We start from the raw sequence: 72,089 nt of genomic DNA on the forward strand, positions 1-72,089 counted from the left end.
CTCCACATACTCCAGATTTCTTACCTTATTTAAAACACAGACTTCTCCTGCAGTTCTTTATGACTTTAAAATCAAATCAACTGTACAATACTGCTTACTAAAACCAGACAGATACATTTAGTTGACTATTCTATAACAAAAACAGATTAACAGGGTCAATTTAAGGTATGCTTTGTAGTATGACTTTTAGTTGTCTCGTGCGTAACTGTCACAGGGTCCACACAGGTCTCTGCCCTCTCAAGCCTGTGCCAGTTGGTTAAATAAAGAGTCCCCATGCCTTCTTCAGTGCTTCACCCTTGTGTCTTATTTACAGTGCAACAGTGCAGTACCCCTTATTCCCGGAACAGCTATCCTCAGTCAGACCTTTCCCAGGGTCTCCTCGCCCATGAGGCTCCCTGCCTTTGGCAGTGCTTCTATATTGTGATGCCAACATCTCCCCACCTAGGGTAAAAATTTCCCAAATCTGGTGAAAAATTCCCAGATTAAGTTTTTTTTTGTTTGTTTTTTTGTTTTGTTTTTTTTTACAGTGCTTCTGTATCCTGGGAAATTTCCCAACATGTGAGAATTTGTGAGTAAAATGTTTCAACTTGGGAAATTGGGAATTTTCATTCAAACATTTTACTCACAAATTCCCACATGTTGGGAAATTTCCCAGGATGCAGAAGTACTACTTTGGTGAGGAGACAGATATAAACCTCCTATCTCCCCCAGGCTAACCTTCTGACTGAGCTTTCTCCCGGGCTTTTATAGCCTGCCCCTTCCTCACCCCAGCTGTCTCTACTTAGCTCTAGTCATTGCTGTGAGCTGGCCCTCGTTAGGGCCTGCAGTTGGGCTCTCTGCTGGCTTCCCTACTAGAAAGCAGAGCTTGGCCAGCCTTTTGGCAGGGCATTCAAGGGTTTTTACCCCAGCCCTGCCACAGTAACCCACTGATCATCATGTTTACACATTCACCTCCGTGCCCAATCCACAGAGGATACAGCTGTTACAGCCCCAGCTACGCAGTCTGACTCTAGCCCAAAGTGCAGAAACTCAAACTTTTAGCTCTAGCCGTCTCTGGTGAATTCTTCAGCGTTAACCTGTGCACTGAGATGATAAAATCATCCAGTTACAACGGAGGCCCTGTCTACACTGAAGATATACATGTAACTGTAAGTGTCATCACACCAGTATAAGCCTATAATGTAGATGCACTGCACAAGTACAAAGCATGGCGTAAGCATGCAGCTTAATCCAGTAACAGACTCGAGCACTGGGGCAAGCCCCATATTGCGCCACTGCATTAATGCAAATAAAATCAAGGCATGTACCCTTAAGGTAGACAGGGACTGGCACCAGCTTATCAAGCAGATGCTTGGGGCGGCAACTCCGGAGCAGGGCGGCACTTTCAGGTATTCAGCGGCAATTCAGCGGAGGGTCTCTCACTCCCACTCAGAGCGAAGGACCTCTCGCTGAATTGCCGCAGATCGCGACTTTTTTTTTTTTTTTGCGCTGCTTGGGGTGGCAAAACCCCGGCCCTGGGTAGAGTGTTGTGATAGCAGCAGGCTAATGCTTGGAGACTGGGACAATGTCAGGTGTGACAACTTCTGATTTCCTTGCTTTTTAGTATTTGTCTCGTGAGGTAATACATTTGAGCAACCTTAACTCAAGATTTTTTTGTACTGAGGACCTGAGATTAGCTATTTGTCTCCTCCGTCTGCCATCTTCACGCTTTATTCAATGTGTGCGCTTTCCCACTCCACCAAACCACCTCTCTATCATAAGTCCCTCCTAAAAACTTATTAAAATAAGTGTATAATAAATATAAGTTCTAGTTATTGTTCCCTTTTTTCCCCCCACCCCATTTGCTCTCTTTTAGGTTGCAGGCCCTGGGAGGTAGGAGCTGCCATCATTTTATATTTTGTACAGTACAAAGCATATTTTATTTACCTGTTTAAGCACCGCTAATATTTGTTTTATAGTCAATTCACTGCAGCACAAACAAATTGTGATGGATTGGACCTCCTGGATGTCACCTGGAATGCTGGGACACTGCTTAGTCAGACTATCCTGTCAGCCTGGGCCCCTTTTTCCCCTGGTGTTGCTGGGCTAGGCTTCCCATGTTTTTCCAGCCAAGCACAAAGGCAGGGCCACACCCAGCTGCAGAAATAGACAGAATTCCGCTCTGAGAAGGCTCAGCACAAGGGGTTTGCCATAGCACGCAGATGTCCATCGCCCCTTGGAGTACAAACCCAAAATTATACGAAATTCGCCTCTTCCTTCAATGTGGAGGAGGGTGTACACACCTTCTCGCCCTACCCACCATTAGAAATCAGATAAACTGGGTTATATTATAAACCAGAAATACATTTATTAACTACAGCAGGTGTATTTTAAGTAGTTAAGGAGGTAGCAGACAGAACAAGGCAGATTACTAAGAAAATAAAACAGAGCATGCAAATTAAGCTTAATACACAAAGAAACTGGTTACATGCAAGTTCTCACCCTAAATGTGGTTATAAGAATCTTCTTCACAGGCCACATGCCCTTCCAGCCTGGGTCCAGTTCTTTCCCCCAGTTCACTCTTAGTTGTTTCTGTAAAGTTGCAGTCTATATGATTACATAAAAATTTGATAATGAGTGAATATAATGTAATTGAAATATGCTTCATACAAAAGATCTCTTATAAGGTATCATTACAAAGCTTATCTACTGTAATCATCCTATTTGTATAAATGTACCACTCTTTTATCTGAAACTAGAAATATGAAATATAACTCTGAGGGCCTATTGTAATTATGCAAAGTGTGGGCCATTAATGCTGGTTTGGAATCTTGACTTCCATTAACCAGGACAATTGTCTGCAGATGGGTGTGTTTTACCTGCAAGTCTTCCTGTACACATGTGTTGGCAAGTGGGCAATGAAGTCTTGCAGTGACATGTGATGTCACCTGAACTGGAATCCATCTTTAACCTGGTGTCTTTCCATTGAGAAGGAGGGAGTGGGAACCCAGAGAGGGACAAAGGATTCCCACCTTGTGCAAAAGCTATATAAAGGGGTGGGACAGAACAAAGAGGGGAGAGGAGCCATTATGAACAATCCCCTAGCTACCACCTGAGCTGGGACAAGAGCTGTACCTGGGGAAAGAGTTGTGCCCAGGCCTAGAAGGTGTCCAGTCTGAGGAAAAAACATACTGAAGCATCTCTGAGGGTGAGATTATCTGTATTCAGTTTGATTAGACATAGATTTGCACATTTTATTTTATTTTGCTTGGTGACTTACTTTGTTCTGTCTAAAAAAGCAGCAGAGAATCCTGTGGCACCTTATAGACTAACAGACGTTTTGGAGCGTGAGCTTTCGTGGGTGAATACCCACTTCGTCAGACGCAGGTAGTGGAAATTTGTTCTGTCTGTTACTACTTGGAACCACTTAAATCCTACTTTCTGTATTTAATAAAGTCATTTTACTTATTAATTAACCCAGAGTATGTATTAATACTTGGGGGGGCAAACAGCTGTGCATATTTCTCTATCAGCATTATAGAGGGTGACATTTATGAGTTTACCCTGTATAAGCTTTATACAGGGTAAAATGGATTTATTTGGGTTTAGACCCCGTTGGAAGTTGGGCATCTGAGTGTTAAAGACAGTAACACTTCTGTTAGCTGCTTTCAGGTAAACCTGCAGCTTTGGGGCAAAGTAATTCAGTCCCTGGGTCTGTGTTGGAGCAGACGGGAGTGTCTGGTTCAGCAAGACAGGGGTGCTGGAGCCCTGAGCTGCAGGGAAAACAGGAGCAGAGATAGTCTTGGCACATCAGTTGGCAGTTCCAGGGGTTCTGCGATCTAACCCATCAGTTTCTAGCAGTCATCTTGGGTGGGATAGCAGGGGAGAACTGGTGAGCTGGATTACCTCACTCCACCCTTAAATAGGATTTGCATAAGTCAGGATCCTTGTTTCCTAGTTTGTTCCCCACCCCAGCTTCTCCTGGAAAAGAACAGAATTCAAGATGGGTCCAGTATCAGGTGACATGGTCACATGCCTCTGTAGGGCCCCTGTACCCATTTTTCACAGGCTGACCCTCACATTCACAGGAAGACTAAGCTCTTTCAGTCCATTGTCTCTTGCTGATGAGCCATCAGCACTGTCAGGCTTTTACATCGTTGGCACCTGAAATTTACCAGTAGGCGTCACCAAAGTGCATAGTTGAAATACTGATTCGTAGTCAATTCCTAACTTCGGATACAGAAATGATACATGCATATCCCATAGGATAATCACATTCAATAATCAAGCCTTCCCAATGATATCTTAATGAGCCATCTTGCATAAAGTATATCAATTATAAGAACAGGAGTACGGCACTTAGAGACTAACAAATTTATTTAAGGATAAGTTTTCGTGGGCTACAGCCACTTCATCGGATGCAATAGAATGGAATATATAAGAAGAGTGTATATTTTATATAAACACATGATACACACACATACACACACAACACACCGATGCCATACCATCAAAGAGGCTAATTAATTAAGATGATCTGTTATCAGCAGGAAAACACACTTTGGTAGGGATAATCAAGATGGTCAATTACAGACAGACAGTAGACAAGAGGTGTAAGGATAGTTATCATAGGAATAGATTCAAGTAGTGTAATGACTCAGCCATTCCCAGTCTCTATTCAAGCCAGAAGTAATGGTATCAGTAATTTGCAAATCAATTCAAGCTCAGCAGTTTCTCATTGGAGTCTGGTTTTGAAGTCTTTCTGTTGCAAAATTGCCACCTTCAGGTCTGTTACTGAGTGGCCAGAGAGGTTGAAGTGTTCTCCTACTGGTTTTTGAATGTTATAATTCCTGATGTCCGATTTGTGTCCGTTTATTCTTTTGTGTAGACTGTCTGGTTTGGCCAATGTACATGGCAGAGAGGCATTGCTGGCACATGATGGCATAGCACATTGGTAGATGTGCAGGTGAACGAGCCCCTGACGGCATGGCTGATGTGATTAGGTCCAGTGATGGTGTCACTTGAATAGATATGTGGACAGAGTTGGCATCGGGTTTGTTGCAGGGATAGGTTCCTGGGTTAGTGTTTCTGTTGTGTGGCTGCTGGTGAGTATTTGCTTCAGATTAGGGGGCTGTCTGTAAGCGAGGACTGGTCTGTCACCCAAGATCTGTGAGAGTGAGGGATCGTCTTTCAAGATCACTAGCTGTTACCTTCAGCCCCCAACTAAAACCTCTCCAGCGCATAAAAGCTTTACAACTGATCCTGAAAGACAATCCCTCACTCTCACAGATCCTGGGAGACAGACCAGTACTCGCTTACAGACAGCCCCCTAACCTTCTCCAGGAAAGGGAGGGCAAGTTAAGATAGACAGGAATTAACTACTTAACAGAAACCAAGAGACCAGGAGAAGTTACCCAACACCTAACAATGATCTGACTCAATGTAGTTTCAATAGGGAACCATAGCACTTACAGTATGAGTGAGTAGAGATATTACACAAAGTTGATAAAGTACTTTTCCACATTTATTTTTAAAAGATTGTCAAGAATTTAAGAACACCTCTAGCCCAATATAACGCTGTCCTCGGGAGTTAAAATTTTTTACTGCATTATAGGTGAAACCGTGTTATATCGAACTTGCTTTGATCCGCCAGAGCATGCAGCCCCGCCCCCGAGTGCTGCTTTACCGCATTATATCAGAATTCGTGTTACATCGGGTTGCATTATATCGGGGTGGAGGTGTACATCTCACAACGGCACTGGAGAAGGGTATATTGTTATTTCTAGTAATATGATCAAGCTGAAAATGCTGGCCTTAGAACACAAGAGTGGTTAATTTCATAGGTCATGTCTGCACTACAAAATTACCTCGACCTAACATGTCAGCATTCAGCTGCTGCTGTTATTAAATCATTTGTGTGCGTGCACACTTGGCTCCTTCGGTCAGCAGTACTCATCCTCACCAGAAGCGTTTATATCAATTGTACTGTCAGTGTGTGTATTGTAGAATGGCTTCTGGAAGCCAGTAACAGTTGACATAAGCAACACTATGTCTACAGTTATACTGCACCAACCTAATTACATTCACCGTTACTCTATGCTGCTCAGGGAGATGTTACTAAAATTGACATAGAGAGGCACTTACATTGGCCCAAACCAAATTTAAGTGAAGACACTTCCACAGCTAGGTCGATGCAAGGCAGCTTACATCAACCTTACCCTGTAGCGTAGACCAGGCGTTAGCGACTTCTGATAGCAGGTTGATTTACTACCCGAAACAACAGATGTCAAGACAGAAAGGTTGCAAATGTGGTTGTTGCATGCTATGCTGAGTGTGCATATTGCTGACCTAGGGGGAAAATCATCCAGGCCATTTGATTGCAATCAACTGAGACCACCTAGGAACAATATAAAGTCCCTTTTGTGTACTAGTTGGTTGTGGTGATCGGATTTCTTTCGTTCCATCTCAAGCACTTTGAAATTACAAAGAATCCTTTTTCCCCATAGAAGAAATGCAAACACTACTGGCATGAACCGTAGCAGCTTTATAAACCATGGAGAATACTCTAAGTTCATAGAATCATACGGACCTTGAGAGGTCATCTAGTGAAGTTCAGTCCCCTGCACTTATGACAGGACTAAGTATTCTCTAGAGTGACCATGCCTGACAAGGAAAATTTTAGGTCAGCAGAACTGAAACATACCAACTTTAATATTCCTATTTGAGAAAAGTTTATCAGAGGCCTTAATCGCCACAAATATTCAAGATCTGTTCATCTAAATTATGGCATAGTCAGCAACAGTCCAACACTGGAATGAAAGAAGTGCTATCTGCTGAACTGCCATTCCTACTTCCACAGCAAGAGAAAGTTACTCACCTTGTGCAGTAATATAGGTTCTTTGAGATATGTGTCCCTGTGGTTACTCCACTCTAGGTGTTCAGGCGCTCCTGAAACGAAAGGAGTTAACCATCTATAACAAAACTAGAACTAACCAGGGTATATTATGCCAACTAAGTTCTGAGGCACTGCTGAATGCACCAACTCATAGCCAAGGGCAGTAAGGAAGAAATGAAGGGGGAGAGTTGATCGCACTGCGCTAATTAACTGCCTGAAATGGCGCAAGATGGGGACCATGCATGTGCGATCCAACCAGGCACCGCTACCATAAATCTCCAATTACGAGCACAGGGGCGTCCAAACACCTGGAGTGGAGCACCCAAAGGGACATCACTCAAAGAAGAACTTAAGTTTTCCTTGGAGGTTTCAGAACTAAGTACTGGAAGCATTAGACATTTATTACATTTTTCAAGTTTTCAGAGCCCGGCTCCACCCAGATTTTGTACTGGTATAATTATTTTTACTTAACTGAAGTAGTCATACAGATACAACCCCAAATGCAGATGCAGTTATACCAGTATGGTATATTTCCTTTCCTGCATAGGAATAAGCTACACGTGTATATGCAGTGTTGTAGCCATGTCTCTAATATCCTTGGACCTACAAGATGGATGAGGTAATCTCTTATTGGACCAACATCTGTTGGTAAGAGAGAAAAGCTTTTGAGCTTACACATTGCTCTTCTTCAGGTCTGGGAAATGTACTCAGGCTATCACAGCTAAATACAAGATGGAACAGATTGTTTAGCATAAGTAGTCAAGACATATTTCAGGGGATGATTCAAGGTGAAGTGGCCCGTTAACAACCCTCCAGTCATTGGGGGGAAGAGTGGGTAGCGTAATCTCCTCAGACCTTGCATAAGATCCAATAGCAAACATTACAGTATCCAGAGACAGTGACCTCACACAAGTTCCAACTGTTAAAAGTTGGAAGGTTCATGAACTGCATTTTTTTAAAATGGGAATTATAGGTTACATCAGTGAATCTTATGTTTTGTTATAACCCAATGACAACCCCCTCGCCCAGCTGCATGTTACGTCCCCCCTTTTCCTCCTTATTAACTGGAGGGGTGTTGATGGGCCACTTCACCTTGACATGTGTTTACACTACTTATGCTTAACAATCTGTTCCATCTTGTATTTAGCTGTGACACTAAGTAAGTTTCTCAAATTTTTTTGGTAACAAAATATGCCCATATAGTTAATAGGCATTGCTGAGATTATGGACATACCAAGAGAACAAGTCCTTGCAAATGTTTAAACGCGTCAAACACGGGGTCAAATTCCACCTCTTATACAGCAGTGCACTCGTGGAAGAAAGAGAGGAATTGAGGTACTATAAGTAGAATTATAATAACTTAGCATAGTAGTTCTCAACCTTTTCCATCCCATGATCCCATATTAAGTGAAAGATGCTAGGAGCCTTTACTGTCTGGGAGAGAGTGGTCATGACTCCTAGGCTGAGAGCCTATGAATTAGAATAAATTGTAAAAAACTACAGCTTTGTCTGTTCTATGCTGCTAATGGTTGCTGTTCTCACTGCTTTCCATCCCTCCCCACTAAGGCCAAGATAGGGAGAGTAAGAGGAGCTATAGTCACAGCTGACAGATCAAAACACCTGTATGCAGAATAGCTGATTTTCTAGAAGCCATCTACTGAAAAAAGGAAAAGTAATGTGGAGGAGGAGGAGAACAGAAAAGCTGCCAAGCATCTTAGGCTTGTAGCTGAGACACAGGATGAGGTCACACTGCTCTTACTGAGATCCAGGAAGGTTTGGCTGTGAAAAAACCAAGTATTATTTTCCCTTTTAACAGGGAGTAGCTTGAGGAACTGTGTGTCCAAGACCAATAATGAGACTGCCATAAACTGAAATCTCAGACACTTGCATGAGAAGATCCAATAAGCAAAGATTACAGTACCCACAGAGACCTCACACCGGTTCCAACTGGTAAAAGTTGCAAGCATCATGCACTGCAATTTAAAAAAAACAAAACAAAAAACAAACAAAAAAAAACAACAGAGGTTGCATCAGTGAAGCTTTTATTCTTTAAGAGTCCTAAACTAGATAGTTCTCTTACAGATTTTCCAATCTGCCAGTGAAGTTTGTCAGTTTCATTAACTCTTATTTGTTCCACAAATTTTATTCAGTAAATCACCCTTCATGTTAATTTAAAAAACCCTGCCGCACGCAGCCTCCCTCTCAGAAATTAATCGCTCATGTAACTAAAAAAATAGTAGGGAATGCCATACTAAAATGAGTTTTCTTCTGCATATTAAGAGAGAAGCTAAAAATCAAGGTAATGGAAGCCACACTGCAACCTCTACTTGACAGTCACTATCACAAATCTATACCAAAAAGATGATCCCCACAGACATGTTTTCCCTTCTCCATACTGATAGCTGTGGAATTATTGCAGCATTTTACTCATTTGGATGCATACCTAAATATTATTAGACTCTCACATAATGTGTAACTAGAACATTTACAATAAATAAACCACACAGACTAGTCTTATTTCTCATAAGAAACAAGAAGCTTTTCCAGTAACCTTGTACATAGATGCTTTATTTCTGCTGTTAATATGGGTCTGCATTATATGCAAGATTCTCTTACATGAAACAAAGTTTGTAGTACAACAAAAAAAACCTAAACTTAATCAAGGCATTTGTTGTATATTATACTAAAACCTTAAAACAAAATGAATTATATATGTAGTCAGTTTTGTATGTATGTTTGGCTGCTACATGTATAGTCTACTTATAAACTGAAAGAAATGCAAATGCACACAACATTCAAAAGGTGATAAAAAGATGCCTGACGTCAAAGATTAAAACCTTTTCACTAATGCAGAAAAGCAGCAGTTAACTAGATGATTCAACCAATACCAACTCAAATAAACACTACTTACCATAACTATGTCTAACCTTGGTTCTGGTGTCTTTGGTGCAACCATTTCTAAGACATTGTCCAGGGGACAATAAATCCAGTTCCTGGCACGAAAGGCTTACAAGAATCTTTCTACATGTTATGCAACTTAATCACCTTCATTAATTCATTTTGTGCCACAGATTGGATTCTCCTTGTGAAATCTGCTGCTAGCAATGAACACACCAAAACCACCACTGCCAAGGGGTTCTAACTGACTCCTCCCATTTGACATGAATGAGGAATAATCCTGGCACACCTGCGATTTTCAGATCTCTTTTCTAAAAGAATTTGTATTCCTTTTAATCTGATTGCTGAAACTTTTTAAGCCTACTACAGAATCTAGGCATTCAAATATTCAATATTTAAATGTTCCTTTAAAAATATTGGAATCCATGAGCTGTTTTTAAAAGTATTTTAATAACCACACAGATTGCTTTTCACATACCACATACCAAGTGTTAAAATTAAGTAACAAAAAACATCTTCTAAAAGTCTTAGTATTATATGGTATAAATTCTGTGGTATGAATTTTGCTACATCCTGCATAGTAATGGTTGATCTCATTAAGATAACTGGAGAACCTGCCATCATTTTTTTTTGGAAATTTTACATACAGTGCATATGATGCGCGCTCTTTCCATCTCTCATAGCAGCAAGCCGATTCTGCTATTATCTATAGCAGCACACCCAGGAGTGGAGAGGAAGAGTGTCTGAATTATAAATAGCTAAAGCTACAGTGTACAATTCTATTTACTTGTCAGTATTGTTGATAGCACACAATTATAATCTGCAAGAAATTAACTAGATAAAATCTCTACAACAAAAGCAAACCAAAACATTCCTTCAAAAAAGACAAAATAAGTGCAAATACCTAAAATAGGCAACCGAAGCAACTGTTGTAACCTGTAGAGGTTTAAATAAGGACAAAGATTTTCATAAATAAAAACATTCTCTTCACTCTTCAAATATTTAGTATAGTAAATATACAATGGTCAAACTTCTAAGTGCAGATAAGACTGTTTTAAAAACCAAGGTGCCATGTAATAAAATGCATTAATTTTTAATTCATTAACAGGACTCAATAATAGGGTCACATAAAGGACCTCAGGCTTGCTCTTATTTATATAATAATTAATTAAAAACAAGTTATTGGAATACTTGTATTATAATAATAAAGGGATAGTTTATAACTACTTTGCCGACCAACATGATTTAAAGGGTATATAGTGCAATCCTTAGGTAGATGTAACATACAGTATAGATTTATATGCTTCACAGCCTGTAATGATGCAGCTATTCCATACTTCAAGGTTAAAATCTGTCCTTTACCACTTTAGCTGTTATAACAGGAAACAACATTGGCTTCTAGACAACCTACATACACATAAATATCTACATTTAAGCTTTAAAATGAAAATAAATTATAAAAACAGACTCCTTTCCAATTTACAAAAGTTTCCTTGCTCCTACATACTGTACAATACATTCAACAATGGTCTCAGTTTCTGAGATTTTGAAGAAAATACTGATGTTTTACACTAATGAAAAACTTAATTCATCCCATTTTCCTACTCTCTTATTTCTAGTACCATTCTCAAATAAATATATTTAACACTGTAGTTAATTTTATTGTTTTTGCAGCATACCAAAAACTAGTAGTGCAACTTTCTATCCTTCCTTTAGACTCCTTTCCATTGTGTTTCTTTATATGGTAGAAAAAAATTGCTACATAAGCAACTGAGCACTTAAGCAAAATAATTTTCATATAGCTACATATGTTGCTTATTCAGAAATCAGAAGTACCTGTAAACCTATCCTACATTCAAAATGCATTAACTGGAGAGTAGCAATGTATGTTGTGAAGAATAAATGTGAAAAACCGGGCTTAAAAAAAAAAGTGTATGTCAACATTTACTCCAATATTTTGGACTATTATTCTTTACACCCCACTTTAGATTTTTTTAAAAAATATATGGAAAAAGTTAATTGCAGGATTCTTTGTGCTATCCTTACTTGAAAAGGCAAAGCTTCATCTGTCTGTTTTGTCAATTAAAAAGAGAAGTTTTCCTTTACAAGGTTGTCTCAAAAAAACCCAAAGACGTCATTCACATATATTTAACTGGAATCTCTTTCAGTGTAGTGTTAATTGTAAGGGGAAGGGATGGTTTCGTCAGTTGCAGTGATCCTCACAGAATTAGAGCTCTTGAAGTGCTGCCGGAAGCTGTATATGTGCTCAGATATCGTCTTGCTTGTTCTGTCATGATAAGCTGATCTTCTGTTTTTCCATAAACAACTGCTTCCCACTCACAATTTGACTATATATAAAAAAAAAAAACAGTTACAAGGAAATTTTATTTTTTAAACAGCTGTATTTGAATACTTCAGCATTTAAATACAAATCTTAATTCAGATATTCTTTTAAAAGCTATTTTCACACTAAATTTCACAAGTTTATGTAATCAAAATTCAAGTAATATCACATTTTATTGTCAGGACCCATGTATTTTGCAATACTTGGTGCATAAATTCTGTGACAAAGCTTACTGCTTTTCAGCACACCAGCAGTGCCTGTGCGCCAGGTTGAAAGTTCTAAGGTAACATAAGTAGCGAGAGAGGAGCTTTCTTTAACTGAAATATTCATTGTAATAATTGATGCTGTAATAGCTAATTCAATAACACCCCTCCTTTTAGAATGTTTTCCCATTTATTTTACTTTGAAGTTTCAAAAGACAGCAGAATGCAATATTGACAATGCAAAGTAATTGCTGTTCAGAGGAAATGCAGAAAGTAGCTTGGCAGCTGGGAAGGGTGCGGTGGCTGGAAAGGATGTAAGGTACTTTGTTTTATAAACACAGAAAGGAGGGTTTGGCAGCTGTGAAATGGCGGGGGGGAATCAGACATATTGAGATGAATGAGATATGGTGGAGGACATTGGGGCTATCAATATGGGGGGGGGGCGGAGGGGGAATCACTGATCCACTAGCCCACCCCCCACAAAACCTGAGCACTGAAATTCAAGCATGGGTAGCAAATCTGTAGAATGTCTCTCAATCAGGCCTGACTTGTGGTGGACCATTACAGAGCTTGCATAAGTAGTAGTGAGCAATTTACATGTCCTTTACTGCCATGTAACCACAAACTAGAATCTGGCCCAAAGGAAATGTGACTGCACAGAAACACTTTTCAGAGAAATCTTAGCCACATAACATTACCAAGTGTTTCAATCCTAAAACAGACTGATAAGTTACATTTCAGAATTTAAGTAATTTGAATAAAAAAAAGAGTTTATTTAAAAATTGCCCAGAGTTCAGACATGGAGTAAGTTTTCATCACCAAATTACTAGCTTGAAAAACAGGAATCACAGAAACTGACCCAAACTAAATAATGGTGGCAAAAATATTGGCCAAGATTCCTATCAGTTATCAAAAAACTGAGGTACAAACTAAAAAATTATTAGAGACCATTTAACAGTTAAAATTGGTAATGAAAATTAATAAAGTATCTTGAATCCAGACCTGAAGAGACTTTTCCATTTTGACATTTTTTGAAGTGCAAGAATTCAGTTTCTTTTTAATTACTGTATTTGTTTTGTTTGTTGAAGTTGTAGCCTGTTTCTCCAATGTCAGATTACATCTGCTGTCATGTATTTCCAGCAACGGTATCATTAGTAAAGATGTAGTATAGATATTTTCTGACTAATGGCAAAAAAACAAGAATGGGGAGGAGGAATAAAAGTTAGTATTTAGTAAAACAACCTTTAACTGTTAATTCAAAAAAACCAAAATAGGAAAATAAAGCAACTATGTAGCAGGTAGAATCAATGAGTAAACATTTCTGAGAAAACTAGTGTCAAATCAGTATAAAGTACTAGAGCAGAGGTCATCAACCTTTTTCTTTATGAGGCCCCCAATATGCTATAAAAACTCCACAGCACAGCTGTGCCACATGTGTTTTTCTGCATATAAAAGCCAGAGCCAATATTAGAGGATAGCAGGGAGGGCAATAGCCCAGGGCCCCATGAAACTAAGTTGCTCAGGCTCTGGCTTCAGCCCTGGGTGTTGGGACTCAGGGATCCAGGCTGCAGTCCTGCATGGCAGAATTTTGGCTTTGTGCCCTGGGCTCTAGCGAGTCTAATACCAGCCATGCTTGGTGGACCCCTGAAACCTGCTCCTGGCCCCCAGAGAGCCCTGAACCCCTGGTTGAGAACCACTGTACTAGACTATACTGGGATCCAAAATGTATTGGTAACAACTGAATTTAAACACAGTTGCTGCTGGCATGGCTCTGATGCTAATTCCTTGACCAGGGTGGACCAGTTTTTCTTCTCCCTTATGTTACACATTCATACTAAAGTTTCAATTATATTTTCTTAAAAATAAGTTATATAAAACTTGATAACTTGGCATGGTTTTAGAAACAGTTATAAAATATAAATCTCTGTCCACACTAAGACAGAAAGTTGTACTAGAAGCCTGCTACTAAAACACATGTTTAATACTCAAGTATCAGAGGGGTAGCCATGTTAGTCTGGATCTGTAAAAGCAGCAAAGAATCCTGTGGCACCTTATAGACTAACAGATGTTTTGGAGCATGAGCTTTCATGGGTGAATACCCACTTTGTCGGATGCATGTAGTGGAAATTTCCAGGGGCAGGTATTTGCTGCTTTTATGTTTAATACTGATCACCAGTTCTTTCCGTGTTTTTTGTTTACAGATACTGAGGGAGACACTGGACTGATTGTTTCAAAAATTGGTTTAATATATTCTCCCAAATTATATTCAAAAGCAATACATTCACAAGCCAGTTTCATCACTGCCATGCACCACTAGCCACAATTTTGGTATGCAAACTTTTACAGTACCATCAAACAGAAATAAAAAAACCACTGTGTAGGAAATTCCCTTGATTGCTTACCAAAAAAACAAAAAAAAATTTTTTTTTTTAAACGCTGTGTTGGATTGCCAGCCATCTTTGCATCTTTCCTCCATGGCGGATCCTCCACGTACTTACTAAGATATTGAAATTCCTCATTTTTCCCCTTCATTTCAACGGTTGACCATCCTACAATGACTGTACTACAGCCAACAGCCTTCTTCCTAAGGATGAACTGGGCTGCTCATCACCATCCTTCCTTAAAACTGACTAAAAAGGCAAAAACTTCCCCTGTCCCACTGCCATTAATGTCATCCAAGAATCCAGTGATCCAACAAGCAAAAGATTAACATTTGCAATACAATCCATACATTCCCAAAACCCATAATCCCACACACCATAGCATGGAGGCCAAGCAGGTACTGGAGACAACTACTTTTTAAATTGCTACAGGTTTACTGTTACTTGTCAATAGTTAGACCCCAAGGTGACTATTTACTAGCACTGCTTAAAAAAACAAAACAAAACAAAAAAAGAAATATTTGTTCCATTTTTCATCAAAATTTCTACCAGTTCTACTATTTATTAGTATACCAACCTGTACATCCAAAACATTCTCTTCTGTGAAGAGTTGGGCACCAAGTTCTTCTTTTTCCCAAGAATCCAAGACCAATGATTTTCTGACTTTCTTGGCAGAAGTGTGCTGTGATCAACATTTTATAAAGAAAAAATTGAAGATTACAGTTTAAGAGTTGCCATTTTTTGCTACCACTATTATAATAAAGTAACATACTGCACCATCACCTCTTGCTTGCAGCTTTTATAGACAGAGTCATCTTCCTCCTTAAGGAATATGTCTGTTCCAGTTTCCTCTTTTAAAACCTCTCGAATATCTTCTTCCAAGAAGGCAAGTGGTTGTGACTAATTTAAATGGGGGGAGGGGGAAGCCACAGAAAATTTATCAGTTGCTGGTTTTCACCACATTTTACCTTCATTTTGGTTATTATAATAAGGAGGTATCATCTGCTCCATGGGAGGTAGAAAGCCTCAGTAAAATCCACCAAGATATTAAGGAATAAAAATTACTGCATTTGATAACTCCAGTTCAGCATTTCAAGACTGAACAGATTTTAACAATGCTGTATTATTCCAAGTTATTTTTAGCCAGCTTGTTTTCTCAGTAGGTCTATAAACATATTTTAACCCTAAAGAGGGAAAGTTTACTTAAACACAAACTGTTTATGTAGTTTATTAGCCAACGGAACTATGAATGATAACTTTATCCAATAAGAATCACATTGTTTGGAAGCACAAACCATTGTGCTACTTTTTGTAGGAGACATTTCAAACTGAACATGTACATTATTGAATTAAAGCGTTCAGCTTTATTTTACACTTCCAAATTCAAACCCAACACACACACAGGTGATGAAGCATCCCCTACAAATAGCATTAGGGTATATGCACTACAAAAATGTGATCCTTGTTGGGGAGAAATTTGTATTTACACCAATAATATATCTTTGCATAAGGCACTAAACTATAAAATACAGTGTATAATTTCACATACAGATGGTCCCTTTATGTACCAGCAGGGGGAGAGGATTCTACTAAGCCCAAAACTTTGGCTTTAAAAGCCAACATAGTAGTGGATAAAAGCAGGAGGGCCGAGCTACTATTTGCATTGTGAGGAGCAGAGGTTAGAATCTAGAGTGAGGGTAGAAAGAGTGGTGCCAATCCCAATGGCTGAATCTGAGCAGCCTTTAGTATTATAGTATGGGAACAAAGGAGCAGCCAAAATATAATGGATTGGAAAGGAAAGGGGTCAGATTTCACAAAAGGTAAATCAACTAGGGCTGCTAAGCAATTAAAAAAAATTGTGATAGTGTGATTAAAAAATTAATCATGATTAATCATGCTGTTAAACAATAGAATACTATTTATATAAATATTTTGGATGTTTTCCATGTTTTCAAATATATTGATTTCAGTTTCCACACAGAATATGAAGTGTGCAGTGCTCACTTTATATTTATTTTTATTATATTTGCACTGTAAAAATAAAAGTATTTTTCAATTAACCTAATACAAGTACTGTAGTGCAATCTCTTTATTATGAAAGCTGAACTTCCAAATGTAGAGTTATGTACCAAAAAACTGCATTCAAAAATAAAAAATTAAAATATTAGAGGCTGTAAGTCCACTCAATCCTACTTCTCGTTCAGCCAATCGCTCAGACAAACAAGTTTGTCTGCATTTGCAGGAGATAATGGCTCCCCACTTGTTTACAAATGTCACTTGAAAGTAAGAACAGGCATTCGCATAGCACTGCTGTAGCTGGCATATCAAGATATTTACGTCAGATATGCTAAACATTCGTAAGTCCCTTCATGCTTCAACCACCATTGCAGAGGACATGTCCATGCTGATGATGGGTCGATAACAATCCAAAGCAGTGTGGACAGACGCATGTTCATTTTTATCATCTGAGTCAGATGCCACCAGCAGGTCGATTTTCTTTTTTGGTGGTTTGGGTTCTGTGGTTTCCACATCAGAGTGCTGCTCTTTTAAGACTTTTGGAAGCAAGCTCCACACTTCATCTCTCTCAGATTTTGGAAGGCACTTCAGATTCTTAAACCTTGGGTCGAGTGCAGTAGCTATCTTTTGACAACTCCCTGGTGCCTTCTGTGCGTTGTGTGAAATCTGCAGCAAGTTTTCTTAAAATGAACAATGTGCTGAGACATCATCAGAGATTACTATAACATGAAATATAATGGCAGAATGCAAGTAAAATAGAGCCAAAGACACACAATTCTTCCCCAAGGAGTTCAGTCACAAATTTAATTAATGCATTTTTTTAAACGTGTGTCATCCTCATGGAAGCATGTACTCTGGAATGGTGGCCAAAGCATGAAGGAGCATATGAATGCTTAGCATATCTGGCACATAAATACCTTGTAATGCTGGATAGAAAAGTGCCATGTGAACTTCTTTTCTTACTTTCAGGTGACACTGTAAATAAGAAATGGGCAGTAAATGTAAACAAACTTGTTCCTCTTAGCGATTGGCTAAACAAGAAGTAGAACTGAGTGGACTTGTAGGCTCAAAAGTTTAATTGTTTTGTTTTTGAGTGCAGTTATGTAACAAAAAAAATCTACATTTGTAATTTGTGCTTTCAGGATAAAGGGACTGCACTATGGTATTTGTATTAGGTGAATTGAAAAATATTTCGTTTATCATTTTTACAGTGCAAATATTTGTAATAAAAATATAAAGTGTGCACTGTACACTTTGTATTGTGTTGTAATTGAAATCAATATATTTGAAAATGTAGACAAACATCCAAAACATTTACTACATTTCAATTGGTATTCTATTGTGTAACAGTATGATTAAAACTGATTTTTGAGTTAATTATGTGAGTTAACTGCAATTAATTGACAGCCCTAAAATCAACTAAATTCAGAAGATTCCTGTACACCAGCAAGCAATTCAACAGGAAGAGGCAAAGCTAAAATGAGCAGACTTAGTTTGAGCATAGGTGTAAAGCTATAATATGGTCACAATGGCAAAGAAGTTACCCACAAAGCCAGAAGAATCAAAGCAAACACATTGATGTTTTATATAAAGATATGTGACTCAGTTGTACATTTCATGAAAGCTCCCTTTTCCCAGAATACTCCAGATTTTATTTTACAAACTTACAACTAAGGATGAAAGACACTCCACTTCTAAATATTAATCACCACCAAAAAATATTTATTGAGAGCACTATAGTCCAGTGATAGACTATGCTGGGTCAGAGAGCAGAACCTTAAGGACAAATTCAGTCTCAATGTGAAGGGCCTGAATTACCACTGACTAGAAATTGCACCAGTTTAGCCAGGACTAACTTGGTTTTTAAGTGTCAAAAAGTGACAGTCACCCATACTTTCATCTGCACCAGCTCAGAAAGTCTCCATTGTCTTACCCTTTGGCCCAGAAAACATGGTTTGATTCAAAAATAAAGACAGCAAACAAAATATTTTTAGATCATGGCATTACCACATGCGTAATTTCAAGCTATATGCATGAGAATTGATTAATGTATAGTGATTCAAGAAAACAAAAAAAATGCTTAAGTCTACCCTTGTTGGTATTCTTAGGACTTGTCTTCACTACCACACTGTAGCAGCTCTGACGTAGTGCAGCTTATGAAGATGCTCTACATCAACAGGAAAGCACACTCCCGTCAACATAATTACTACATCTCAACGGCAGGCAGAAGCTATGTCAATGGGAGAGCGTCTCCCAGTGACATAGTATAGCGTAGACTCTGCTTTAAGTCAAAGTAACTTACATCACTCAGGGGGGTGGTTTTTTCACATCCCTGAGTGACGTAAGATGTCTACACTACCGCTTAAGGTCAATATAAGCCCTTAGAGGATATAAATTGAATGAGCGTGGGATCTGAATCTTTTACTCTCTGGAAATGGTCCCTTCAAAAAATGATTGGAGCATACTGGTGGGGCAGAAAGGGGAAGCCTGCATTGTTGCTGCCCCATGCTGTAACTGTCCTGTGGATAAACAGAAGACTATCTTCCAGCATTGGGAAGTGCTACACCTTTCAACGACACTAATAATTTTACTAACTTTTTTTAAATGTTCACATTAAGGCTCACTTTGTAAGTCAGTATTTTGTACAGTGAGGGCATTCAGACTCACTTAAGAGAAACATTAACGAACAGGCAAAGAGATCACATACCACAATTTTGAGAGGGCCATATTTTTTCTCCTGAGCAGCTAGAGCATTCTTAAAAGGAGTTGGAGTCCTTGGTGTGGTACCCAGTAAAGATCTTCTAATTGTTGGTGTTCTAAAACTATCCAAGCAGAGAAAAATGTTCACATGTATTTTAACATTTCATGATTCCTGATAGAGTTAAGCATATATGACAAATTCATCAAAATTAGCTATTCTGTTTACTTCTTTATACAATGGAATACATAGGCACACAAAAATCAAGAAACACATCACTGTGTATTTGCCCCAAGTACATCTAAACTTTCATTTAGTACAATATTAAAAAGATTAAGGGAAAATTAAAATTAAAGTCACTTCTTGGGAAATCAGAGAAAAACAAGGCCGATTTACTTTTGCATGCAAATATTTAAACTTCCTTTTAAAAATATTAATAGCTGCATATACAGCTAAATTGGCTACACATAATCTCAGAATCTTGCTTTTATTTTAATATCTGATCTTTAGTGTCATCCTACCCTGCATTTTCCTTTTGGTCTTTTGGTGTCATTTCCTTGTGGAGAGGAGTTGTAATAAGGACTTTCTGCCCACAGATCGGAGTAGATGTAAATGCAGGATTTTCAAGGTTAAATTGTTCATTTCCAGAGCACGTGTTGAAAAACTAGAAGAAAAACTAAGCCAACTTACAAAACATGAACTCTTACATTATGCTGAGCAATAAAAAAACAATTTCCCACATGATTTCAATTGAAAATCTCTAACAACTTGTTTAAAAAGTTATATGCCTCTATCCCCACAATATGAGCTGAATTTACTAGTGAAACCTTAATCTGAATTTTCTTTAAAAAAAAAAAAATTCACAGAATGTGGCAAGGCCCTGTAGCTACACAATCAAATCTGAACAACCTCCAGTATGTGCAGGAAGAAAACTGAAGCCCAGTTCTCAAGCTGTAGTAGAGATCAGTCCCAGAAAGGAAATCAGGTAACCAATTTCACCATTTTTAAAAGAACCCATTTCTTCCATATTAAAGCTCTCCCTTAAATTTGGCCAATCCTTTAACACATTCTAAGCTGTTTCCTAATACATTCAATTAAGGTACAAGGTACTATTCAAAAAATCCCGTAATTTGTGTCAGTTCATTGCAATCCTAGCTTTCTGGCTGTATTAAAAAATTCATACCTGCGATGGGGAAAAGGGTAGTGTTTTTACAGGTGTTTGTTTTAGTGCAACATTGACAGCATCATTATATGACCCATCATTCAGCTCACTGACTGGTGACTGTCCAACTCGCAATCTTTTTTTCTTCCTTAGGATAGCTGGTGGAGTGCTGAACTTGGCTATGGAAGGAGATGTTGAAAGAATCTCTTCTCCTTCTCCACTGCTACAACTATTTTTTTTGCCATCAAGAACAACACTGACATTAAACTGGCACTCCATAGCCCCTTCATTGTGTTGAATCCTCAATGTTACTGGAGCAGGTTTGACAGGGGAATTAGCAGCCTCAGAAAGGTCAAAGCTGGTGACATCGCTCCATGCTACTGGATCCTACAATGTAAGGATACAAGACACTCAGGCTTGGACATGCTAACATTTTAGCTAAATTTTTGCTTATCTAAAATGTTCCAAGTGGAAGTTGTAGATCGCAAAGTTCCTGTCTGGAATATTTCAAGTGAGCAACAGTTTCTCTCATTATATTGCATTTTATATATGAGCTTTCAAAACCAGTTATAACTCACTGCAAGCATTCAGAGAAGTTATATATTGAGTATTAATTCTCACATTTTAAAAGCTACAAAAATATATTCATTACTCACCCTAATCATATACAATCTAATTTAGGCATACATTTACAGTCCAGACAGAAGTTGCTTGATACAATTAAGATTGGTTGGTTGGTTATAACAACCAGCTACCCCAGCTTCTGGCATTCCATTAAAAAATGTCAATTTAACTCAGTTATATCAAGCTTTTAATTAAGGCATTACACTCTGGATTAAATATTTCCCCTACCTCTCTTACACAACCAGATAATTTTATATAGTTTGTTTTCAGTACAATTCACTCATGACTTTCAGTAAAGCAAGCAATCAACAGTAGCGAAACTATACCTATCAGTACTATATGAAGTAATTTCAAACATTTTACATATGTACTATGAAAATATGAACATACCCAAATATAAACGGATTGCATCCTTACTGAAAACTAGAGAATCACACATCCCAACTTACAGATTCAATAAGCTCTAGTGTCTCTGCAAATTCTGGAATGGTCTGTAGAGATGACAACACTGCATTCGCCTCCACAGCTAGGTACTTGGTGGGTGAATTCTGCTGCGCAGATGTGCCCTGGGCCTCATCCATACTGTAAAACTCACTTGTTTGTTCCTCAAGGCTATTTAGAGTATTAGACATACTATCTTCCATGATGAAGCTTCCAGACCAGCTAGAGAAACTTCCAGTTTGCTAGTAGTACAACAGAAATGCGTTGTTTTATTCAAATTCGAAATTGAAAATAAATTAGAAACATGATTTTGGGGCAAGTTTCATAAATATACTGTTTAGACACATTGTATAGTAATACTTTTACCATTCTCCAGTGGATGTATTCTACAACAATCTTATTCAGCTCAATGATCTCCCTACCTTTCCCCAGCCAACTTACTTTTTGAAGTAATGCAATTACATTCTCATTTCCCGTAAATTTACAGGACACATTCAACATTCCCCTTCTCTTACATTTATTCCTTTGTCCTCTACTCATTACTATGATTGAAATTCTATTTCATATATATTTATATACGGTTCCCTATTGCTCATGTTGTAAGTCACTGGTGATATAAGCTTCCTCACTCTCCTGAACATTAAGACATTAATTAATGGCATCTGCATAATAGTTCAAAGGCACATTTTCAGGTTAAAATATTTCATTCTTAAAAATTTTCTATTTTAAAGTTGACTTTACTCTTTACTGATTATGCTATTTTGTTTCATCACTGACTAATAAAGCGACGTTATTTGGTTTATAGACCACCTCATTTCCAGCTTCTCATGCACCATTATAACATAATGAGTATGAAGAGATATTGGAATTATCCTACTGGATTGGACCAGAGTCCATCTAGTCCAGTATCCTATCTCTGACAGTGGCCAGTACCACATGTTTGAGGAGGAAAGAGGAAGAATCCCACAGTAGGCAGATGTGGGACAGTCTGCTGTTACCCCTTGGACCTCAAAGATAGCTATCATCAGGGTCTCCATTAGAGGTTTCATATTCCTTCCAAAATTCATCATTAAATGACAACTCTGGATATTTTTGATATCCACATTAGCGTCCATTCCCTTTTTCCAAACTTGCTAATTTCTTGGCGTCAACATTATCCTGTGGCAACAAGCTCTATAGTCAAAATAAGTGTTGTGTGAAAAAAGTATTTTCTTAAGAGTTTTGAATTTACCACCTTTAAATTTCATATAATGTCCCCTTGTTCTTGTGTTGAGAGATGGAGAACAGAAGTTCCTGATCTATCTTTATATATGCCATTCATTATTTTGCATACTTGCATCATGTCCCCTCCCTCTTATTTGTCTCCTTTCTAAGGTAAACAATCCCCAACTTTTAAATCTCTTTTCACGATAGCGTTTCCAGGCCCTGGATCATTCTCGTTACTCTTCTCTTTTCACCTCCAATGTGCATTACTATGCATTTATTGACTCTGAATTTCATATGTAATTGTGTTGCCACTCACCTAGATTGTTTCAGTCTTTCCTGGAGTTCCTCACAGTCCTTGCTGGTCCTGACTAACTTAAATAACTTTGTCTCCTGCAGATTTTGTTGCTTCAGTACTCACTTCGCCTTTATAGATCATTGAAGTTTGCATGGCAGGTGAAAGTATTTTTTTTAAAATAAATATCCCTTTATGAACCCTGTGGGGTTCTGGATTGTAAATACATGTAGGAACTGCAGAGGACACTAATGTTCTACTGAACCACAGGTAGAGCCCCACCAAATTCACAGCTATGAAAAACTTGCCATGGACTGTGAAAACCAGCCTCACCTGTGAAATCTAGTCTTTTGTGTACTTTTACCCTACAACAGGGGTCTCAAAGTCCTGGCCCACGGGCCATCTGCAGCCTGAGAACCGCCGCAATGTGGACCGCGGGGCTCCAACAATTTTGGGGACGGGTCTCTCCCTTGTCCCCACCTGCCAACCCCGGGCACTCTTCTCTCCCCCCCCTCCACGCGCATCCTCCAGGTGATTTAAAATGTCCCGGGGCCCCACCCACCACTGGCAGCACAGCAGAGCTGAGCAGCTTCCTGCGCACTCACTCCATGTGGCTGCTGGCCCCTTCCTGTGGCCCCAGGGCGGGCAGGACTGTGCCTCTGTGCCCTGCCCCCACCCTGAGCACTCCTGTGGCCAATGGGAAGCTGTGGAGGCAGTGCCTGGGGGCAGCAGTGTGTGGAGGCCCCCCCACCCCACCCCAGAGCCCTAGGTAAGCGCCGCATCCCATGACCCCCTCCCAGAGTCTGCACCCCCACCCCCTCCCCACATACTCCATCCCACCACCAAACTCCCTCCCAGAGCCTGCACCGTGCATCCCAATCCCCTACCCCAAACCTCCTCCCCCACCCAAACTCCCTCCCAGAACCATAGGCAGGTGGGGAGTGGAGTTTGGAGGGGGAGCGGGCTCTGGGCGGCATGAGTGACATTATTGGCCTATTGGAAGGATTTGAGGACTGGCACTAGTCCTAAGATAAATTGAGTTTGAGACCCCTGATCTATATTATAGAGATTTCATGTGGGAGACCAGCGTTTCTCAAACTAGGGGTCCTAACCCAAAAAGGGGTTGCGTGGGGGAGAGCACAGTATTGCCACCCTTACATCTGCACTGCCTTCAGTACTGGGTGGCCAGAGACCAGCAGCAGCACAGATTTAAGGGTGACAATACTTCTGTGTTGCTGCCGTCAGAGCTGGACGGCTAGAAAGTGGCAACTGCTGGCTGAGGGCCCAGCTCTGAAGGCAGCAGTTCAGAAGTAAGGGTGACAGTATCATACCATGCTATCCTTACTTCTGCAGTGTGCTGCATTCAGAGCTGGGCTTCTTGCCAGAAGTCACTGCTCTCCAGCCGTCCAGCGCTGCATTCAGAGCTGCCACTAGCAGCAGCACAGAAGTAAGGGTGGTAATACCGCAAACCCACTCCCCTACAATAACCTGGTGATCGCCCCCCTAAAATCCTCTTTTGTGTCAGGACCGCTAGTTACAAACAGCATGAAATTTCAGATTTAAATATCTGAAATCATGAAATTTACAATTTTAAAAATCCTATGACCATGAAATTAACCAAAACGGACCATGAATCTGGTAGTGCTCTAACCATAGGTCTCCTTTGCTATCTTTTCTGAGAGTCAAGGGTAGAAAATCAGATATAGCAAAATATTGAAAAACATTTTTCTTTATCTATGTTGATCAACTAAATGGTTTATCTATGGAAATAAGTACTTTCAATTCCAGGCTGTTCTTATACCAACAAAATTTTGCAGCCCTTATTCACATGGTTATCCCTTCAAAAGTAACACAATTACTCAGTACATGAAGTGTTGCTGGAGTGGATCTCAAATAAGGGCTGAGTGAAACCAGTAGCAGGTGAAATTACCATTCTAAAAGTCATCTCTTTCTTTAGGATTACAAAAAAAAAAAAGCACTTGACTATACTACAGTATTTACCTCAAGTTAAACACCATGTTTAAAAGAAAAATAATGTACATTCCCCAAATTGAAGTCCTACACGTACACCAAGTTTGATCAGTTTTGGAAGAGCATATTAAAGCTATTATAGAATTACTAGCATCCATTAATGAACTGCTGATCAATCTTGGTGTAAAGCCAATGCAGGTATTTATACAAATACACAGTCCTTACAGATGATACTCGCTTTCTTCTGATTTCATTCTCAGCTGACATAAGCAGCAACTCAAGTTCCTTTATTTTCTTTTCTTTATCAGGATCGTCATCAATAAATGGATGCTGAAAGGGGTATTAGAAAACAGAATAGAAGCTGTTAATATAATATAATAAATGTAAGGCTTCCCTTTGCTAGCTAGACTTCTACTTTCTTACATCCTGCACATGCTGGGAGCAGAACTGTGTAAGCTATAAAGCCATGCTTGACAACCATTTTAGAATAAGGTTGTCAATTGCATGGTTTTGGCACGATTTCAGTGCCCAGCACAGACAGATGTGTCCGATTTTCAACCTATGCATGCAGAAATCATGCTAGTTCTAATTAGTTTTAGTACTGTTTGTGAACATTCAGCATGCTATACTAGGCTTCTATGACAAATTCCCCAGCTCTAGCGGAAGTACCCAGGGAAACAGAAGCATAGAGCATGCTCCAGATGACCACCTGCATTTTAAGCACCTGTGTGGCTAACCCTACTCAAAATAGATCTGCATGACATGGGTTTCAAACACTGACAGTTGCTGGTCTTGTCTACACTAGTGCTCCCACCAGTGGAAGTGGACTGATTGTAACAAAAATAGGGAAGTTTTTTGAGAAATAAGTATAGCTTAGACAAGTTTTTAAAATCATGGTCAATATGGTTCTGCAGGAATTAAATTGTAAATGATAAGTTTCAAATATAGTTACTAAGTCAGAGTTTAAGAAGTGTCTTAAAAGGCGGCAGCATTTTTAATCTCTCTCATAGAGAGAGAGAGTGTGTGTGTGTAATATCGTGAGTTGGTTAACAGTGTGGCCTGCTTCTTTCAAGGCTATCCTAGGCCATTCAATCATGATTTGCATCCACACCAAGGGTGGCAGGAAGGAGGAATGGACAATTTTATTTAAAGATGAACGACAGCAAAAATCACAGTTAAGTTAAAGGCATTCTTCACAGAAATCCATGCTTATCTAACTGTGAGAGGAGCGTGCCGTACAAAAAAGTTAGTTTATTTAGCTTAGTTTTTCCAAATGTATGCATTAACAATATCCCAGAATACCATCTCACAAACAGAAGGCTCCTTACAGCGCACAATATTTATGATGGTACCCATGTATCATGAGCATTTCACAAAGGAAGTTTTTCTTCTAACAAGTTAATTCAAACATATTTCTGCTCTGAATACATCCAACATACAACCTTTGGTTTTGCTATGCAGTTCATCTCAATGCTTCAATATTTGTGAAGACTGACAAAGATTTGGATTACCCAGAAGAGGTGAGAAAAATTATGTGAATAAAATAAGATGACTGATTTATTTACTACATGGGCTTAATACATTTTAGATGAATCTTTCAATTGCTTAGGTCTACAGTAATACATGTGCTGCACACATAAAAAGCAAAACACAGCCTTTGGCTAAATTTAATGGGAGCTATGCACATAGTCAGGGACAGAAATTAGACCAAAGGATTTAATTAGTAGCAGATCTGAATTAGTTGATCATATTTTCATATATCAGAAATAAACACAGGCATCCTCTGATGAATATAGCTGCAGCCTGCACTTGAAGGGGATGGGGACTCCTTTCATTTCACAGTACAGTACTATGATCCTGTAAAGTTGCAACAGCTTTTTCAAGAAAAAGGGCACAAATACAATCTTAGGTGCCAATCCTGCAACTGGAGCTATGCAGGAAGACCCCTGCTCCTGTACAGCGCCCCCTTAAGTCAATAGGGTTCTGCATGGCGACAGATTTAGCTGAATGGTCAAGGCCTTCAATTAAAAAAGATGCGATGATTTCCAACTTTAAAAATAAACAGAATCCTTGTGTTATCAGGCTAAGAAATGAGACAGAATAAGTCAAACTCTGACCTCATTTCATTTACAATAGCCAATGAAAATTACCTGAATAAAGTTTGAAGAAGTTGAAACATGTTCTATACAGCTGCCTTCTGATGACACATACTGGTAACCTGGAATCTAAAAGAATTCAAAAAATTATCTTTGCACATTATTAAAAAAACAAAAACAAAAACACAACAACTTTAGAGACATTCAAATTTAATTAAAACTATACTTTTTTTTTTTTAAGAGTTTAGAAAACTTAAATTATTAAACAGCTGAAAACTGACTTCAATTAAATGATCTTTTATTTTACAGATTATTTATCAAGTTTGAAAATAGACAATTTTGAAACTGGAAAAAATTGCTCAACTACGTAGCCTGATTTTAGCTTGAGCAGAAGACTAAAATGTGACTGCAGTGCAAATTTCAAAGCGACATTGAGTTTAAAAAAAAATGTTTTAAACATCTTACTAATACTTGCTACAATTTAAAATCCAGTCTGTGTTTCTACTCTGAAGTACTTTTTCAGCGTGAAAACAAAAATGAAGGAAGACATTTGCACTTTCAAGCTTTTAGAATTGCAGGGTTTGACTGGGGAACACTGCTAGGAAATTTTAGTTAGAAAACTACCCCACTGAATTTAAAACATATCATGGAAACAGTTCTAACAGTACTAGGATTTTATGTTTCCTTTTACAAAACATAATTTAAGTTAAAATTAAGTCGACAGGTGGCCTCTTCAGAGAGGAACTTATATTTTATAATATGCCAACAGTATAGAAGAAATATACAGTGCAATGAATGAATTTTTGTATGTACATTTAAAACTTACTTGTGCCTGAACAGGTATGTAAAACTGATTCTGGATTTGTAAGTGTTCTACAGTGGCACAAGGTTTGTGTTGAAGTTTTGATGAACTAGGCTGCTCAGTCTTGATTCCATCTTGTAAGTATCCTTCCTGTTCCACTTTTCTTCGCATAGTGGAATTCCAATGATTTTTTATTGAATTGTCTGTCCTAAAATAAAGTTAGATAGTAGGAAGATATGGAAACCAAATTATTTCAGGAACAAATTTTTAATTAAGTAAATTACACAATGTACCACATTGCAAACTTCATAAAATTACACCGATTTTTTTTTTTTAAACTTATCACATACATTTCACCACTTTCCTAACTGGTAAGGAACATCTTTCTTGACTGGATACCTCAACAGCTGGATATGCTATATGACCATACTGTTTTCACCTCTAGCTTTATCAAATATAAAGTTGTTAAAAAAAACAAACAAACAAACCACAATTTAATTCCTGCAGAAATTTGGACAATTACTTTTGGATCTAGAATTTCCTTAAAAATAAATTAGAATCACCCACAAATTCATTAAATACCTTCTCAACTAACTACCACATACGGAGGCCAAATTCTTGCACCACTACTCAAGACGAATACCCTGCTCTTCAGTCCTACTGAAGTTCATTAGACTACTTGCAGAGTAAGAGTAAGAATTAAAATTTAAAAAAGGAAGGTATCTACAGATTTTTGGAGAATTCATTTAAAAAATTGTAACAAATTGACAGTTAGCAAGCTCTTTACTCACACTGTTGAGGAGTTACATAAGAAGTCCCACTGACTTCAACTGAGCTACTCATACAATTTAGCAGTCTGAGTAAGGGGCTCACAATCTGACTCTGAATTTGTCACAAGTTAGCTAGTGGATAAAAGTAAATAAAAAAAACTAGAAAGATTAGAAATTGCACTTCAATGTTTAAAACACTAATTATAGTACGCTTGCCCAAGATCTTTTTCAAAGTTTGTTTAGGATTGGGTGTTTTGGGGGCATGTGTCTTCAGTGAAGAACCAAAATGTACCCCCATCACATTTAACCACCTTTTTGGATATCAGAATACGCACATATTCTAGTAACATTTTGCCCTGCCATGTCCTTAAAAACAGATGGAAAATCAGGATGTGATGGGTATTATATTTATTAGTATAACAGTTAACAGTGTTGGCATTTGAACAATATAAATGGAGGAAGTTCACATTACTCCAGATGTTAATGTTTTTGTGGGTCTGGCAACAAACAAGAAAACATTGCTTAATCACGGGTGTCATCTTTAACTAGAAGACATAAGCTTTGGGGGTTTTTTAAGCAGAACTTAAATTTTGGCAACCACCACAAAAGTCCATAGGAAGACAATTAGGTTTCCGTGGATTTTTTTTTAAATTTGTTTACATTTAGATTACCATTACAATAGTTACATGAATTTTGGAAAGACCTTGTAAGACTGGCTTTCATACTCTTACATTTAATACAAAAATGTTGAAAAGCACCTTCCAGGAAGAAGTTTTGCAATTTCAGCCCATCTGTTTCCCAAACGCTTGTGAGCTTCATAGATTATTCTGTCCTCTTCTTCTGTCCATGAAGATTTTTTTACCTCAGGATTGAGGTGGTTATGCCATCTCTCTCTGCACTGCTTGCCTATTCTCCCTTTTAAGTGTTTTGCAATTAAAGACCAGCGTTTTGGACCATACTTCTGAACTAATTCAATAACCTTGAACACAAATCAAACAGTAGCAATGACAGACAATTTAGTATGTTTGAAAAATTAGATTTGAAATTCTATTAAAGAGCATTTGTGAAATTAACATCTCAAAAGATGAATAATAAAACTGATTTCTCAAAAAATTAAGTTAAGGATTAGAGAAGGCCTATAGAGACAAACAGTCATGGTGCTTTCAAAAGTCATTGGCAGGAATCCTGGTTTCAGAATTATCTATAAACTCCTGCTTCTAAAGTTAAAGGAGACTATGTTGGGAAGGTAATATTAGCTGTAGAAAAATATATGCTGACCAAGTTAGATTTCTGCCAACTGATGCACTGGTGCTGGGAAATACTTAAATTATTTGATTGAATGATTGAAGGCCTAGAAAACAGGACCTTCATGGAAAATTGAAAAAAATTGGTTTGTTTAATCTGGAGAAGAAAAGACTGAGTCATAACAGTTTTCAAGTATATAAATGGTTGTTCCATGGAGGAGGGAAGTCAATTGTTCTCATTAACATACGAGGACAGGACGAGAAGCAATCAGCTTAAATTGCACCAAGGACGGTTTAGGTTAGACTTAAGGAAAAACTTAATTTCAGGGTAGTTAAGCACTGGAATAAACTGCCTAGAGAGGTTGTGGAATCTCCATCATTGGAGGGAGGGAGAGGGGACCACCACCAGCTTCAGCCCCATGTGCCACTTCCGGTTTGCAGGGGGACACTACCACCAGCTTCAGCCCGCACCCCGCTTCTGGCTTTTGAGGGTGGGGGAGAAAGAGGACACTGCCACCAGCTTCAGCCATGCATGCCATTCCTGGCTTCAGCACTGGGGCTTGGGGCACCAGGTTTCAGCTGTGGGGCTCTGCGGCCCCCCTGAAAGGACTCGCAGACCTACAGGGCGCTGCAGCCCCCTGGTTGAGAACCACTGGTCTACATAATACTTCTAGAGGTCCCTTCCAGTCCTACAATTCTAAAATTCTATACTTCTTGTAAAGAAGTGTGTGTGCACGCTGCTTGTTTTACATATTACTAATGAAAGGTCTTGTCTGTTTTTCCTGGAAGCCTATATGTAACTGAAGAACTGAGATCATCACCAAATGAGATATTATGTAAAGCCCTATGAGGAGGGGATGATTTTTTATTCCAACTGTTTAAAAATGGTATTTTTTTCTTTTTGGACTTTTAAAAAAGTTGGAGTAAAAACTGTTTCCACTCTCACTCAAGTTTCACTTGTTTGGCATCTGTTATGTCAGTCCTCTTAGTTTTCCAGTGGTTCTGTTTTCACAGAAAACAGACAAGATGTGAATTAATACTATATTAATAGTATATGTAACAGGCAGAAACAGGGAAGGGTTTTGTTTTCATTATTTTTTTAAGGTCTTATAAATGTCTTTCACAAGAGCATACAAATCCATTCTCCCCCCGCCATCAGGGCAGGTCACCTGTTAAGTCTGGTGGTCTTGGGGACCACAACGTGTAAGACAGGCTAGGTTATGGCCTATGAATGTCAGTTCCAAACACAGAGGGCTCTTCTACTCAATGAGTTAGAGAAGCTGTTCAACTAGCATGGGGAAATGATAAACACCTGAGCAGGCCTCACATTTTATGTCATCCAGGGCAGTGGCATATACCCAGCATAACAAAGTGAACTAGCTAGTATGCACAAAAACAATAAGGAGTCCTTGTAGCACCTTAGACACTAACAAATGTATTTGGGCATAAGCTTTCGTGGGCTACAACCCACTTCATCAGATGCATGGAGTGAAAAATACAGCAGGTAGGTATATATATTACAGCACATGAAGAGATGGGAGCTGCCTTACCAAGTGCGAGGATAGTGTTAACGGGGCCAATTCAATCAAGGTGGAAGTTTCCTATTCCCAACAGTTGACAAGAAGGGGTGAATATCAACAGAGGGAAAGTTACTTTTTGTAGTGCTAACGAGGTCAATTCAATCTAGTACGTGTCATCTGGGATCTGAGAATCCAACAAAACCATAGTAACTGGAGTAGGGAGGAGACACAGAAAGAGGTCTTGATATGCTTTTGCTACAGTCAAAAAATAACCAAGCACAATGTGAAATAGGTTCCATTACCCTCTGATCCTCTTCTTTAGTCCAGGGACCTTTAATCAATTCTGGGTTTAGAACCTTCTGCCAGCGATGCTGACACTGAAAATCCGAACGATTCTGAAACAGTTTTAAAAAACAACTTTGCTAAAGATTACGTTTATAGACAGTTTTCCAGACTATTTTCGTAGCAAACAGCAATAGTTTTGACTAACGCCCAATGTAAAACTAAATAATGAACTATAGATGATTAGCATTACACAGGTTATTCCAAAGTGGAAAAGATTCAGTCACTGAGCTTCCTAGCCACTATTACAGTTGAGCTCTTTTCATTATGGAAAAGTTACTTACTCATTCTATACTTGTCCTTTAAGATGTGGATGCAGATATGTATTATACTCAATATGTTGCTGCCTTGTGCACAAAAAGCCAGAGACTTTTTTTTATTACAACAGTAAACCATTAGGGCACTGCACGTGCGCTTTATGTCCTCATGGCCCCTCCCAAGGCCACAAAGACAGTACCCAAATGCTTTGTCTTGACCAAAAAATGAGCTGCATTCTGGTCAGGCTTACCTAGCACATGGTAGCTACACTCTGCCACTTTTTTGGTCAAGGCAAAGCTAAAGAGTTTAACAGACTGACTACAAAATCCTTTCAAATTCAGTGCCAATAACCTGTCACAGAAGGGCAGATTTCTGTAGAGGTCTTATCCACAGAACACCCTTGCCTGCCCACCTTTAAAAAAAAAAAAAAAAAGAATCAGCAACAGAACAGTACAGTTCTTTCCCACAATTACTATTTGACTTTGGGAATGGATGCTTGATCCTTCCCTATATTTTTCCCAGGCTGGTTGGCGGGGGGGGGGGTCCCCTTAACTGATCCCCCACTGCCACATAGCAGCTTAAATAACTTTTCTTTTCAGCAGTTAGGCTAACTTCCTTTGATGCTACCAAAAGGGAGTCTTCGGGGGCACCTACCCAGCTACTGAGGTGAGATTAGTCCTCAAACCAGGCACATCCCGATAAAGACTTAAACACAAATAACTCCAAGTTTTTAAGAGTTAGAAACACATTGGTCTACAATTGATCCTGTCCTTGCCTTTAAAAAACAAAAAAAAAGTTGCCACCACACCTTTATCGATCTCATCAGCTTTGGCTCATTTTCTTCTTCCCACAAGTAGGTTTTTGGAACCTCTTAGGTTGGGTTAAGTTACTGTATTTCCTCCCTTTCCCTCTAAGGTCCTAAAGTCATTTTGTATGTTGAAAACAATTTACAAGCATTAACTAATTAGACTTCTGCAATGCAACTGCACACCATTAAGTGTAGTGATACTGTAACCTATTTGTATTTTTTAATCAAGCATCTTTGAGAAAATACAAGAAACACCCCTATTTGCACTCACACACACAATCTCCACCAAAAAAGGTTAGTCTCTGATAGAGGAGGAGGAGGAAGAAGGAAGAGAAAAGCCAAAAGTTTTTAGACCTGCATGCCTAAGGGTAGTCCCCTAACATCCATAATTAGTCACCTGTATATAAGGAGCCTTAGATTCAGAAGCATTAAGGTTTCATAAACGTTATTGAAGCCAGCATGAGCTGCAGGTGTTCAGCAGCTTTGAAAACTTCTGTCCACTGTCATTTAGGAGATGAATTTTAGGCACCCAATTTTAATTTTAGCCAGTACTTACAAAAATTTCTTGACCGTTATTTTAGTAAATTGTCACATTTCTATCATGTGAACTTCCTAAAATGTTTTTGAAGTTAACACCTCATTCAGTTTATAACTAGAACCCTATGTGAATCACAATTTAAAAAAAAAATTCACAACAGCCTAAATGGCAAAGTATTGAATTTCATGTAGGTTGCATGGAATGAATTTTGTAACTAAATTTAATCCCTGAAATTGACTAATATTACTTGTAAAATTTATTCTGTGCTTGAAATTGACTAGTGAAGGCAGTTGTTTCTGTTAAAAACTGTTGTAGACATTTATCTTTTAAAAGAATTTTTAAAAGATCATGGTTTGAGGCATTTCCATGATTTCCATGCCTTCTGAAGTTGAGATTTACCTGGGCCCTTATTATGTCAGCTGCTGTAAACACGTTTAAAAAACATATTACCTTGTATCTAGTCATTATCTAAGTTAAAGACCTAAGATGAAATTCATCACCAAGACAGCAGTACTGAAAGCAATGACTGACTATATCACCACCTGTTAAGGTGACTTTAATGATTGCTGTAGGCTACCAAAGGGCACCTGACATCCCTCTCTGCCCTCTCTCCAACCCCAAGATAAGAACACAAAACATATGAATGGCTACACTGGGACAAACCAATGGTCCATCTAGCCCAGTATCCTGTCTTCTGACAGCAACCAATGCCGGTGCTTCAGATGGAATGAACAGAACAGGAAATCATCAAGTGATCCACCCCCTCGCCCATTCCCAGCTTCTGGCAAACAGAGGCTGGGACACTTCAGAGCATGGTTTTGCATCCCTGCCCATCCTGGTTAATAGCAATTGATGTACCTATCCTCCATGAATTTATCTAGTTCTTTTTTGAACCCTGCTATAGTCTTGGTCTTCGTAACATCCTCTGGCAAAGAATTCCACAGGTTGACTCTGACTTGTGAAGAAATACTTCCTTTTGTTTGCTTTAAACCTGCTGCCTATTAATTTAATTTGGTGACCCCTAGTTCTTGTGTTATGAGTAAATAACACTTCCTTATTTACTTTCTCCACACTAGTTATGATTTTTTTAGACCTCTATTATTTTCTTTTCCAAGATGAAAAGTCCAAGTCTTATTAATCTCTCGTGATACAAAAGCTGTTCCATATTCCTAATCATTTTTGTTGCCATGTTCTGTACCTTTTCCAATTCCAATATATCTTTTTTCATATGGGCTGACCAGATTTGCATGCAGTATTCAAGATGTGGGCATACCATGGATTTTTAGAGAGAGAGTATGATATTTTGTGTCTTATTATTTATCCCAGGGGTGGGCAAACTACAATCCGTGGGCCGCATCCAGCCCGCCAGCCATTTTAATCCGGCCCTCAAGCTCCCACTGGGGAGCGGAGTCTGGGGCTTGCCCCACTCTGGTGCTCCAGCTGGGGAACAGGGTCAGAGATCACTCCGAGTGGCTCCAGGAAGCAGCAGCAGCAAATCCCCCCTCCAGCTCCCATGCATAGGTGCAGCCAGGGGACTCTACTCTGCATGCTGCTCCTACACCAAGCACCGCTCACACAGCTCCCATTGGCCAGGAACAGCAGCCAATGGGAACTGCAGGGACGGTGCCTGCAGATGATGCAGCATGCAGCAGACCCGCCTGGTCGCACCTTTGCATAGGAGCCAGAGGGGTGAGGGGACATGCCGCTGCTTCTGGGAGCTGCTTGAGGTAAGCACTGTCCAGAGCCTGCACCCATGAGCCTCCCCCAACACCCCAACCCTGATCGGCCCTCCAAACCCCTCAGTCCCAGCCTGGAGCACCCTCTTGCACCCCAAACCCCTCATCCTCAGCCCTACCCCAGAGCCTGCACCCCCAGCCCCCAACCTCTGTGCCCCAATCCCCCTCCCACCCTCCAAAGCCCTCAGTCCCAGCTTGGAGCACCCTCCTACAGCCCAGACCTCTCATCCCCAGCCTGCACCTTCACCCCCCCAATCCAGCCCAGAGCCCCCTCCTGCACCCTGAACTCACTTCTAGTCCCACCCTGAAGCCTGCACCCACAGCCAGGGCCCTCCCACCTTCCCACACCCCAACCCCAATTTTGTGAATATTCATGGCCCGACATACAATTTCTATACCTAGATGTGTCCCTCAGCCCAAAAAGTTTTTCCACCCCAATCTATCCCTTTCTTAATGATTCCCAACATTCTGTTTGTTTTTTTAACTGCCGTTATACATTGAGCCAATGTTTTCGGAGAACTATCCACAATGACTCCCAGATCTCTTTCTTGAGCGGTAACAGCTAATTCAGACCCCATGATTTTATATGTATCGCTGGGATTATGTTTCTCAATATGCACTGAATTTCATCTGCCATTCTGTTGCCCAGTACCCAGTTTTGTGAGATCCCTTTGTAACTCTTCACAGTCTCTTTGGACTTAACTATCTTGAGTAGTTTTGTACCACCTACAAATGTTGCCACCTCACTGTTTACCCCTTTTTCCACATCATTTATGAATATGTTGAACAGTACTGGTCCCAGCACAGACCCTTGGGGGACACCTCTCCATTCTGAAAACTGACCATCTATTCCTACTCTTTGTTTCCTATCTTTTAACCAGTTGCTGTTCCAGGAGAGGACCTTTCCTCTTATCCCATTACAGCTTATTTTGCTTAAGAGCCTTTGGTGAGGGACCTTGTCAAAGGCTTTCTGAAATCTAAGTACACTATATCCACTGGATCCCTCTTGTCCACATGCTTCATGGCACCCTCTAAGAATTCTAGCAGATTAGGGAGGCACAATTTCCCTTTACAAAAACCATGTTGACTCTTCCCCAACAAATCATGTTCATCTATGTGTCTGATAATTCTGTTCTTTACTACGGTTTCAACCAATTTTCCCCCTACCGAAGTTAGGCTTACTGGCCTGTAATAGCCAGTATCGCCTCTGGAGCCTTTTTAAAAAATTGGCATCACATTAGCTATTCTCCAGTCATCTGGTACAGAAGCTGATTTAAAAAGAGAGGTTATCAGTTAGTAGTTCTACAATTTCACATCTGAGTTCCTTCAGAATTGTCAGATGAATACCATCTGGTTCTGGTGACACTGATTAATTTATCAATTTGTTCCAAAACCTCCTCTAATGACACCTCAATCTGGGACAATTCCTCAGATTTGTCACCTAAAAAGAATGGCTCAGGTTGGGGAATCTCCCTCAGCTGTGAAGACCTATGTAAAGAATTCATGTAGTTTTTCTGAAATTACCTTATCTTGAGTGCTCCTTTAGCATCTTGATCCTCCAGTGGCCCCACCAGTTATTTAGTAGGCTTCCTGCTTCTAACGTACATTTTTTTTTTTCTTTGCGCTCTTACTTTCCAAGTCCTTGGCTACGTGTTCTTCAAATTCTTTTTTGGCCTTCCTAATTATAATTTTACACTTCCACTTTTTAAAGATGTCCTTTGCCTCTTAACTGCTTCTTATACTTGGTTGTTTAGCCATGGTGGCACTTTTTTTGGTCCTCTTACTATGTTTTTAATTTGGGGTATACAATTAATTTGAGCTTCTATTATGGTGTCTAAAAAGTTTCCATACAGCTTGCAGGGATTTCACTTGACATTGTACCTCTTAATTTCTGTTTCACTAACTTCCTCATTTTTGTGGTGTTGTTCTTTCTGAAATTAAATGCTACTGTAGTGGGCTGCTTTGGTGTTTTCTCCCTCTCCACCCCCGCCCCAGAGATATATTAAGTTTTACTATGTTATGGTCACTATTATCAAGTGGTTCAGCTATATTCACCTCTTGGACCAGATCCTGTGCTCCACTTAGATCTAAAGCAAAAACTGCCTCTCCTCTTCTGGGTTCCAGGACTAGCTGCTCCAAGAATCGGCCATTTAAAGTGCCAGGAAACTTTATCTCTGCACCTCCTCCTGAGGTGACATGTACCCAGTCAATAAGGGGATAGCTGAAATCCCTCATTATTACTGAATTTTTTATTTTTATAGTCTCTCTGATCTCACTGAGCATTTCACAGTCATTATCACCATCCTGGTCAGTAGTATATCCCTACTGCTATATTCTTATTCTTCAAGCACGGAATTACTATGGAATTACTACCCATAGAGATTCTATGGTACAGTTTGGTTCATTTACTTTTTTACTTCATTTGACTCAATGTTTTCTTTCACATACAGTGCCACTCCTCCACCAGCAGGAGAACTAAAAAGCATCAATGTCTTCGAAAGGTTAACTATTACATTCACTTTAAAGGCAAAGATTGGTCAACCATGAAATCTGCTCTTGGCATCAATAACCTGGTCATTTATTCAACACATTCCAAACCCTTGTTTTCTTAGTGAAGTCAGTGAGAAGATAGTCGCACCCAAATTCCAGCAGCACTGTCATTTTCATCATCCTGGATCAATCACAATCACATTCCAGAAGAGTACCGCACAAATTCAACCCTTCTGACACTGGTGGATAAACCTCTTTTGTCGCGAGGCAGGAAACAAGTTCGTAAGGGTATGTCTACACTGCAACTGGGAACAAGCCTTCCAGACTGACAGACAGACTCACATGAGTGAGCCTCGAGCTAGCACAGGGGTAGGTAACCCATGGCACGCGTGCCAAAGGCGGCATGCAAGCTGATTTTCAGTGGCACTCGCATTGCCCAGGTCCTGGCCACTGGTCTGGGGGGGCTCTGCATTTTAATTTCATTTTAAGTGAAGCTTCTTAAACATTTTAAAAACCTTTTTTACTTTACATACAATAGTTTAGTTATATATTATAGACTTATAGAAAGAGACCTTCCAAAAACCTTAAAATGTATTACTGGCACGCAAAACCTTAAATAAGGATGAATAGATGAAGACTTGGCACACCACTTCTGAAAGGTTGTCGACCCCCAAGCTAGCATGTTAAAGATAGCTGTGTGGACACTGCGGCTCTGAATCTGAAGCCTAGGGGGTTGGGTGAGCTTCAGAGCCTGAGCTCCAGCCTGAACCACAGCGTCCACACTGCTATTGTTAATGCGCTAGCTTATGCCCCACTAGTGCAAATCTATCTACCTGGACTGTAAATTTACCCTAGGCTTACAGTACTGTGTAGATCTGTCACTTGACACCAGTGACCATACAGTGCTTTTGACATGCAATATCACAATGTACTCATTCTATTCATTTGTTTACCTCACAAATCCCAATACCAAAACGAACATCAGCTCTGCCTCACCCAGACCAATGATGTCATGGACCACAAGACTCAATACTCTCTCTCTCCCCCCCCCCACCCCTTCATCATGAGGAAACTTCGAAAAAATAAGAAGCCATGGACTTCAGTGCTATCAATATGCAGATGGCAGTCATTCTCCGTTAATGCAGCCCACCACCTCAGATAGATAAAGCTACTAGTTTAAACTCAACCCCACAAAAGGGCTGGAGGGATTTTAGTAGGGGGTGGGGGGAGGATTGGAAACTGGATATTACTCTAACCTTATCAATTGACGGAGTAAGACCACAGGTTGCCAAATTGGTTCAAAGCCTTAGGTTTGAGATGGTTTCCTCATAGCTCCCGGACACAGATTGCCACAGCAATAAAGAATCCTCCTTTGGTCAAAAAACTAGCCTCTTTTTCCTTTCACATCTGAAAGGAGGATTTTGACTGATTTGCACTTCTATCACCTCCTAGTTAAACTACCTCAATTCACAACATGGACTTGACTGTAACCCCACATGAAGACCGCAAATGATTCAGAATGCAGCAACCCACTTCAGATATATTGGCAGACATGAGCATAGTACACTGGTGCTTCACAAGGGGCTGGCTTCGAACCTGAAATTAATAGGAAGTCAAAGTCTTGGTCTTACTCCATGAGCCTCGAGGGTTTGGGACTTGGCTGTCTCAGCCCAAGTTACAGGTATCCATAGAAGTCAGATACAGCAGTCATGTATGCCTCCCCATATGAACTGCTTCATAGCCTGTCATTCCCAAATTAGACATATCATCCTAGTAGACTCTTTCATTAAAAAAATTATACTTCACACTTACTTGTAAATGACTAGCAATGAAAGTCCAATCATCTGTACCATTTTGTTCTACCAGCTTCTTTAGCATGTCATCCTGTAAAGACATAATATCAGCTGAGAAATATAGCATTTTGGTATGATATAAAAAGTAAAATTACCCGGTCAAGTGTTACCTCATCACGTGTCCATTTTACTCTGTTACATATCTTCTTCAACCCTTTTTGCTGTGGTACTTCATAGTCATGATCTGCATACTGAAGGTCATCATCTTCTTCCTCACTGCAGGTTTAAACAAACAGAACAGATTAAACAAACTAGAAATATATTTTAAGTTAACTGACCACCACTAACTCAAGAAACCAGAGAGGATTTTGGTTGTAATCTGTGTATCTGGTGCATCTCTGGAAGATATCTAGAAAGAAGTATAAAATTTGTAGGAACATAAAGTCAGACCATTGTCTTATCCAGTATAGTATCCTTCCTTTTCATATCCTATGCGTCAAAGATAAGTAATAAACCACACAAGGGACCTAGTCAATTTTGCAGAACTATATATTGTGAGGAATAGGCAGAAAATTTCTAAAAGCTTAAACTGAGGCAAAAGATTTGCTTAACCTCACTGTTTAGGCTTTTTTTAAATATAGCATCCAACAATCTGTCAGCTAGGCATAGCAAATAACTAGGTGCATTAGGGCCATAACAAAATGGTTTTCTAGTCTAGTAAACCCATAGAAAGGCCGTGTTTCAACTTTCTTAATTCACACAGACATGCTGACATGTACTTTGGTGTACAAAAGTGCAAGTTCTAGGTTAACACACCAATTAAAGTATGTGCATTTTTTAAAATACTTAGGAATTTGACAGTCACACTATGAGTTATGGCAGTGCCCCGCTTTGTTTAACTTAAGGATGTTACTCTAGCGGAAGCAATGTCTTCATGAAAGGTTAAAAAAAAAAAAAAAGAATCTAGATCACTAAATCCAGACCCACAAAAATCATTCTGCTATATAATGTCAGCATCAGAACCTAGATAAAATGCTTGCTACAAGCAGTAATCACAGTATCAGAGCGCACAATCAAGCCTGAACCTTCTTACTGTGACTCTTAGAATGGAAGAGCTGCAGAGGAATAATTCAGTCTCTGAAGGTGGGAGGCAGGAAAAAATTATGACATATAGATCCTTATCTAGGGGTCAACTGAAGAAAAGATAAGAGCCAAGCAAAATCAATGGAATCCTAAAAAGTCAAACTGAGACCATGAGTAGGGGTTCCTTTAAAAAATAAAAGAAAAATACAAGAACTAACGACGAAGTATAATTTCAGATGGACAAAATTTAGCTGAGCAAGCAGCAGAACTTAAACTACAGTGCTGAGCAACTTACCTTATAGTGAGTCAGAAGAAAGAAATGGTAGAAATAGGTAATGACCTTTGTGCCTTCGTGTTGAGTATGCTCCATCTACTGGAGAAGTGGTATAATACTTCACAACCTTAACTGCGAACAAACTCAGTTACACAGAGGAGCTCACAGAAGTGTGTAATGGCTTAACTCATTCTTCCCCCCCTTTACAACTGCATTAATTTTCCCGCTTTTGTCACTACAATTTGATTTTTTTTAAAAATCACAAATATACATGTTTAATGATCTATAGCAAATCCTTCCCACTACTTATGAAAGTAGATTACACTCAAAGTGATGACTGTAAAATGATCATGCAGTCCTTATTTGTTTTTCAATTTTACTGTAATAAGAAATATCCAGTCTATAAAAAAGAAAATTCAAATTTTTCAAAAGCACATAAGTCCCATTAAAAGTCAAATATAAAAAAAGTACACATGTTCTAAGTCAATGGGACTTTGAAACCTAACTCACTTAGGTTCTTAGGAAAGTTGTACCCAAAGTTGTATAGAAAAAAGACTTAAGGTTTTGGATACAACTTTCAATAGGACATAAGTCCCATTGACTTTCAACATATATCCATTTGGCTTTTAATGGGATTTAGTCTCCTAAGTCCTTTTGAAATCTGAACCCCAAGTCTTGATTTATTTTTTCTCCCTGCCCACACCTCTTACCCCACTCCCCACACACACTTCATCTCTTCACTCAGGCCCAGCAATTGCATGTTGATAATACCCCGTTCCACCACAAAGTAAAACTATTTCCCTATGCTTATTCCCCCCACACAGTTCCTCACATCTTCTTGTCAATTGCTAGAAAGGGGCCATTTTCCTTAGAACTACAAACAGTTCTTTTTCTCTCCTGCTGATAATAGCTCACCTTAACTGATCAGTCTCCTTATAGTGTGTATGGTAATCATGTTGTGTGTGTGTGTGTGTGTGTGTGTGTGTGTGTGTATCTTCCTACTGTATTTTCTACTGCATGCATCTGATGAAGTGGGCTGTAGCACACGAAAGCTTATGCTCAAATAAATTTGTTAGTCTCTAAGGTGCCACAACTACTCCTGTTCTTTTCACTTCAAGTAAGCCACAAAGTACACTTAAAATTACAACTCAATTGTCTCTATGTGGTTACGCTTTGAACATGATCTCCGTAATTTAAGCACTGCATAGTGGACCAAAATTAAAGTTAACAACTGGGAAAAGGAGTCTGAAGCTATTATTAAGAGCAGGCTACTGAAAAAGGGCCAACTCATCTGAATCAGATGATGAAATAGACAGTAAAATACTGTTTTGTTTTGTATAGTTCTCCCAACTATGTTACAGTACAGTTAATCTAATTTTCTTCATTTCCCACATCAAAAAGGCATCCTTTAAATGTTTTACATGTTTGAATAACTATTTTACCAACATTAATTTTTAAAATATTGATAATTAATAAGCAAATATCTTGCTGTTTAAATGGTTTACAACAAACACTTGATAATAACCTCTAATATTAACCCCTTAAAGTATTATTCTGACTTGAAAGAACAGAAACCTTTGTGCTTAGGCCACCTGCAAAATAGTGGTGACAGAGCAAACAAAACATCTCTCTTTAGGTATCTCTTCCTGTTTTAACTACTGCCCAACACACACAACCCACTAGTCCAGAGACACTAGTCTTACTAATCTACAACTTCAAATACTACCATTTCTGGGTCAAACTATTTAATATGATACTATTTGGAAAGGCAATAAAAAAAACTAAAGCTTATCTGTATTCAAGTTATAGCCAAGAATCAGAACACTCAGTGAAAAACCTGACAAAAATTATGCAGCAACACCACAGTTCCTGGTCACTGTGGCATTCTAGTATGGTGAATAGAAAACTCCGGAGCAATGTTGATATATTTTTAAAATGTAATTTTCCCAAATGAAAATGAATATAATCAATTGTTATTTGATATTAAACTCAGTATATTTTGCACTACCCTATGTTCCCAGTAGACCATGGGATGGGTGGGTGTTTTTGTTTTTAACAAACAAAATCACACTGTTGAAGTTTCTAGGAGTAAAGTTGGATGTTTTGGCAAGTGGGTAGGGCATAGAATATCAGGGTTGGAAGGGACCTTGGGAGGTCATCTATTCCAACCTGCTGCTCAGAGCAGGACCAATCCCCAGACAGATTTTTGCCCCTGATCCCTAAGTGGCCTTATGAAGAGTTGAACTCATAACCATGAATTTAGCAGGCCAATGCTCAAACCACCGAGCTATCCCTCCCCCAACACTTTTGGCACCAGATGTGAGAGATAACATGGAATTATGCAATAATATTAATCGGATGTTTCCACTAAAACAGCTAGCACTAAAATAATGTACAACACAGCCCAAAGATTGAGTGTTTAAATTACACAGAGAGAAAAGAGTATCTGCACTAGAGTCCACATATTAAAATTTCTTGTACCCCACCCATCTCTGTCTGAAAACAAACATGCATTTGTAGCGTATAGATTTGCTTAGACTAGGACACAAACAGGTTAGGCCCAAAAATTATATATGTGCTTAAGTAATCAAAAGGTAGTTTAAAAAGATCCTCAAAACCTAATAAGAATTGAATTTTTAAAATTCCGGTGATTACAATTTATTTGATCATTCCTCTGTAGTGTTGTACACTGAAACTGTATTGAATTAGTGCATGAAAACAGAAAGTGAAACAGAGCCATTTAATTTCACCAAGCTGTTTGAAAGAGTAAAAATACATAAGTTAAATTTCAATAATTCAATTTTAATAGTCAAAATACTTTTTAAATTAAGATTCTAGGCTTCAGTGTCCCTTTTTATTATGCTGAAGAGTTGGCAGATGTATTAAGAAATGAAAACTTCTCTCATTTTAAAAATCAAAGACAATGTTATACCTAATAATACCACCTAGAACTGAACGATCAAGATGCCTCCTTACTCTTGTACAAATTAGCAATCCCAAAAGCAGTTTGCACCCGTTCTTGCAGGTCATGTTATTATATGCTAACATAATTTTTGTTCTGGTGTTACCAATCTGTAGAAGATGAGTTCATCCTCTATGTACAGCTATTTTAATTATCTAGCAAGAAATGTAAACTTTTCACAATTCAGTGTTCAGTGACAGCATGTTAGCACTTACAGAAAGACTAGTAAGTCTTGCTTAGCTCCTAAACGCCAGAGAGACAAGGTGGATGAGGTAATAACTTTTAGTAGACCAACTTCTGTTGGAAAAAGAGAGAAGCTCCAGATGGTATACTGGGTACAACATTGTAGATGGAATTTCTGATGTTCTATTATACCTATATTAAGGCAGTTTCTCAGATATTTTTGTGTTCCTTGAAACAATTACAGGGCAAACATATTACTTTCCTCCCCTGCTGCAGTTTTTCAACAAAAACTATGAATTTATTGTGTATTTGTAATAAACCTGATCTCCTCAGGAAGAAAAATACAGTATCAGGTTCTTATGTAGCAACCACAAAACTATAATTTCTTCACTCCTATGCACAATATGAATCCACAGCAACCTCCAAATAGTGTGGAAGGTCACAACCTAATAGTTTTCATAACCATTTACCCTGCTCTTCCTTTATCAACCTTATAAACCCTCTTCTGTATTTCCTTATCAGTTTTCAAAATTTTATTTTTTAAAAAAACAGGTAACACTATGGAAGTCCACCACTAAAAAAAACTGAAGACAGCAATAACTGTATTAATAAATTTAGTTTCATTTTATATTCAAAATCTGAATTTTTAGGAGACACACGGGCTCCTGCAAAACTGAGGATTTATCCAGAACAGCTCTCAATGTTTGCAGCTGAATAAACACTTTCTCTCATAGATCCCCAGCTACAGAGCAAGAACCCCATACAGCTTTCTTTCAATCAGTGGACATGCGAGGACTAGAGAAACAGTCTGTGTTTTTTAAAAAAATTAGGAATTAGTAAAGACAAAGAATATTAAAAGCACATGGTTGGTTATGGTCAAGCCTAGCTTCCCATTAGCAGCGTGTGAAAGCAGAGTGGGAAAGGATCAGCAATGTTATGGAAGTAGGGAAAACTGACAAAAACTATTGTGTGGGAAGAGTATCTATTACCTTCGGGGAAAGAGAAGGTGAAGTTACCTTTATGTCTGAGGTACGGGGTAATATGGGATAGACATGGATGCAGCGACTCCTGGGGAAACCAACATGCAGGGGAGATGGAGCAGTCGGGGGAACACCTGTGTAGCGACAGGCTGGGTCGGTGACAGGAGATGGGGGCGTGATGCAGACGGGATCGGGACAGCTGCGGGGCGCGGAGAGTGACAACTGAGCACGGGGAAGGACAGCTGGGTAAGAGGAGAGTCTACGCTTCTGGTCTGGGGAGAAAGATGAAGGGAGACAAGGGGTGGGGGTAGGGCGGACTTACCTGCCCCACAGCGGAGAGCGGAGCTGGCGGGGAGTGCAGGGGACAGGTACCACCTGGGCGCGGAAGACAGAAAGCGCTGAGACCGGGGAGGGAGCGGAGATTTGGGACCCAGACGCGGAGATACCTGAGCCAGGGCCGGCCAATCGGGGGGCATTACTCACCTGCGTGGTCTCTTCGCCATCCTCTAGGCGCACCATAGGGAGGGGGCGCAGGCGGGCTGGCGAACAGAGCTGCGCGGCTCCCCGCCCGGGCTCCTCACGCTGCCCTGGGGCTCACGCACGGGCTCGTGAGTCTCTGCCGCTCGTGGCGCCCGTCCCCGTCACACACGGGGGGCGGGGGGACGCGGGGAACGGGGCAGCTCCCTCTACCGCTCCCGGAGACCCCAGCGCATCTAACCCCACCGCCTCTACCGGCAGCAGCGCCTAACCTCGGCCTGGCCCGGCCCCCCGCACACAGAACATGGCTTAGCCCGGCCCGGCTGCGGGGACAGGATCGGGGGTGGCGGACGCTTCTTGTCCGGGTGCAAGCTGCGGCTCCCAGGCCCCGTCACAACGGCCCCGGCTCCAGCTGCGTCCCGCGCCACCTCAGCTTCCCCCGTGCCCGTCCCGGCCGCGCCTCTCCAGCCGCTCCGCCGCCGCCACACTCGCTGCTGGTTTTGTCCGTGCCGCCGAATCTCGCGCCCAGCCTCCCTCCAGAGTCACCGTTTGAATCTGCGCACGCGGACTGCAACCCCATTGGCTGTGGGGGCCGCACGAGATCGAGGCGGGGCACCGCGCCAGCGGGGGAAGTAGTGCGACCAGTAGGGGAAGGAGGGGGCGGGGCATAGAGCCAGACAGGGACGGACTCGGAGCGGTGAGGCGGGACATAGCGCGCTGCATGCTGGGGGAGTGAGTTTTCCCTCCCGCCAAGCGTCACAGTGGGAAAGAGTGGCTGCTTGTTCCACTGAGGCTGCGCAATAAACTCACAGCCCTGTCCGGATACGGGTTCTGCTGCTGCAGCTCTTGCGTCCCAGGCCTCGGCACGCTCCCCTTAGTTGCTAGGGCTGGCACTTGCAGGGAGGCAGTGGGGCTGCTTGTGATCGATAACCATTTACTATCAGGAACTCGTTCGCTTGCCAGTGACTCAGGACTAATAAAATGCACGTGAACAGCGCAATTGGCAGAGGGAGGAAAACACCTGTCGTAGGACAAATGTTACTGACAAGGGATTTCTCAGGTCAGTACTGCAGAGCGTAGTCTACAAAATCATGTCTCCTTCGAGCCGGAATCGAACCAGCGACCTAAGGATTCCCGTAGGCAGTACCTCTACAGTCCTCCGCTCTACCAGCTGAGCTATCGAAGGGACTCTATAAATAGGCTTGTTTTCTCTGTACACATATCTCGCTTTCATGACTAAACTATTCCAGTGTAATTCAGTTCACAGCACTTAAGGAGAAGTTAGTCTGGGGCAGTAATAAATTTAGTGAGGGCAGCTTTTGTACCAATAACAAATGGAGAGAGAACTGGAGCTTTGGAGAGGAATAATTGTTGACTGTTGATGCAATATTAGGTAGCCAGACTTACATTTTCCCCGTTATAAAACAAGTAAATTCTCTCAAAGGAGATTCTCCTTCCTTTCATGTATATTTGCCTGACATATATGGTATGATATAATGTATAATCTGAGGCATGGTCTACAGGACAAGTTTATATTGACTGAGCAAATAGTAATACCAACCGAGCCCCAAGTGTAGACAGCACTACATCGAGAGGAGGGCATAGGTATTCCAACTCCAAGAGGGGAGCTGGAGTACCTATGCCAAGAGGCAAAGCTCTCCTGTCAGTGTAGATAGCTTCACTAAGCATTACAGCTGCATGGGTGCAGCAGCACCACTGTAAGTGTAGATGAGCCCTAAAGAATAACATTCTCCCTCCCTTACTCCTGTGCAAAAAGCATTAGGAGTAAGAAAAGCAGAAGATCAGCCTCCTCAGTTATAAGGTACTTTGTATTAGGAAGGGAGGTTGTCAAAGTTCTCTCCCCACTCTGAACTTTAGGGTACAAATGTGGGGACCTGCGCATGGACACTTCTTAGCTTAATTATTAGCTTAGATCTGGTAACTCTGCCACCATCCAGAAATTTCAGTGTCTGGATCACTTCACTTCTTGTCCCACACCATCAAACCTTCCCCTCCCTGGGCAGCCTTGAGAGGCTTCACCAATTCCTTGGTGAACAAGATCCAAACCCCTTGGATCTTAAACAAGGAGAGATTAACCATCCCTTCTCCTTCCCCACCAATCCCTGGTGAGTCCAGATCCAATCACCTTGGATCTTAAAACAAGGAAAACAATCAGTTCTTAAAAGAAGCTTTTAATTAGAAAGAAAGTAAAAAAATCATCTCTGTAAAATCAGGATGGAAAATACTTTACAGGGTAATCAGTTTCATATCTCCAGAGGAACCCTCTACTTAGGTCAAAGTTACAGCAAGGAGAGGTAAATCCTCCCAGCAAAAAAGGAACATTTACAAGTTGAGAAAACAAAATAAAACTAATCCGCCTTGGCCTGGCTGTTACTTACAATTCTGAAACATGAGAGACTGATTCAGAAGATTTGGAGAGCCTGGATTGACGTCTGATCCCTCTTAGTCCCAAGAGCGAACAACCCCACAAAACAAAGAGCACAAACAAGGACTTCCCTCCACCAAGATTTGAAAGTATCTTGTCCCCTATTGGTTCTCTGGCAGGTGTCAGCCAGGTTTACTGAGCTTTTTAACCTTTACAGGTAAAAGAGGCATTAACCCTTAACTATCTGTTTATGACAGGGGTTATTAGGAAAGTCAAAATGGTATTATCTTTTTCCTTTTATTTAAATCAACACTAATAATAGGTGTTCAACCAGTCTAAAAACAGCACTTTTCTAACCACATTTCCCCCACACACACCGCAACGTTTGCAACCCGAGCAAAATGGTTCTATAAAAATTAAAGAGGAAATGAGTAAACATTAAAACAAAACTTATTATCATTATTGGCCACCCTGAGAAAAATGAAAGTACAATAAAACCTCAGTTACGAACAACCCCATTCGGACTTGGGCTTGGTCCCTCTGGAAGCGATGTAGGTGATGGGGTTGTTTTCGTTGATGGTGAACCGCTTTCCGCGGTGCACTATGCGATATTTCAGGCTCTGGCTGAGCCTCTTGGGTAGGGTTGTCTGCTGCCTCTGCCAGTTCAGGCCCGCTGGTGCCCTCTGGCGTTGAGGTTGTAGATGTGTTTGCAAGCGCTGGCATCACTGCTGGCAATGGTTCTGGTGTTGGTTGCTTTTCCAGTTCCGGTTCAGGGACTGGATTCATTCTGGCTGTAGCATTCATGGGTAGAATATTCGGTTCCACCACCTCTGTCCGGGTCTCTAGTAACACAGACAGGGCCCTTGTGGATGGCTCAGGAACAAGGATGAGTTTGGAAGCTTGCCTGGCTTGGCTGCGTGTAACCATGCCCACCCTCTTGGCCAGCTTCATCTGGTTGGACAAATCTTCCCCCAGTAGCATGAGGTTGGGATAATTGTCATAGACTGCAAAAGTCCACATTCCTAACCAGCCTTTGTACTGGACAGGGAACTCAGCTGTAGGCAAGTTTACAGATTTTGACATGAATGGGTGAATTGTCACTTGGGCCTCTGGGCTGATGAATTTGGGGTCTACTAAGGATTGGTGGATAGCTGACACTTGTGCCCCTGTGTCTCTTCATGCGATAACCTTCTTTCCACCCACTCTCAAGGTTTCCCTTCACTCCGAGGGTATTTGAGAGGCATCTGGACCAGGGGATCCTTAGTGTGATGGTGGTGTAATGAACTGTACTCGGTTGGGGTTCTTGGGGCAGTTGGCCTTTATACGTCCCAGTTCATTACTTTTAAAACAGAGTCCTGCTTACTGCTCACTGGGCCGAGGTGGATTGCTGAAGACTGGTGAGGTGGGACAATAGGGAGTCTGGGGCTTTCCTTGGGTTGTAGGTGGGGTCTTGGGTGATAGGGTTTATTTTCAGTTTGCCCCCTGTGATATCCGCTCCCCTTGCTAGTAGTTTTTTTCTTTTCTGCCACTTCCACCCATTTGGCTCCAATCTCTCCCGCCTCGGTTACAGTTTTGGGCTTCCCATCTAGGATGTACCTTTCTATTTCCTCAGGAACACCCTCTAAGAACTGCTCCATTTGCATTAGGAGGGACAGCTCTTCCAGAGATTTAGCATTTGCTCCTGATATCCAGGCATCCCAATTCTTTCCAATGTGGTAGGCGTGTTGGGTAAATGACACATCTGGTTTCCACCTTAGGGCTCTGAACCGCCGACGGGCATGCTCAGGTGTTAGCCCCATTCTGATTTTGGCCTTGGTTTTAAAAAAATTATAATCATTCTTGTGTTCCTTAGGCATTTCAGCCGCCACCTCTGCTAATGGTCCACTGAGCTGTGGCCTCAGCTCTATCATGTACAGGTATGCAGAGATGCTGTACCCAAGGCAGGCCCTTTCAAAAATTTTTAAGAAGGCCTCAGTATCATCAACTGCCTTATAGGTGGGGAATTTTCTGCGATGGGAAACAGTACCTGGAGAAGGGTTGTTAGGGTTGGCTGGTACATGCGGCTTAGCCTTTGCTAATTGCAGGGCCTGCTGGTGGGCCTTCCTCTGGATTTTTATTTTTTTTTGTTTTATTTTTATAGCTTTTCTGTGGTTAGTCTTTTTCCTTTTTTTTTTTCTCCAAGATTTTTATTTGTGGCCAGCCTCTTTGGTTTTTTTTTTATTTTATTTTTATAGCTTTTTTGTGGTTAGCCTCTTTGGCTTTCTTTTCTGCGTCCAGCCTAGCCAGTTCCTGTTTAACTGCTTCCTTGGCACTCATTTTTCTGCTTTTTTGTGCTGGCCACACCCCTCTGCAGTTTACTGAACTTGGGATGCACTCAGCAGGGCTGCTTGGTTAACAGAGACTTTCTAACTAGTTATACCCGAGAGGTAGAAAGAAAGAAAACAATTTAGCTTGTAAATTCCTTTTTCTGGCTGCTTGCTCACAGCTTGAAGACTCCTCTTAACAAAGACGGTTGTTAAAAAAACTTAACACTTCTGCCCTCAGGCTGCATTCCAAGCAGCTAGAAAGGAGAGAAAAAAAATCCCACCTTTGCCACCATGTCAAGGGTTTTTTTCCCACTCTGAACTTTAGGGTACAGATGTGGGGACCTGCATGGACGCTTCTAAGCCTAATTAATAGCTTAGCTCTGGTACACTGCCACCACCCAGAATTTTAGTGTCTGGGGCACTCTCTGTTCCCCCAAAACTTCGTCCCCTCCCTGGGTTGCCTTGAGGGACTTCACCAATTCCCTGGTGAACACAGATCCAAACCCCTTGGATCTTAAAACAAGGAGAAATTTATCCCCCTCCTCCCAGACCCCCCCAGACTTTCCCCTTCCCTGGGTTGCCTTGAGAGGCTTCACAGATCCAAACTCCTTGATCTAAAACAAGGAGGAATTAACCATCCCCCTCTTTCCCCCACCACCAACCCTGTGAGTTCAAGACCAATCCCTTGGATCTTAAAACAAGGAAAATCAATCAGGTTCTTAAAAAGAAAGCTTTTATTAAAGAAAGAAAAGTAAAAAATTATCTCTGTAAAATCAGGATGGAAAATGCTTTACAGGTACTCCAGATTCATATAGACCCAGAGGGAAACCCCTAGCCTTAGATTCAAAGTTACAGCAAACAGAGGTAAAAGTCCTTCCAGCAAAAAGAAACATTCACAAGTTGAGAAAACAAACATAAGACTAATCCACCTTGCCTGGCTATTACTTACAATTTTGACACATGAAAGACTGATTTAGAAAGATTTGGAGAGCCTGGATGTACGTCTGGTCTCTCTTAGTCCCAAGAGCGAACAAAACAAAAAGCACAAACAAAGACTTCCCTCCACCAAGATTTGATAGTATCTTGTCCCCTTATTGGTCCTCTGGTCAGGTGTCAGCCAGGTTTACTGAGCTTCTTAACCCTTTACAAGTAAAAGACACATTAACCCTCAACCATCAGTTTATGACAACTGGACACTTGATAACCCTAGGACTGGGGCCTCTATTTCTGCCATTTAGGGGTTGAACAACTCATTTATTTAACTCCTATAGCACTTAACTTTTGACACCAAATATTGTTAACATTTGAAGAGAGCAGTTAGGAGATTTCTCTTATCTATACCGGAATTGCATGTGTATACATAATTTATTACTTTATAACATAATCCCCATGGTGCCTTACAATACAGTACAAAGACAGACTGTAATCTATTTGGGACAGGCAATTTAAGGGCTCACTTCTGCAAACATTTCTTCCAAGCAAAGTACCTCATATTGTGGCTAGTCCTATTGGCAGTACTTTACTGGAATTATTCATGGTAGTAGGCACTCTGAGTCAGATCCTGCTCATGTGATCAATGGAAAACACCCATACATTTAAGGTGTAAAGGATCAGGTCCCATTCACAGCAGTATGCATCTGGAGGACTGGGCTGAGCAGGAGTAAGACATCCAACCTCAACAAGGAAGAGAGTCTAAGAAAGAGGACAGTATCATTATATCATGACTTGGTAGTATATGTGTCTCAGTCTGATCACAAAAGCTACTCTGTCAGCTCTGGTCAGCACAGCTGATCATGATGCTAAAAGTCTGGCTGACATTTTTAGACTGGGGCTGGGCTGCACAGCGGGGCTAAGGCAGGCTACCTGCCCAGCTCTGCCTGGCTCCTGGGAAGTGGCAGTATGTCTAGCTCCTAGGCAGAGGGGTGGCTGGGGGACTCCATGTGCTGCCCCCAACCATAGGCACCACCCTGAGTGCCAGCTCTGCAGCTCCCATTGGCTGGGAATCCATGACGGACATAAATCTAGGATGTCACAGGTGCATCCATCTTCCTGCAGCCCTGGGAAATGCCAGGGAAGCACTGGTGCCGCTACTATTTAAGGGACTGCCTGAGGTGAGTGCCTCCCGGGGCCCCTGAGAACCACACCAATCAGAGCTGCCCAGAACCTGCACCTCAAACACCTCCTGCCCCAAAGTCCCTCAAGGAGCCCACACCCCACACTCCAACCCCCTGCCTCAGACCCACCCCCCCCCCCAGTCTAGAGCCCCCTCCTGCACCCTAAACTCCTCATTCCCAAAGCCTGCACCCCCAGCCAGAGCTCTCACCCCCTCCTGTACCCCAGCCCAGAGCCTCCTCCCTCACCCTGAACTCCTCATTTCTGGCCCCATTCCAGAGCCTGCAGCTCCTCTTGCTCTTTCTAGCAATGGCCCCAGCTACATGACGGCTGCTTGGGAAGGAGGGGTCCAGACGTCCAGTGGACATGTTCCAAATTTGCAACCCCCTTCCCTGGTAGTCCTTACCCACGAGCCTCCATTTCAGCCCCCCTGAGGTATGTCTACACTGCAATTAAATGTCCTGCTGGCCTGGTTCAGCAGACTGTGGACATAACATTACTGTGTAGACATTTGGGATCTCTGAATCCTTCCCTGCTCAGGGGTTTCAGAGCTTGGGACTGAGCTAGTCCAAACAGCCCCACAGTGAGCCAAAGTCAGCAGACAGAGGGCAGGCAGCTTTAATTTCTGTGAAGACACTCCCACCACCAGCCCTTCCCAGCAAGCTGCTAGTCTAGGTGGCTGTGCAGGCGAGTCCCTCCCTGCAGGAGGAGCATGAAGGGGTATGTGTCTGTTAAGGCATCTCCGCCCCTGGGTGGCCACTGCAACCCACCTAGCCTGTGGAGCACATCAGAAACCGTGCCAGCAGCCAGACATCGCTGTGCGCAAAGCCTAACACCTCATAGTGGTGGGTGCCTGCAGGAGTCTGCAAAAAGTAAGTGAGTCATATGGTCTGATGCTGCCAACACCCTGAGCAACACAAAAGGAGTCTGGCAACAGGGAATGCAGAGCTTCACTAAAACGAATGTTCCTGAAACACAAGAGCTAGTCCCTGGCTATGGTAATCTCCTTCACACCCATATACAGACCCTTTATGTTTCAAATAAAGGACAACTTGGAAATTATGAGAGAGAGTTTATTTTTAAGAGCCTCCCCAATGTTTTATTTGGGACACATATTTATATACAAACACTATACTGTATTACAGTGTACTATTTTTTGTATGATTATTGGTGGATACAAGACAATATTGTTTGATGCAATGTGGAACTTTGGACACCGAATGAAGGACAGGTGGTCATGTTGTGTGAGACAATCTACCCTATTCCCTCTCAAGCTGCTTTGAGACAGCATGAATTATATTCTATGTAACCTCACCTTCTTAACATTAAAGAGCTATAATGAATTCATAAAATAACACCAGTGCAATATTAAGGTTATATATTTAAATATAAGTGTCAGGAAACATTACACAAAGACCAAGGCCATCCCTAGGGACATGCAGGGCCAGGACATAGATGAGGTGCTCCCCACTGGCTTCACCCAGCTCCAGCCCAACTCCACCCTTCCCCCCGCCCCAAGTCCCCACATCTGCTCCTGCCCCTTCCCCACTTCCACTCCTTCCCCCCAGCACCTCCAGATGCCATGAAACAGCTGATCAGCAGTAGGCTCAGGGAGGCGGAGTTGCTGATCAACAGCACCCACAGGTGGGCAGGAGCTCCTACTTGTGCCCCCCCCCCCCACCTCATCTCCCCGTCCACCTTCTCACAAAGTTTGGAGCTCCCTAAAGCACAGGGCCAGGGCAGTCACCCTGATTTGCCGTACCCTAGGGATGGCTCTGACAGACTCCCATAACATTAATTTGTCCATATTGCATATAGTCAATTAAAGCACACATTTAAACAATTTAATCGTTAAACATGGAACAGCATAACTTTTTTTCCTTGTTATACAGTTCATTGTCAGGTAGGGAAGGAGTCAGACAATGACTTCAGCTCTACTGGATCCCCTACCAGGGCAGTTGGGTGAAGGCAAGAAAAATGAAGCTCCTGCCGTAATCTCTTCAGTTGCTCACACTGAGAATAGTGGGACTCTTTGGGGGTAGCAATCAATTTTACAATAGTGTTTAAAATCTCTCCCTGGTACGGTGAAGAGTATTTGAATCACACATTCCATTTCCCTTATTCAAACTGTGGCAGCTCCTGGCCTTCTCCTCCTGGTGCCTGCTTGGGCCTTGCAGTGAAAATGTGTGAGTGAGTAAGGGGAAAACAAGATACAGAGGGAGGGAGGATGGAGTGAGCAGGGCACTGGGGAAGGGTGAGGCCTTGGGGGCAGGACAAGGGTGTTCAGTTTTCTGCAAGTAGAAAGTCAGCAACTCTAGTCTCAGACGTAAGTTTTAATATGCTATAGAAAATAACGTTAGGTCACTATCCTTCAGCAAGAGGGGGAAATTGCTCTAGCCTCCACATTGCTTCATGGGAGTCCCTAGGACTCTGTTCCAGGATCTTCCTGCACAGGGTAGAGTGAAGGATCAGGGTTTAGAAGTTAATTGTAATTTCATTTGAAGTTTCATGGTATATTACAGTAGCATTTTATTTCAGCCCTGATTAGCCTGCCTTGATTGGCTGCAGGTGTTCTAATTAAAGTAACTATCTCCACTGCCTTCTAGAAAGATCTTAATTGGCCCCAGGTGCCTTGATTAACCTGGAGCAACTGCCATTTGGTTACCAGGGATTTGTTCAGCCTGGGGCTAACATACCTGTTTCTCAGTACTTTACTGTAGCCATCTGGCCTTGAGCATCTACCTCATGCCATTACCTGTTGTGATGCGGCAAGTACAAGCCCACCAAGACAAAAACGATTGTCTTGGTGTATTCTTCACTTCAAAAATAAGTTTACTTATAAGAAGTTACAAAATATAAATGGAGCTTCTTGCTCAAGAAACAGGTATAAGAGTTGTAAACAAATGACAGTTTGAATTCCATCTTTGTAAATTAAGTTACAGCCATCTATAAAAAGACTATACATTTGCTTATTCTTTACCCTACATAGAAGTCTAAGTAATTTACAAAAAAGTCAAAATTTGGAGGTCTTATGAACCTAGGGAAAAGTTACCATTCCAGTGACTTATGGCACAATCCTCAATTCCAAGTAAGGGGTCTATATCCAAGAACTACCATTTTTACAATTTGGTGCAGAAAAGGAGGAGTTTTTTGGGGGTGGGGAAGGAGGTGGCGTAGGCAGGAACAACAAGATGATTGGGTACTGAATTGTAAACACAGCAAGTAGAAAAGCCTTTACAAAGGCTACTGCATCTGGGCACCAATGTTGCAGGCACAGAAGAATGCCCAAGGTGAGCAACAGTGGTCCGTGCCCAGAGTGCTTAGCGCCAATAAACACACGGAGGTGGAGAAGCAAAACACAAGTTTATTTGGGATCCCAAAGCGGTGCTAGGAGACTTAGTATGCCTCAGATCCAGCCCAGCTAATTTAAGCAGTCTGTTCCTTTATATCCATGAGAACTTTTCTCGCTGACTAGCAAGCCCCCATTTCCCCTCCCTCTTCTGTCCAGCTGCAGCATTTTTTCTCACACACTTCTTTGTCTTCCCCCTCCCTCTCCTCCTCCTTCCTCCCCCTGTAGCAGTTACGGAAGCGCAGGTGCATTAAGTAATCTTGGCCGCAGCAGCTTGTTAGTAAGTTTTCCTTCTGCAAGTTATCTTGTCCTTCTGCTAAAGGTGCACAGGCATCATTATTTCTGCTTTAGACCAGTTAGAACTGTTTCAACTGATAACGGCTGTTACACCAGGCCTTTGAGGTCGATAAAGTTTAAACATGGAAGGACTCTTGTTTGCTGAGGCCTAAAACCAGGAAGGCTCCATACCCTTGTGGCCTTCCACCCTCCCGAGTTACTTAGGGTTATGCTTAGTGACACCAACACCAATGCAGCATTTAAAGCTCTGGATTGGAGAGGGATTTATCTTTTTATATGGAATTATATTCAATCATGCAATATCACTTGGCCTGCTCTTACCAGTTATTTATTAAGTGCTTTAACCTCTTCCTGTTGTGTACCCACAAGGTACAACCCCAGAGCATTACAAGCAGTACAACTTTCAAAACACAATGGCTGCAAAATAGCAGGTAATCTTAGGTGCTCTCACTAGTGTTGCTCCAGCTTCAAGAAAAATAATTTGAATGGAGAAAATTAGTTATGCACTCCTGAATCTCTAATTTAGAAGCTATAGTATATCCTTTCTCAATAAGCATGCAGAATTGCTTATGGAATTATAGATAAAGTTCTCCAGAAATGTGATCAGTTATTCACAAAACTATGGCATCATTAAGGGAATGCCATCAGGTAACATTTGGCCCACAATACAAAGTTTTTACAAATCTTACAAGTAACAGAATTTTTGACCATGTTTTTTTGTTTGTTTTTTTTAATTCCAACTGAATTTTTTATATAAACAATTACTTTATAGCAAGTGACATTTCCCTTCAAGGTTTGCAAGCAAAATATTGCAACATTATGCTAAGTGATTAGAAACTGATAGTAAACCAATGACACAAAGTAATCTATTTTTATTATCCAGGACTAGTGCAGAAGTTAAGCAAATAACAAAAATATTTACACAAATTTACAGTTCTTCACCTTTTGGTATCCTATCATGTCATTAGTAATTCAAGGCAATATATAGTTTTAACAGGATTTTTAAGTTGTACTTGGGGCCGGGGCGGGGGAGGGGAAGAGGGGGAAGGAAAATGCGTACATACGTTTTATCCAGGGAAACTCAAAGAAAATACAGTTGTGTGAAATTTTTCACCTAAGCACTATGCCTTTAAGCACTGCAGATTATATTTCTGCTCAGAAGTGAAAGGCTTCAGGAAGATAAACATTTTATCTCTGAGTTTTTCTTCTGTATTGTACCTATTAGGTTTGGGAACTGGGCATGCAGTCTTCTGTATTGTAAGCAGATAGCCGGCTTGTACCAAACAAAATGGTAAATCTTAGCTTGTAGCGCCCCCTACACTTTCAAATAAGAATCTAAATTCTCAGCAGTTGTGCCGAAAGTCCATAGGTAAAGCTGTGGTGGAATAGTAACGCGGAAATGGTTCTATTGTTCTGTGGGGGAAACAAAAAACAAAAAGCACACCAACAAAAAAAAGACAAGACCATAATTTGATTTTAAAATTGTCACACAATTTTATATGCTTTTCTTGGCTTATGTACTATGTCTGTTCAGTGCCTAGTTGCATAGATATGGTTGTGCTGTACCCAAGAGATAATACCACAGCATGTGTCCCCATTCAAGGTCATGACAAGAACCTTTGAACTACACAGGCTGTTTATTCAAGATCTATATGCAACTAAAACTGCCTTTTTCAGGCAGTTCCCATGTCTTTGTGTCTGCCTTGTACAGGACCAAACATGTAAACTTAATAAATACTTCAATAAAATCATCAGATATAAAGCACAAAGAGCCTGAAATAGGCACTACTGGGTGCAAAGACAAATTTCATTATTAAAGCTAGCATCTTTTTATGGGTGTACATTAGTATACATCATGGATAGGCAACCTATGGCACGCATGCCAGTGGCACTCACACTGCCCGGTCCTGGCCACCGGTCCAGGGGGCTCTGCATTTTAATTTAATTTTAAATGAAGCTTCTTAAATATTTTAAAAACCTTATTTACTTTGCATACAACAATAGTTTATTTGTATATTATAGACTTACAGCAAGACCTTCTAAAAATGTTAATGTATTACTGGCACGCAAAACTTTAAATTAGTGTGAATAAATGAAAACTCAGCATACCACTTCTGAAAGTTTTCCCACCCCTGGAATACATATATATTTTCCCACATTTTATTTTAATATACACACGAGATTCTGAAGTATTAGTCTTGATTATAGATTAAGAGTTGAAGGTCACAATATTAAAAAATTTCATTTTGCCAAGATGTGCAGTAAATATTGTTCTAGGAGTATGTTTTAGTGTGGATCCCATGCACACGATATCAGATTTATTTATTTATTTTTAAAGTAGCAACATCCATCAGGGCTGCGCAGGCACCCTGTCCTTCCTCATGCTCCCATCTGAGGCATAAAGGTCATGACAGCCATGTCCCTCCCTCTTCTCTTTTACTGTTGGTGGCGGTGAAACAATCTGATGAACATCTGATCCGTTACTCTTTAGAAATCCTAAACCGATTTTTCTTTCCAGCCAACTTGGTGAAGAAATTTTATCTAAAGCACAATCCTTTAAATAAATAAATAAAAAGATCAATTGGCAACCCCCAATACAGCAAAGCAAGGTGCCTCCCACCAACCACCATGACTCATGGCAGAATCCATGCTGTGATCCCCATTAAGGACTGGCACAGCCAATGTCTTTTCTGCTCCAGAAAGAACCATATCATAGACACCAGCTCTGTGTGCAAGTCCTTTTCCTCCAGGACCTGCAAGTCCAGGGGTAATCAGCTCTAGCTGCTGGAGCAGTCCATGCAGATCACTTCAGACCCAGAGGTGCAGTTACAACCAGAGGCAGTTAGATAAAGCAGCCTAGGCCTGTGCTCCCTTGAGCACACAGACTCCAGGATCAAGCACCTGAAAGAAGGTGGTGAAGAGCAGGGGCGGCTCCAGGCCCCAGCACGCCAAGCACGTGCTTGGGGCGGCAAGCCACAAGAGGCGCTCTGCTGGCACCGCGAGAGTGGCAGGCAGGCTACCTTCAGCGGCTTGCCTGCAGAGGGTCCGCTGGTCTTGCGGCTTTGGCGGACCCTCTGCAGGCAAGCCACCTAAGGCAGCCTGCCTGCTGTGCTTGGGGCGGCAAAATGCCTAGAGCCGCCCCTGGTGAAGAGGATGCTGACTGAACCAGCACAATCAGAAAAGTTAACACAGACCATCGCAAAATTAGTGAAGTCCTCACCACACAAAACCTCAGCACCAACAGCCCTTGTGCTGCCAGTACTGGCTTCCTCAAGGCCATCCCTTATGCCGGCTTGTGAACAGGACGCCATCGCACACAGTCAGGCAGAACTTAAATATAGCGCTAAGACGGAGGGGAAAATATGGAGGGAGGGCACGAAGCATCACTTCTCCAAGTACAAAGGCTCCAAGCAGTCAAGCAGATTGAGAGATATAGACCCAATCGTCATCCTGACAAAGCTAAGCAAAGGTGAGGGATATGAGCTCCTCTAAGTCCTAGCACCTCCATAGTCATTCCTGGTACTGAAGAGGCAACCAGCATCGAGACCAACACTCCCTCTATGCAACCAATCAGCACAACCTTTGAAGATGAACAAACATTACACTCCCCTGCCATCCGAGTGTGACCCCAAACAGGGCATCAGGGAATCCCTATTCAGAGCCCTATAGGAGGCACAGCAGTGGTACTAGGCCAGCATCCATGTAAGAAGCCAATACAACCTTATTTGTCTTACAGAGGACTGTTCTTCCACATGTTGAATCACAGATCACCCTCCTAGAGGAGGAGATTGGTCTTCTTCACAGCATTGTTTGCTAAGTCACCTTCACCAGAACCAGAAGTGGGCCCATAGTGAGGCAACAACAACCCCGCCCCCCATCTCCACCCAAAAGATTCCTCAATACTGGATAAGGCAGTGGCACCAGCCCCACCCTTGCAACCCATGAGTGAAGACTTCCAGGACCTACAGGTGAATGGGGGAGGGATAGCTCAATGGTTTGAGCATTGGCCTGCTAAACCCAGGGTTGTGAGTTCAATCCTTGAGGGGGCCACTTAGGGATCCAGGGCAAAAATCAGTACTTGGTCTGCTAGTGAAGGCAGGGGACTGGACTTGATCTTTCAGGGTCCAGCTCTATGAGATGGAGATAGCAATTTCAGACAGGAAATAGGTATGAGATCCTGAACATTGAGACCACACTGATACAAAAAAAATCTCTAGCTTCTTGACATTTGAGTACAACAATGCTCACCAGGATCACTCCCCCAATTCATGAAGAGATCTTAGAATGGGCCAAAGGACCGTGGCAGTACCTGGCTACGTTTCCTGCAATCTCCGTAACCAGCCCTCTGTTCCTACTTTCGAGAGTTTTCAGCCCCTATGGGCTTTAAGTGGCAAGGGAATTGGGGGATGGTTGCAATCATCCCTCCTCACACAGGAGCACAGGGCACATGCATGGCCTGACATTGTTATTAAAATAAATACAGTCTTGCATCCATGTGCACCTACAGTGGGATGCACATGAAGAAAATATCTGCTTTACAATCACAGGATGTGATTGCGACTTCTGTAGACATACTAGGGCTAGCTTTTATCTAGCTAGCTGAAGCCACAGCAGCAATATGGACTAGCTGCCAGAGTAATTACTCAATATTTCAGACAGGCTTATACAGCCTATGCTCCATGGTTGCACTCAACAGCATATTATCGCCTAGGCCAACAAGGCCTGGGCCTAGGGCAGCAAATTTGCTCACGACCCCTCCCCAAATCCACCCCTTCCTCAAATCCCTGGCCCGCCTCCTCCCCCAGGCGCACCGTACTTCCCTCCTAGGCGTGCCACACAAAAGCGCTGAAAGGGAGGGAAAAGCGAGTAGCGGCGCACTTGGAGGAGGCGGAGCAGAAGTGAGCTGGGGCCAGCAGGCACAGAGAGTAACTCTTGTGGGAGGCAGGGAACTGCTCCCTACCCCAGCTCACCTCCACTCCACCGCTGCCATCCCCCTACTGCGCCTCAACTCCCTTTTTCCCCCTGTCCCTCCCAGGCTTGCTGCAGGGGAGCGGAGGGGAGCTGGTAGGGGAGTGGGGGTCATGACGGCAACTTTTTGAGGGCCTAGGGGCAGCAAATTTCTTAATCTGCCACTGGTTGCACTGCTAATTTGATTAAAGGTATGTCAACATGAGCTGTTGTGACACTGCATGAATGATTGTACAGTATGTCTACACTGCAATAACTGGATCTTCAAGTATGTCTCAGGGTAAGTAACAATTCTGCCTTTAACTTCAGTGCTATGACATTAATAATCTGTATACAGGTAATATACAGGCAAACATTTAATAAGATATTTAAGAGTTAAACGTGGAACCATCTGTAACTGGAAAGGTAAGAATAGATTATAAATATGGGAAGAATTACCTGTGACCTTAACCTCTTCAGGCAAACATTATTAAAAACAGCTACCAAGTTAATAATTCACAATGATGAACTCAGCAGATTTTTCGTGTCTAAAATGTCATTTCATTTACACTGGCTCTCCCCACCCAAGGGAGGGGTAGTTTTACTGGTTTATCATCATTTGTCAGCAGCAGCTGGCAAATGTTTTAATAAAAATAAATGAAAGTGTATCTTGTGTTTGTGAAAGCTGCCAGATTGACAGCTGACGCAGGAAGGGGTTGTCTGTTTGATGTACAGCCCAGGCAAGATCAGTGCAAGTTTTTCCACACTGCCTAGACAATGTTCTCCATTTTTTTTTTTTTTTTTGCTGAGAAGACTGCAAGTAAGCAGTTAGTTCCAGCTCTGATAGCACTTGGATGACAAGCAGACTGAGACCACCAAATTTTCCTCATGGGGAAAACACCTCCATCTGACTGCTTTATAACTGTTGGTCATCACCAGCCTGAGGTAGAGTCAAGCTGGCAATATCTTACTCCCAGCCTAAACCATCCAGCCTTTCCAGCCCACAAAACCAAAAGGCTACTCTGCTGAAAGAATGCAAGAGAAAGTGTTGCCCAACGGTAAGAATGGGAGGCAAATTGTCAAACATCCAGGTTTCCACGTTTAACACTAGCTCACTATGTAATCTCAAGAAGAGGCGACTGGTCATTAGCATTTAATAAAGCTAAGCCCCACTAATTTCACAACTGTGTAGTGTGAGTGTTGCTCCCAGAGTAGAAGTCCCCAAAGTGTGAGATGCCCCCCCAAGGCAGCACAGAGGAACATCTGGAAGGGGGCACAGCAGGGCCCAGACCAGCCCCCACAGGGGCAGGGAGGGAACACCGGCCAGCCCCTCCCTACTCCCGGCTCTGGTCCCATCCCCAGCCAGGGACAAGGCTGGGGACAAGGCCAGGAGTGGAGTCACACCTGGCAACGGGCCCACCTGCTGCCCCTACTGCAGCTCCACCCCCCTGGTCTCATGACACAACCCTGCTTCCAGCCCGAGACCCACCCACAGCTGTGGCCTCAGCCCAGCCCCTTTATCCCTGGCCACATCTCTCCCCATTCCCAGCTGTGTCCCCGCTGGCTCCAGGAGGCACTGACAGGTGCAAGGGGTGGGTGCAATCCTCTAAAGTTTGGGGACCACTGCCCTGGAGGGCTACTTGAGTACACTTGTCTGCTTTCAAGGGACTTATAGTCCTACAGCACATAGACTGCGAGGCACAAAGCACATTTTTTGCAAGACTAGACCAGAGGGTCTGTCTACGCTACATAATAAATTCAGGTTTATGCTCAAGTCACTCTACCATCCAAACACAGTATTCTGACCTATGCCAGGAACCCAGGCCTGCAGTCTACTCTGAGTTCCAGCTCAGGGACCCTCTAGTCAGCAGCCAAGATCTGGTCCACCCATATTTTGCTGTACTTCCCCAATCCCTTTCTTAACCGTCCGTCCATCCGTCCGTCCGTCCGTCCCTTCCTTCCTTCCTTTCTTCCTTCTCTAGCTCTGCCAGTTTCACAACTCCTACCTGCCAGGAGATATTGACAGTCTCCAAACACTTCTCCCAGAAAGTGACTGCACACTTTCCCAGCAGATCATTTAGTGGCCGACTTCCTGGTTTTTATTGGCCACACCTGTTCCTGCACAGGTGACCTTCTAATTAAGGCTTCTCTCACTGTCTTAATTCCCCCCAAGTTGCTGTCTAATAGGCTAACTGGCCCCTCTAGTCTGCCTTAACCCTTTCAGGGCAAATGTGAGGCAAACACCCCATCACAGGCTATTTCTGAGAAAGTTGAGAAGGTTGGAAAGGTGGCAAAGTGATAGAGTTCAGTCAGGGGAGAAAAATAGGGTTAGCAACTTTCTACTCATACAAAACTGAACATCCTTGCCCCACCCCTGCCCCCCAGGGTCCCTCCCCGTCCTGCCCCTTCTCCAAGGCCTTAATCCCCTGGCTCACTCCACACCCCCCATCACTTTCTCTCCCCACTCTCACTCATTTTTACCAGGCTAGGGCAGGGGGTTAGGGTGCAGGAGAGAGTGTGGGCTCTGGGGTGGGGCCAGAAATGAGGAGTTCAGGGTGTGGGAGAGGGCTCTGGGCTGGGGCAGGGGGTTGGAATGTGGGAGGGGCTGAGGGCTCTGGCAGGGTGTGCAGGCTTTGAGATGGTGCCAGGGATAAGGGATTTAGGGTGCAGGAAGGGGCTCTGTGCTGAGATCAAGGGGTTCAGAGAGTGAGCAGGGGATCAGGGCTGGGGTAGGGGGTTAGGATGTGGGGGGCTTGAGGGCTTTGGCTAGGGGGTGCAGGCTCTGGGGTGGGGCCAGGGATGAGAGGTTTGGGGTGCAGAAGGGTGCTCTGGGCTGGGACCAAGGGGTTGGGAGGAGGATCAGGGCTAGGATACAGGGTTGAGGCATGGGAGGGTGTCAGAGGTACAGGCTCCGGGAAGTGCTTACCTCACAGAGCTCCCAGAAGCAGCAGCATGACCTGTTTCCCTCCCACCCCAGCTCCTACATGGAGGCATGGACAGGGGGCTTTACGTGCTGACCCATCCACAAGTGCCATCCCTGCAGCTCCCATTGTCCATGGTTCCTGGCCAATGGAATCTGCAGAGTGGTGTTTGGGACAGGAGCAGCATGCACAGCCTCCTGGCTGCCCCTATGCATAGAAGCCAGAGGGGAGACATGCTGTTGCTTCTGGGAGCCACGCAAAGCCGACCGGACTTTTAACAGCCTAGTCAGCAGACGGCAGGGACCCTTCTTGACCGGGCATCCTGCTCGAAAACCGGACACCTCACAACCCTGAAACTGTCAATTAATGGAATGGGTTTGATGGTAGCATAACAGCTAGATTGGAATGAGAGAGCCTGAAACTAGCAGAAAACAGTGCCAGAGACAGCAGAATTAATACTAGTTTTCTGTCCTTCCCTTTACTGGAGCATCCCTGTTTCTCCATTCTGACAGGGAGAAGGAAGAGCACACTCTTATCTTCCTACTTCCTCAACAACCTCCCTCATGCCACAGAAACACACTTCCTTTCAACACCCCTGACCAGAGTGAAGAGCATATCAGTAATAATCCCCTTACAGATTGCAGGGAGCAGAAGGAAGACGAGGGATAAAGATCACTAGCTACCACCACTGATCTTTGGGCCTAGTTTCAAAAGTGTGTGTAACTGTATGGCTGATGTGTGTGTCCCACAGCTCCATTGTACACAAATACTAGTTGGACATGCAAATAGTCATATGCATTTTAGTGATAAAAGAGCCATAATTTAATACATAAGTTAGGCATGCAGATGCGGTATTGTTTTGAAAAATAAGTCCTTAGCCTTTCTCTGCTTGTTTTCCCTTCTCTCAAATGAATTGTCACTCACCTCACAGGATTGTTGTTGGGATTAGATAATGTTTGTCCAGCAATGCGTAAATGATTAATTGTTTATCACGTAGTATGCTACATATTAGACCTAAATTCAGCCCCAAGTTTCTCCTGCCAAATTGCTGTGGAAGAGCTACACAGAAATTTTGTGCACGTGTGCAGGGGGGGGAGAATGACACAGACTTTCATGGCTTTAACAACTTATAAAAATCATTTGCTCTCTTCATTTTTATCAGAAGGTAAGTATATAACCAATACAAATGCATTAACATCACAGCAGAGAAACACCAATTTCACATAGCTAAGAAGCTGAACAGTATGGCCACATAGTTGCCCTGTGGAACTGCTAAGTGGCTTAGAAGCACTGCATGATAGCTTCCCCTTTTCCACAAAGGGCAGTATTTCAGTCTTCTTTTGGCCCTGCCAGCTATGCTGCACCCTCCACAAATGCCCATCTCTGAAAGTCCAGCAGGGCAAATCGCTCATTTCTAATGATTGAATCAGTTTGGTAACTGAGCTTTCATCTTCGCTGGTGTCCTGAATCTTGGAGAATTGTTTTGTCACTACCTCCCATTGTGTCTTTAGAACAGTACCATGGGAAGAAGTACAGAAAACAGACTAAAACTCCCATTATGAACACAATAAAAGCCACACAGACAGAGAGAAGAAAGGCAAATGGTAGGCAGACAAGCAGAAAGATGGCAGGAAAATTGACATTTTAAAAATATTTAATGGATCTCTTTGGGATTTGCTGCACAAAGTTTGGGGGGAATGGCAGAACGGTAAATTATGCATTCATTTCTACAACTTTGTAACTGCACTATGCATGGGGCCCTGGTTTTAAATAAATTCTTACATGTTGAGTGACTATACTGCATATACAGCTGAGTTTCAAAACAATGTGAAGAAAAGGGTTTTTTTTAAACTAAAGCTTGATGTTTAACAGATAGTTCTTGTGTGCTCTCCTTTCAGTGAGAATAATTCCTGTCACTGTTGGCTGAGAGGCAATGTTACGAAAAAAATTATTTTTTTTAATCTATTTCCTTTGTTAAATCAAAGCTTCTAGGCTAGGGCACCTGACTTCTGCTAAATTAGTTAGCCAGTATTCAGTTTTGACTCTCAAAGTGATTAACGCTGATGTGTGAAGTAAAATTGACTTATTAGCTCTTTACAGTGAGGACAACCGGGAAGTAACAGTTTCAGTGATGGAACAAAGTCGTGGAGGTTCATCTGATTCTCTCTTTTTAACAAAAAAAACAAACAAAAAAAAAAGCACAGTAAGCATATGAAATTACAGTACAACCTTGTGAGAGAGCACGGTAAGCCTATGAAATTACAATACAGCCTTGTGTGACTATGTGATCACTCATACATATACCTTCTGTTTCATCTAAAAGGAAATTTAAGAGATCTCAATGAAGTCAATAGTTGTGTCACCTTTTTTGCTGGTTATCAAAAGAAGGAAGACATTTATATTCAAACTAAAAGACGCTGATCATAGCACTGAAGTAGCAAATACATTGATTAATATAGATTAAATAATGTAGAGACATTTAGAGTCTGAATAATAAAGAAAATCATTAAAAGTCAGAAATGCAGAAAGTTAAAAGCTCCAACAATGTCAACTTGGCCTTGGGATCCATCTATATAGTATTTTCTGTTCCTATTTTTCTCATACAATATATACTTCCAAATATTACATATTCATTTCTTCAGTTTATAAAATGCAGCTATCAAGTTCGACGTATTTGTAACACATTACAATCACCAATACAATAGGTAAATCAACTCAATGTATCTATGAAATAAGAAGCAAAATTACACACACACACACACACACACACACACCCCCCCATCTTTTGGAAAGTCTACCATTTCTACTAGCTTCTGCAAGGAAACCAATAACAACTAGCTCTTTTGCCGTCCTGACCTCAACATGGAGATAATGTGCAATTCATGACAAGCACATGCTCTTCTAGTCTATAAAGGCTTGTATACCATGTAGTATCTGAGTTCTTTCTAGTAATGTATTAAGCAGTGTGAATATCTATTTCATTTTGTTCTCTCATCTTCTTCCCAGCAGGAGAAGTGTGCATAGTGGAGTTTGGATGGTTCTTTGTTTTGTTACATGCGTTACTATGTAATTATGGTAGAAAAGGCAAGATCAAAGAACTGTGCCTTCACTGCCCTATCCCTCCAATTCCAGCCCAAAGCTAAAATTTAGACAAGCTTTATGAGTTGAACCAATGTAGCTAGGTTAACATAGGGGTATTAGCCTTTGCATTTTCTCTCTAACTTTACATCTTTGAACATTGCACTAATGAAATTAATGAAGCTATCTAAACCACTAAGTGCACACCGGTGAAATATACCTCTACAAAAGGGCATCATTTTCAGTTGTTCAAAGTTTTAACATGCAATTAATTTCCCTTCAAATTTGATTCTGGACCTACTCAGAAAGGATTACATACATGCCATTCTTCAGAGTTCTCTGAGTTACCTGTATGGCTGTTTTTTTCCCACTCATACAAAATTTGAAAATGGCTGAAGAGATTTTTTCCCAGTTTCTACAACAACACATCTTTGGCCAGGGACCAAAACCTGAAAGTTTAAACCCCAAAGATGAATTCTCCCAGGAAGATAAAAGCTTGTGAAAACCCTGAATCATCTCTGAAACTATTTTGTACCAAACACAAACACCTCCTCTGGCAGTTTTGTGAATGTAGCTCTTCTTTTCCTCTTATATTAAAAAGTGTCTTTTAAAAACAAAATGTTTCATTCAACACAAAATGAAAATTTTGTTTTTTTTTGATTCACCAACTTTATTTCAGATCAGGTTGAACTTTTTTCTTTTTTACAATTTTTCAGAATTTCCAGTGAACTTAAAACAAAAAACATGGCAGCTCTGCACCAGCTCTAATTCAGATACACATGGAACCTTACAATGCCATTTTTACCTAGCCCATTGTCAGAGGAAAAATTTAACTCACAGCAAGCGGAACTAGCAGAGGTATTTTAAGCATTAGAGACATAGCAAACATAGAATAACCCAAGTATTGCTGGGATTTCTAAAGTTTAGATTCCCCACCACCACCAAAATAAACCATTGCTATTTTTATTATTTTATATTTACCTAGACACACACATCCTTTGTCAAATTTTGCTTTAAATTATAAGGTTTTTTAGCTCACTACTTCATATCCCAGGTTGCATGTTTACTTTGAACGTCTTCCTTGGTCTCATGTTTATTTCAATACTTTCCTCTCCAGGTCACATCTTCTAATGTTTGAATCAATAACTCTTCAGAGTTCAGCTTTAGTGCACATTAAATCCTATCCGTAAAGCGTCTTTGGCAGCCTTCTAAGTGTAGCTGCATTAAATACTTACTGAATTATTCAAAATAAGTGTGAAGCTGAAAAGGTCCCACTGTCACTCTGAGGAGTGAAACATTTCGTCAGAGCAGAAGTGTCACTAAACTAATACGTAAGGAGACAAGAGAAGTTATTTTCCCCCTTTGTATTACTACGACTACTGTGTGCAAGTAGCCATGTGATTTTAATTTAGGTGCACTAATCAATGTCATTAAGACCCGCCCGTAACTTAAAAAAAAAAAAAAAAAAAAAAGAGGCAATTTTAGTTTCAAAAGATTCACATCTCAGATTTTGTTAAAGGCTAGACAAAAAGTTGTACCGTATAAAGCAGAAGCAGACTTTTTAACTTAGTTTTAATATAGCAAAGAAAATTCCAAATACTGTACAGTGAAGTGTAGTATAGTACACTATATACTGTTATCATACACTATTGTTACATTACAGATAAAAACCAAATGTAATTAGTACAAGAATCACAAATAAAACAAACCAAAATGGGCTGGATAACAGCCAGTGCTGTGAAGATGGTACAATGTCTTACGCTAATTTATTTTTAATTCAACATGTAAAGCACTTACTGTTTAAAAAGATTTGTTTTCTAAATATATACACTATTAATGCTTATTTATACATATTTTAAATAGCATTACCTCCAAATAGTGCACTCTTTTTAGTTCCTTGGCAATAATCTTCATTAAAAATAAAATAAATCTGAAAATACCAATCATGTTTCAATCTTTTATTGCTCTACCACAGGCATAAGGGCTTAGAGGGAATTCTGCATTCTACAGATTTTATGCAACATCTTAAAATTTTAAATACTCAGTAACTGATATTCACAAGCAAAACAACGTTAAACAGATCACGACCGGTGTTCTTAAACAGGAGGCTCAACTTCATGTTAATATTGTACTACAAATGTATGTAGACTCCTTAATTTAAAAAAAAATTGTCAGGTGCCAAACAAATGTACAAACAACAATGGCATTTTCCTCATTCACATTTTCTTCAGTTATGCTGGAGCATAGTGCTGAAACTCCTGTACTTCTAAATATTGAATTCTGAATTGTAATATCCAGCATTTCAGTGTGTTCCAAAGAAAAGGCAGAATTAGTGAGCTAGTATTAGGGGGCAGTACAGTTCCCCCCACCCTCCCTTTTTTAACCATATTTTGAAGATTTTAAATTAAACACTTTGGTTTAAATATATATATATATATATATACACACACACACCCTTTGTATGGAGTTAGCACACAGCTTTGAGCCAGTGTACTTCTGTGAAGTTTGCCAGAGTATTCTCTCGGAGGCTACAGAAACCTTGTTTAGACATTAACACAGCCATACCTCAATATCATCCTTACAAAGAACTGTTTTATGTTCACATGCTTGATCTGTGGTTTTAAAAATTCCACATAACTATTAAACCACACAATAAACAGATGTGTAAAATAAAGGACTGCCTTTAATTTCAAATATGATCAGACTCTTAAGTTCTGATCTATTTTTACATCTGATGACACTATTTAAACTTGAAAAGCTCAAAAAAACAACCCCACCAGTATGAATGAATGTCTTTGTGATTGCAAAAGGGAAGTTGTCCCAAAGAATATATTATAGTAACTAATACAGCATCTTAAGAAAGGTACATAAATCTCTACTTCACTCAAGCAATGAAATTCAAATATTAATTCCCAGAGAAATATAACACAGTAGCAAGTACTTATTCATAGCCAACCATTGTAACAATACTGTTAATATCTTGCATTTGTCTGGCAAGCAAACTGCATGCTGTACTCCAGTGATTTCTAGTCTGCATACCGATATTGATTCAAAAGCATTTGTCCAATAGTCTGGATTTCAATCTCTATGTTAGCAAGTCTTTGCACTGGGCCCTGGCATTTGCCACTGCCTGCCTTGCCTCTCATTCAAATTACATACATTAACCAGCAACGGAGCTTGGGATGCTCCAAAACTTAAGTCTAATTTGCCGTGCACACTGAGCAAAAGTTGGCAGGCTCTGGCTAGGACAGTAACTGGTACAGTTGTCCCAAAATGTGGGAACCACAACTGAATTTCACACTGGTGACTCTGTAGTAAGTACTAGTAGGTCTGATGATAAACAATACTGACTGATCTTTGCACCTTCAGAGAGAAGCCTTAGTCACACAGCTTTATTCACCACTATTATTTTACTAAAGCTCTCCTCCCACCAGCATGCTCCCCCAACCCGAGCATTTTCCTGAGTCTCTTAGGGAAAGATGACAAGCACACAAGTGGCAGAAAAACAGGCTTGTATATCTCTCAAACTATATTTGCTTCTATTAGGCCCACTAGAGTTCAAATGAAATGCTCTCCTGAACTTACAAGTTTCAGTGCTCTTTATTTATTTTTTTTCATACGGACACACACCTCCCCAGGGTGTAGATGAAATGTAACTTCATTTTGGATTTTGTTGGAAATTAAATGCATCTGTTTAAATACATCAGAAAGTTAATGAAATAAAGAAAAACTGCAAAGAAATATGCACATTTATTACAAGCCTGCATGAAACATGGGGAGCTTACATCAAGCTAAAAAATGAGCTTCAATTACACTTCTCATGCATCCTGGAGTTTTCTTCATATTTCTTTATTTCATAAAGTGAAGGTTTTTGAGAGACATGATTTTTGATGGGTCCCAGACACATGACACTAATTGTGGGCCAAAACCAAAGAATGAATAACCTGCATCTATGTCATTTCTGTTCACATAGTACAGATGTGTGGAAAGATTTAACAAAATAAACCAAACAAAATCAAAGTCAAACCTGCTCTAAGTCTTCCTCTTCAAGCAATAAGATGTGCACATACACCTACTTGTGCAGTCCCCCAGAAAATGCAATAGGTCGCTGACAGGTACACACCATCCTTCTGAATAGGATTATGAAAGACTGAGGTGTAATAAATTTAAAAATGCATGGCAATACCTCATTCTCCCCCAACACCCTACACATACTTTACTTATGGGGAAGGTTTCTCTCTTTTTCCTTGAAGAGATTTTAGTGTATGTTTAAGAAATTCTTATATCAGCTAGATTCACTAAAATCCAAAGCCACCCACGTACCTCTTCTCTCAACCCCTGCTCATTTATAGTGATTTCTGGGAACACTTCTCACCATGTGGAAGCGTGTGCTTTCTGTCTCCAGCCTCCAAACAGCTAGGCTGCAGCAATGGACAGTAATACAACATCTGAGGTTATGGCAAGCTTCCAGCTGCTACATGTGCATCCTATTTCTCATTGGATAAGCACTGTCAGTTAATCAATACACCAGAGAGGTCAATTTTGGTGCCAAGTTTACTTCACTTATAGTTATTTGGTTGAGCTTGCAAAGTTAGCAAAAGAATATCTTTTAAATTAGCATTTATTCATGAAAAGGTGATTTTTATGTTTCATATGTAAGTAATGCACTACCTTATTAAATATTTGTTCCCTGTATGAAAAGAGAAACCAATATATGATGTTTTAATTACTAGTAATTTAATTAAATTGGGACTATATTTTAAGTGATTTGCTTCAGGTACTTTTCCATATAAAAAAATATGTCCTCCCTTAAGCAGGGCATTCTATCATAACAGTGCTTAGAATTTGTTTCTGTTGATGTGACTATAAATGTAAAAAGTAAGGAGATATTTTTCTGAATACAAACATGTTTATAATAAAAACTTAATATCTGTGGAACTAGTAAAAACCCATGTGTGTACACAAACAGACTTCAAGATCTAAATGTTGTAAATTCCTTTGAGGCTGTTTTAACACTTTTTGCCTAATCCATTTTAGCTTAAATTAGAGGAAGCAGCAATAATGCACTTAAAATATGAATATAGAAAGTAGAAGGCAAAGATACACATTCCATCTTTATGGAGCACGCACAGTGGCTGCTTCTTAAGAACTAGCACTGTAGATCTGATGAATATGCTACTTAAGCAGATACCAGCTTTATTATGAACTGATGCAGGGAAATTTGCAT

General features: G+C 41.0%; 2 protein-coding genes and 1 non-coding gene across 3 annotated transcripts in view; all 3 read right to left on the reverse strand.

The window, feature by feature from the left end:
• Positions 1–9,421: 9,421 nt before the first annotated feature.
• Positions 9,422–45,582, reverse strand: MYBL1 (MYB proto-oncogene like 1). Its single transcript, XM_032777034.2, has 16 exons — positions 45,473–45,582; positions 39,678–39,783; positions 39,527–39,598; positions 31,845–31,937; positions 29,537–29,757; positions 28,033–28,216; positions 27,261–27,335; positions 25,336–25,440; positions 21,650–21,883; positions 20,598–20,963; positions 19,936–20,078; positions 19,424–19,538; positions 15,484–15,600; positions 15,278–15,382; positions 13,322–13,501; positions 9,422–12,120 (listed from the first exon to the last, which is right to left on the reverse strand). Exons 1-16 carry the CDS (start codon positions 45,490–45,492, stop codon positions 11,992–11,994), a joined length of 2,265 nt encoding a protein of 754 aa, XP_032632925.1. The 5' UTR covers positions 45,493–45,582; the 3' UTR covers positions 9,422–11,991.
• Positions 45,583–46,562: 980 nt separating this feature from the next.
• Positions 46,563–46,652, reverse strand: TRNAY-GUA (transfer RNA tyrosine (anticodon GUA)). The gene is given in 2 exon segments: positions 46,563–46,598; positions 46,616–46,652. It is a non-coding gene; the product is annotated as a tRNA-Tyr (tRNA).
• A 21,765-nt stretch (positions 46,653–68,417) lies between these two features.
• Positions 68,418–72,089, reverse strand: part of VCPIP1 (valosin containing protein interacting protein 1) — a 26,199-nt gene continuing 22,527 nt past the window's right edge. The window contains exon 3 of the mRNA XM_032777035.2: positions 68,418–72,089. This exon is cut by the window's right edge and continues 1,968 nt beyond it. The gene's annotated coding sequence lies outside the window, so the exon portion shown is untranslated.

This window comes from Chelonoidis abingdonii, chromosome 2, assembly GCF_003597395.2.
Source record: "Chelonoidis abingdonii isolate Lonesome George chromosome 2, CheloAbing_2.0, whole genome shotgun sequence".
NCBI classification, from domain to species: Eukaryota; Metazoa; Chordata; order Testudines; family Testudinidae; genus Chelonoidis; species Chelonoidis abingdonii.

Bases quoted from the DNA above. Each gene is read 5' to 3' on its own strand.
- MYBL1 (XM_032777034.2), bottom strand. From the start codon at position 45,492: ATGGCGAAGAGACCACGCAG. The intron at 39,599-39,677 runs GTAACACTTGAC...ATGTCTTTACAG, and splicing joins TAAAATGGACACGTGATGAG to GATGACATGCTAAAGAAGCT. The intron at 21,884-25,335 runs GTAAGGACTGTG...TTGTACTACTAG, and splicing joins GAAGAAAGCGAGTATCATCT to CAAACTGGAAGTTTCTCTAG.